Below are 72089 nucleotides of genomic sequence, written 5' to 3'. Positions count from 1 at the left end.
CCATTGGCTCCAATTTCCCATTATAATGGTTATGAGGATAAATAATTTCTTTCTCCTCTGCCTATTGTTTATTCTCTTTGAGAAATTCTTATTATTCTTCCTTTGTCCACTAATTATTTATTTACTTGTAACACTGCTTGCTCGCTTCAATCCATTGAATTTTCTAGTGTTCGTGCTCTTTAATTATTGTAAGTGCTTTGTGTTTACCCTTGCTGCTGCTCTCTTTACATCTTTATTTTAACTGCATTTGTTTCTGCCACTTCTGGATATTAAGATTTAGTAAAGCACTTCTGTGAGTAAACAGAGAGTATTTGTATTTTACAGTGAAGTGCATCTTCCGGATTTTGGTGTAGGGAATAGATTAATATCGCCCTTCTGAAGATGTAACGTGATGACAGTTACTTGCTTTACATGGCAGATAAACGATGATGATACCAGTTCTCCACTTTTCTGCCTGTACTATTGATCTTGTTTATCAGCACTACCATAAAATACTTAGCTATTCAGTATGTTATCTCCCTCAATTAGGTGGATCTCATTAATCCCATCTTGTATGTTATCTGTTTCTGAACTTGTAATATTTGAATTCAGCCTAGGAAAATTGTTTACAGCGATTGAACAAGATAGTGGAATAGTAAAAAACAAGCTTGTACTGCCTGAGTCAAAATCACATGTGAAATCTTTTTTCTTCTTTTCTCCTAGAGGCAACCTCTAGCTTTGTAGCATTTCTAGAACAGTTATCATTGCCATGGTAAGGAACCAAAGAAAACTCTACCTTTATTTTTAAGATTAAGTATGACTAATTTCCCTTTCCCCCCCACTGAGCAGAACTTCTCTTTCTTTCTCCAGTTATAAATGAACATTTCAGGGAGGGACCCATATTTATATCTGGAATCTATTTCTCATGAATAGTTGAATATTCTTAAGAATGTGGTTTCTGAAATAATTAGAAATAACAAGTAATCAGTAAATCTGAGGAAGAGCAACAAGGTTCCTTCCCATTTTTTACAATGTTTTACAGGGCTAAACACTTTTCGGCTGTGTCTCAAATCCCAGAAATGGTGCCTTTCCTGTATCATTCCTAATTTTTTTTAAGTAAAAAAAAGTGATCTACAATCAGTTTGAGACTTTTAATTGTTTGAAAAGAAACTAATTTCTTCTAGTTTCGTTTGCAACACATCACTCCTGCTCCCCCTCTCTCCCACGTATAGAAACCAGCATTCATCAGTTCTGGATGATTTGTATGTGATGTGGACCGGGTGTGTGATTTAAAGCTAAAACCCTTTCTGGGCCTCAATTTATTCTGCACAAAAAGAGGATTAATGGAGCATAATGAGGAGACTGTACACTGCAATGGGTGCCTGTAACAGATGTTATGGAAATGCACGATCTTCGTGATTACTAAAGAGGAATAAGGACTTGACTCTCCTGTTGTCAACGTGTTACTAAAAGTTTTGCTTATCTAATTCAACAATGCCTTGAGGGCACACACCAGCAAAATGGTGTGTGAAGGCCCTTTTCCCAAAACAGCCTCCTCAGGAGGCATACTAAACAGACAAAATGTCCTGTCTCAATCTCGTTTCCCTAGTGCTAAAGGAAATTACTTGCTTTACCCTGTAAGAAGGCCACACTCTTTTGTGATCCCAGCAGAGGATTCCTCGCAAGCCCAGGGAGAGCTCAGCCAGTCTGTCTGCTCACGCATCAGATCAAGCTAAGCTTCCTACTTATGAAACATGTTGGCTTTCCAAGAAAGATATAACACATATTAAAATAATATCCTTTTCCTTCCCTTGATTAGTAATGCAAAAAGTTTAAGAGGGAAATAGTCACGTAACAATTAATTTTGCACATGGATTTTTTTACATTGGATAGAGAGGAAGCTTAGCAATTTTAATTAGTTAGTTTCATTAATGATTTCACTGAATTTAGCACAAATTCTATTTCAAATTAAGTTGGAATAAACTGCACAGTGAAAGGTTTTGAATGACGTGGCACTATACTTCTGTATTTTTTTCCAAAACATTCAATTGTGCAGTAAAAATGCATTACATGTGACAGACACAAAACAAACTCTGGAGGATGAACATACTGATTTGTTTTGTGTCTCCTAAATGTGTGCAAAACATGACTCCAAAACATTTGTTTCATGTTGGTAAGAAAGGGGGAAAAATACTTTAGTTTCACAGCTCCCTCTGAAGAATAGTTTCATAATGATTTTGGAGGGCGAGAGGAGGTGTTTTGAGGCTGCCTCCTCCTGCTGCGGAGATCCTCGTTAGCTGAATGTTTTAATCACCCCCTGGCACTTGGAATTCTAGTCTAGGAGTGTAAGGCTATGTCTGTGCTGTGAGCTAAAACAGGGCAAGGGAACATCCTTCTGTGCTGTACTTGACCAGCACTGCCTGCTTGGTGCCCAGTCTGCACTTGGCCACAGGCCTCCCCTAGGCCCCACGTGAGGTGCATCTGAACCCAGCTCTCGAATACTTAGTTTCAGTATATTTTTCAGTTCAAATAATACAGGAGGCTACAGTAGTGTAAAGGCTGTGTTTTGACTCATTTGAACAATATTTGAATTTCATGAAATCAAGAACATGCAGAATATCCTCATCTATGATGGGAAGCTACCAAGGGAGCTTTGAGGATGTGCCATCATCTGAAATACCTTGGAAAAGCTATCAAAGGAGGGAATTCATTTTGATCCAGTACTTTGCTGACATAAAGAGTGTCCCTGACATGCTGCTCCTCACAAGTATTGCTTGGAAAAGAGCTTCTTCTTACTTGAGGGGATTGTGGCACAAAATATTCATCTCAGGGCTTCTGCATATTTTCACCTTAGGAGAAAGTATATATTTGCAAACTCAAGCAACACAGCCCGTTTTGTCACTTTCATTTATGTCCATGGGAAAGGATGAAGCACAGAGCAAGCCTAAGATTTTTTTTTCTTTCAGTATGAGAATCTGTGAAAGATTTGAAAAATTTTCTGACTTCAGAGGAAGATGCCTCAGACAATTGCATGTTCTTATTCAGATGCTGGGAGTTAGTTCAGGCCCTAACTTGTTTTAAAATATATGTTTAATGAAAATATGCTCTTAAAAAGTAAGACAACGCTTTTTTTTTTTTTTTTTGACAACAAAAATCTGATAATGTTTGAAAGAATTCAGAGCTCTAAACAAGAATTTATCCCATCAAAACCAGTCACCCCAGATATAAAATGGCAATTTTTTTTTTATTGCTCTTCATGAAAAGAACCTTTTTTCTGAGACTAGTGGGTGCTTCGTGAGACAGCCAGAGCTTCAAGGGAGAATGACAGGTACTTTGAATCAAACAAGAAAAATGAAAGATCTTAATGACTCTAGACGCTGTAGAGTTCTTACCTCATAAATATGTCTGATTCATTTTTATTGCTCTCAGCAGAGCTGAGTTATTTCAATCAAAATGATAGCAGACAAAAAAAAATTCTGCTTAGTCTCTTGACTGTTGAGTGGCATCAGTCATTCTTGAAACAACTTTTGTGTGAGTATAAAAATTTTCTAAGAGACCTGTGGAGTTCTGGGCATGGTTCTCCAAGTCCCTCACTGATGGCATCAGGGCTCTGCACATGGACTGTATTGCAGAATTGAGATCCAATGAGATTTTTAAGTCCTTAATTTTCACTAATGACATCAAAAGCATATATGTTCCTGGGGAAAGATTTTCCAAGTCCCATATAAACCCTGTCTCCCAGACTTTGTTCTGAGACTTTCAGAAGAGTTTTTGCTCTGTACATCTGCCCCAGGACCATAGAATTATCCAGAATATCTATTTTTGAGGTTATTCCAGTGGTCATTCTTTGGATGTACCATGGATGCTGCTTTTTTCCCCCCCTTTTTCCTTTTATCTTGAATCAGAAAATTATGGAATTACTGTTTTACAAAAATATCCAGAATTCAGGGACACTGAGTTGTTTTTTAATCATGGTGTTTAATTGTTTTGTGTGAGATCCTTAGTAAGTTCTGGTCTCATCATCTGGATATTAAAATATTCCAAAGACCCCCTAGGACTGACGAGCCTCCCTTCAACAACAATTTCTAAACATGGCAAGTTAATAGTACTAAAATATAATCATTTACCAAGTTATCTTTTTTGTCAGATCTGTGACATACACTTTTTTCTTCCTTTGTGTTGGGAGCATTTTAGAGAGAAACATATTGCTTGAGCAGAAGTAAATATTTAATACATATTATTGCACCTTAAGGTTGTTTTTCTTAAACATTGCTGATCCTTCAGAATCAGGAGAATTTATTACAGTTTAAGGCAATAATTCACATATCTACACTTAAAGCCCTGGTCCTGTATAAAACTCAAGTGGCCTAACTGGACTACATTTTGTTGTTAATTATACCCATGTTAAATTAGAGCACATCTGTTTATGCCGTATGAGAACAGATTCTGGATTTCTGTCATCTAGATTCAGGAAGTTTCCTTGTTAGCTTTTGTCCTTTTCCTTAACGTCAGCGTTCCCTTCCCCCAATACCTTTAAGAAATTATCACTTCTCTGTTTTCTCAGGATTGTTTGCTGGAACAATGTTTGTCAAAGTGTCGCTTTGCAGCTTGTGCTGCTATTCATCTATTGCCAATTCTGCTTTTTTTTTGTTATTGTTGGGTGTACCGTTTCCTAATAAAGAAGGAGAATGTTGCTGCCAGACAGAAATATAGGAACCTTCTTTGACCATAACAGATCTTTTTCCATTCCATTCAGAAAAGTGATGCAAAGATCATTTTTCTAGGTCACTAGTAAGGTCACCCCTTCATTTTCCTGCCTTCATGGCTTCCTGGTTTGTCCTGCAGCAAAAAATTGAATAATTTGTCTCTGCTTTAAAGAGCACACGTGACCTAGCTCCACCTATATTGCTGCTTCTGTCTCCTTCACTACTGAAAGGTCATCTACCCCTGCTAATCTGTCAAATTTGCTGAAATTCATAGTTTCATTGACCTCTATTTCTAAAACACAATTTAAAAAATCCAATGTGTAGACTGCTATGCTGTTAGAAGGGTGATTGGTAAAACTGCCCCAAATTTGTCTCCCTGATTCCCTAACTCCCTTTGTATGGTGTTGTTTTGTCTCATCAATGTTTGGATCATAAGCTGTTTGAAGCAGGGATGTTGCTGAAGCACAGACTCTGGTCCCTGGCTAGATAAATCAGTAAGTAATAACTCCAGCAGAAGCAAGAAGTTGAATAATAAAGTATATACAAAACATAATAAAATAAAAACTGCTCATTTCATTTAAAAATAGGTGCTTTTTGTTTCTCTATTAGCAATTTTGGGGGAAATAACAAGTGTCTGTTTTCGTAAGCAATTTCCTCCTCCCAGGTGATTACCGCTGTGTCTCCTGCTGACCATTTATATAATGTATCCTCAAGAACAGTTGCTCACATGACTGGATCATTTGTAATAGCTTAGCCTTCCATGTAGCTCTAGCAAAGCTTCCAAGAGGCTACAGAGAAGTAATGCCAAGGAATTCCAGAAGAGCCAGGCTGAAATACATCAGGATCCGATCTGGCTAATCTGAGCATCAAACTGAACAGACAAATCATTTAACGAGGGGTGAACATCTGGCTCGAGATGGCACCACTCCAGTAAGACATGAAGTCCAGCAGATCCACACAAAAGATGAAAGACTTCCTCAAGGCAAAAAAGTTCAAATGGATCAAGCCAAAACTAATATGCAGATCTTCAAATGAGACATGGTACGGCTCCCTCACAAAGTCTGACAAGAAGGAAACTGTGATTCTTTTGAAGTGAGAAGTGCCCCTGACAAGTAGAGCAGAAGGGAAGAGTCAGCAGAAGTCCTGTGTTCATAATGAACTGTGTGGCAGGCAGCTGTACTTGAAACTGTGTGGGGACTCATCAACAATGATATTGGGATGAGAAATGTTAATTACAACCAAACAGCCTCCTGTTTTGGCAGAAATCCCAGGACAAAGTGCTGGCACTTGGGCTGCAGATGCAATATTTTATAACATCCCTGATGCTAAGAAATGGTACAGTCTCCTCTTTCTCATTTGTTGGTTACAGGTAAAACAAAAACAGATTTTTTTTTTCTTTTAGATAGAATCTCAAGGTTTGATAGGGACTACAGTAACAGGCTGATGGTCAGAAGTGTTTTCTTTTCTCCTGAGCTTAGAAAATTAGTTTAGTTGTTGTTTAAACACCAAGTCTAATACCAAGGTGAAAGTCAATTCAGTGATTATCATACTGGGACTGTGGTAGATACAAATGACTTCACTAATTTATCCAGGAAAATTCATTACTGCACCTAACTTGTAGGTAGCTTGTAAAGGCAATTATGCACTAAGCAAACAAGTTATACCCCTGTAGTCCTGACACAGAGGGCTCAGCCTATGCCTGAGGAACACACCCAGAGTTCCCACAGATGCTTGGGGATTTGCAAGGGGAACAGACTACCACCATGGTTTCAGTGGCAACTGCTCCCTCACGTAAATAACATTTTGTACAGGACACACTTTCCTTGTTAAATTTGAACATATTTGGCATACTATCTGTAGAAACATCAGCTGGGTTGGAAGTACCTATTCTCTATGAAACTCCCCAAGGTTTAAAACAGTTTCATGTTCCTCATTAGCATATAACCAGACTTTGAGAACTAGGGAGATTTGGGTTGTTTTATAGAACTGTCAGAGTCCTTTGGAACTGCATTTACATGGTGGTGACTTTGGCGACTTTAAACCACAGAAGTTTTCTTGATTGTTTGTTCTATGGGGTTTTAAAAACCATTTTTATTTAGACCTGTGTTACCTCTCTTACCAGGGGGGGCATAACCTGCCTCATTCTAAACCTCGACCTCATTTTCTCATTGTGTTCTCTTTGTTAAGGTAAGAATTCCTTGAAGAGGTTGGTGATGAAATCAAGGACCTGCTGGAGCATGTTATATCAACCTGTGCAGTTAAAAATTAATGTTAGTAGTTTGGGTCAGGCATAACTTTCTTCTTCCTCCTCATCCTTTATAAAGGCTTTCCTTCAATATCACATTAACCTACCTACTTTATCATTAAACACTAATTGGACTTAAAAGCTTGATTTCAAGTTTCTCCTGAATAATCATCAAGGAATGCAACACTGTTAGAGCTATTCCAGACTATATAGATTAAAATTAAACATTTATTAAAGTGGAAGAGAGACTGATGACCTTAACTTAATGTCTTGGCAACAACCTTGCTGGAAGAGACCAGGTTCAAATGACTTCATAATTTATTAATATAGGCATCACTCACTGTATTGGAACAATATGAATTGAAGCAGTGAGGTAACTGAAATGCTAAAAACTTAATTTTTATGTTACTAGAATTTTATGCCAAGAGATCCGAGGAGAGGCAAATACTTCCAGGATTGGCAAAGAACACCCGAATTAAACAAGATTTCCTTGTAACTTCTTATTTTCCTAAATATGTACTAGAATAAATGTAGCAGAATAGTAAGAAAACAGAGGTCTTAAGCAAGAGTGGGAGATAACTAAAGAAAAGAATATATACATAGTAAAACTTGAAATATGCAATAGTACTAAGACTTGACTTATTATTTGCCCATGCATTTAATTTAAATTGAATAATGCCATCAGTATTACATAAACTATGAAAATGAGTGTAATGTTAACTTCCCACATTTATTTTCAATTTTGTATTTTCCAGAATTCTCCACTGACTTTTAGGAAATACTTTCCTACTCTCCAAGTGCAGTTGCCTAAGTGTGTTAGTACATTTGCTAATATTTCTCTTTGCTGTCCTCCATATTAACATTTTTATGCCAATAACCATGATCAGAAAACAATGTCATAGCAAAGGAAAAACATCTCTTTAAGGCAAATGCTGCAGTCCCTTTTTGGTCTGTAAAATGGCATTGTAGCCAGTTCTTAGATAATTTCCAGCTCACCAGCTGGCTGACTGGCACAGATCAACTGGGATGGGCTCAGCTGTTGCAGACCTTGCCAGTAAATTTGTTGCTGTATTAGTGGAGTTGTTGGCTAGAGTTTAAAAGGTGGAGGAGGACAATAAAAGGGCAAGAATGAGGTGGAGAAGAATGAATATCAGCCAGATGGTTGTAGTGGTGCTAGCCAGGAATAACAGTTCATGAAAACTGGTTGATAATATTATTATTATATTGCTGTCACTCCTATAAATGACTTTACAGTGGATACCTCTGTTGATTTACAGCATAAGTGCCAAGTATTGCAAAGTATGAATCACTGTCCTTGACAATAAGAACCTAAGCAGAAAACTTTGTCATAGAAGGAACCATGGATAAAAGATTATTGTGAGGATTTGTATATACATAACTTTTGTCCTATGTAAACTTTATACAGTTTCTGTGATATTTTTCCTACTGAAACATTATGGAATTACAAAAGTCAGCTTATAAAAGCCAAGAAAGTTTTACATAAGTATATATGGACTATATGTGAATTATGTGATCTGAATCATCACGCTGATGCCATTTGCAGCTGGACTAATTAAGGAACATTTTTTGAGGGCTTGAGAGGGAGTGTGGTGGAAGATATTAAAACATTTTTGGTGTTGCAGTTATCTGAGCACAAATTTCACACGTTGTCTTTGCTAAAGAAATAATACCTCTCAGTGCAAATTAGCTGACTCCCGTCAAGACAACCCTTAAACACAATGATCTGGAAAGTTTGCTTCTTGACCCATTCCAGGACATGGGGAGGGCATACATAGGATAAAATCTAAATTACCTGATTTCACATTATGCCTAGTTTTAGGCATTAGATTAAGCATCTTCAAAAGCAGCAGTTTATTTTCACTGTTTCTACACAGGGGCTGCAGGCACTCAATTAAAGACATCTTGCTCACTGAGTCACTGTAAAGATGGATGAAATGTAGCTATCAAAGTTAGATACAGTATCACCCATGCCTCTCCATACCAGATTGCATATCACATATGCAATTTACTACAGATATTTTTTTCAATTTTATAAAAGCAGAGTAAAGTTGGCATTTAAAACCTGAATATTATAGTCTGATTGTTGCCTCTGGTTAAAATGTCAAGCAGACTGGAACTACTCAATTATTAAAAAGATTGAAATGATGAAATAAGTGTAATAGAAGTTAGAAGACAATGTGTTCATGCTGGGACAAGCCTATCACTCACAGTAGGTTTAAGACAAGGCATAAAAGATGTATGTCCTTTTAGCTGAAACAACAGAATCCTCCACCCAAAACATAGATCAAGTGGAAGACTAAAGGGGAAATGGGTAGTAGAAATTTACTGGGTATCACTTGATGGAAGTGTGTTTCAGAAACATTCAAAAAACTTTCAAAAACAGAGAAAAAAAAAAACGGCCAAAAGACAACAAGCAGGAATAAGGATCACACATTAAAAATGGTAGAATTCTATGTAAAATGAAACTTGAAACGTTGTGCAAAAAAATAGCCTCTTATTGTTTAACTGTAATGGTGTTTAAGAAAATGTCTGCATTTGTCTGCATTCTTTGCAAGTAAACATGTCTGTATCCAAGAAATATCTGACTACATCACCAAATTACTCCTTGGTGTTGAAAAGTTTTGAAAGACCCATGTACTAGCTAACTGCAGATATCAAAATAAGCTAAAATATCTTCAGTGTTTCATCCCAGTTCTTAAATATCTCATTTAAAACCAAAGCCAAACAAAAATAGCAAAAAGGATACAACAAAAGATATAACATTAGGATACCTTGAATAGGCTTTATATTTCCTTCAGAGCTTGAATTCAGTTTCTCTGACTGCTTAGTATTCCCATGGAAATACCTAGAGTTTGTTTATATTTGACATGCAATTAAAATTCAATTGAAAAAATATATATCTCTTTAACCCTGGCTTTCAAGTAAGCCACAATTGTGCTTTAAATCTCACTTTGGGAAGAGGATATGCCTTGTGACAAGACTTGCTAAAACACAAAATATGCATCTGGAATAGTCATGGTACCTTAGAAATAGAGGAACCATAAATGCTACTGAGACCCTTCTGAAAATTTCACCAATCACTTCAAAGGAAAGATGGATAAATTTAAACATTTTATTCTAGATTTTGAACGAGGTGATTTTATGAGTGGCTATGAGTGGCTACATGGCTGTCTATATGGAGGAACACAAAGAATGACTTTGTAATTAAAAACAAAGCAGTTAGAACAGTCTCTGGGGATGCTCTGGAGCTGTGATTCATACGAGTGACAAACCCACACAAATGATAGACAATTTCTTCTGACACCTCTATCAGCACCAGAGCAGCCACTGAATAAAGAAACGAAGCTGTCAGAGATGGACAGATTGCAGGAACATGTGGTGTTCCAATTTCAGCCACCAAATCACATATGTAATGTTTCAGCGAAAAAAGAGAAGCCACATACATATATTACACAAAGAGTACTGTTAAATCTTCTTTTAGTCAAAAAAGAGGACTAGTGACACCCAGCCTAAAAGTCAGGGAAAAAAGACCTTACAAAAAGGGTCTTAGCAAAGTTTTGTATTGCTGGAATAGAAAGCTCTGCTACAAACATGACCATCTTCCAAAGATCTCTGTTGCTCTATGGAAAAGGGAGCGAAGTCATAAAGGTACCAGGTTGCTAAAATGTTGAATATGTATAGTTTAATCATCTAATTGAGGCTGAATGCCAGAATAAAGGAGATAAGTGTACACATCTGAAATGTGAGACAGTATCTCAGGAAGCCTGAAGGAAAAAAATAGATTGAGGAGGGAAATCACAATAGTAATAATTTTCTCTCCTTGTAGAATACAAGGGAGTAGAGTGAATACTTTCATAAATCAGTGAGAACTGGCATAAAGTCTCCATAACTAAAACAGAGGAAAAATGAAAAGGATATTTGGTTTATTCTAGAAAATAATAAAAAGTCACAGTGTAGAAGTGTTTGTGAATACTGTAAAAAGACTGTCTTGCAAAATACAGAAAATCACTCTGGAAGTGAGTATCACAAAAGCTACATTCAGACTATTCTTAGGTGAAAATTGCTTTACCCAGTTTTCAGAATCAGAATACAGGCAGGCTTGCCTATAATTATGCTATAGTCATGCTTTTACTTGCTTTAAAAATCACTTTAACATAGAGCTATACGATTTCCATCAAGTTCTAGGATCTGTTGAATGGTACTTCAAATCAAGCCATCTTTCTTTCCTAAGATACAAATATTTTCTTTGCAGAAACAGGATAGCACAAGACTTCTATATTTCCTTGGACTCAGGGCCGTAGGAAACATGCACTTCATAACAGTGTCTGAACAGCATAGGCACCAGACACTGTCAGCAGCTCACCAAGGGCGCAGAGATGGTTGGAAGGGAAGTAACACAACAGGTTATTTTTCAAAACCTGTGTTAGTAATCCTGCTCAGATCATTGCAAGGATTTTCAATTATTAATGGTCAGAATGCCTGGAAGAAATTTCCACATATTTCCTTTCTCCCCTGTGCTATGGTTGTTTCTTCGTCTTTTCAGGAACTAACAATAGAATCTCTCCACTTCAACCAACATGGAAGAAAGGGGAGTTTATTACAAAATCGCTGTACATGAAAAAAATCTGTATTAATTGCATAAATCTATAGGCTGAGACAAGATACTATTTGCATAAAATAATTATGCAAGATACTATTGCATAAAAAGATATTCTGGAACTTTCCCAGTCTAACATAATTTTAATCTTTCTTGGGGAAAATATTTTTCTTAGATACACAATTTCTTAATCTGAAAGGCCCAGTAGTTTTCTGCTGAAGCAATATGTCTAAAAGAGGACTTCCACAGGGAAAGGTCTGTTTGCAATTCAGAGCCAGTGCAGCACAATCTTTGTGAAAACTTGTATTGTATTCCCAGGGCTGGTGTCTCATCACTTGATTGATATTTGAATGCAAATTTTTCCAAAGAAAATTATGGCTATGCAGTAGTGACATAATAATATGTATGCACTCAGTTTTACTATAAATGTTTATGTTTTGAATCACGTTTATTCAAGCTGTATGATTTCAAATACCACAGGTCTTCATTATGTAGTTAAGCAACATTTGAGATTAAACCATAGGATTTTTGCAATGTTTAGAACTTTTTCTTATGAGGGACTACAATACCCTCATCTGTTAAATGGCAAAGATGCTGGTACATAAATTTGAAGAGTGCTCCAAGCTCTATGTGGAGATCACAGTAAATCCAGCTCTGATAAGCATAGCATTAGGAAAATTTCACCCTTTATTCACTCTGACTTTATGTTAATTATAGATGCATGTACTAAGCATACTAGATAGATAGTTTTTATTTCTTGTCCTCTATATAAAAACAGAAAGTCATAGAATACTGTGCTATTGTTGCATCTATTGGTAACTAAATATTTAGTGTACCACAAGGAATAAAGGAGAAATGCACTGACTCACACTGGCTTAAAATTAATCTTTACAATTTACTATATTAGTGTAAAGTCTTTGAAATATACAGCCTAATATTTTATGCTTTGTTAGTGTTTAGCACTATTTACAAATTACAGCCTCTCTCTATCCTTTTAAATAAAATATAGTTGCTAAGGCTGGAATGTTTCCTAAGTTACTTAATTTTAGTTACTTTCTGCATGACACTAGGATATAAAATCCTATAAAATTGTATTAATAATGAGTAGGTATTTTAATAATTTGCTTAACCACCAAACCCTGAATTGAGAAACAGAACCATTTAAAAAACTCATCTTTGCTTCGCTCCAGTGCCAAGTCTCTCCATTTACAGTTTCTATTCTACTGTGGTGTGGTAACAATGATGTCTGAACCTGATCACTGTGTTCCCTTCATAAGTAAAATGAAACTATCTCAGCTGCTCTCTAGAGACCAGAATTCCTCTCCTGGGACACGAGGTGATGAGATGCCTGACAAAAGTACAATTTAGAGGGTTACTTTTACTTTGAGACCTGAGCTGATTCAGAGGTCTATTGCTCTCACCACTTGAGCATTGCATAACTAGGCACAGGGGAGACTACTGTAAATTTGGCACAGCAAATGGAAAAATGGCAGTATTTCAATGCTGAAAATAAGCTAGAAATAAGCTAGAAGATCCAACTTTTCTGAAAAGTACCCTTTAGAAATGCTTCTTAAAGTGTGATCCAGTTTGATCCCCCTCACAAAAACAATTTCTCTGAAAAGTGACTCATTAAGGTTGGAAAATACCTCTCAGATTATCAAGTCCAACTATTAACCTAACTCTCTGGGTCCACCATTAAACCATGATCCTATGTATCACTTTTGCACATTTTTGAACACATCCAGGGATGAGGATTCTCCTTTTATATGAAGGAAAATACAAAAGTGGCAGATCCTTGTCCACAGCCAATGCATTTTCAATCACATGGACTTCAGGCCCCTTTAAATTACTCAGAGTGTGTTTATATGGAGTGAATAATGTTTTGAGAACCTGGTAGGTGACTGCATTTGATGAATGCTGTCATTCAGGAAATTTTTTTAGATACTGGTAAAAAAGGCAACTATTTTGTTTTATCAGGTTGCATGTCTATAAATAACCACACTGCAGATGCACAAAGGCACATAAATCCCAACACAAAACCTCAGACCCAAACAGTTTAACAGTCATGGAGTCCTGGGTGTTTCCTTGCCTGGCCCAAAGGCTGCTCATGGAATGATATCTTTCCTGTTCCTTAATCTGGGTGGCTGTACGGTGGAGTGGAAGTTTCCTGCAACCCCAGGGACAGCTGGAAGGGAAGACAGAGGTGATATAACTTGGTTGTGCATACTCTCACTGGAGCTGACTGTGATAAAACATTACACCAGAGTATGTATCTGATGTTTGTCAAATTTTTTTTGAGACTGGATAGTTGTTTTAAAATTAGTGGAGTCTACTGACAAACATAAAGACCACACATCCCTTGTTTCTCAGAAAGCAAGCTAAATCAAACAACATAATTGTGAATGTAATAAATTTTGATAATTTTTTTTAACCTAGCTTTGCAGATTCAATTACTCATTGACATTTGATGCTATATAAGAAGAAAGACTGAGAAACAAAATCTGATCTGTACCAGAGTGCCAAATTTGAATAGTTTACCATATAATACTCTGTACTTTATTTGCAATCCTTTAATCCACACTCTGTCTGCTACTAGATTCTTTTCTTAAAAGATGTATTTTTATGTTGACTGCTCAATTCTTGTCTACCAAAGTGATGCAAAATTTCTTCTTTTGGTAATATTAATGGATTTTATTTTTATAGGTGTCCAGTTGTTTATTTCTTGTCTTGATTTCTTATTCCAGGAGATAGCTCAAATTGCTTGTGTATGTTCCTGCTCATACTAAAGTAGATTTTTATTCAAAAACTAAGGTCTACTTGTATCTCCAGTATATGACTGAAATAGATATTTAGACATTGAAAACTCATGAAAAAAATATAGGCACATTATTATTATTATTGGTTTGTTGTTTTTTTAAAGTTTGTTTGCCAAATCTGTGACAGGCAAAGGTTTCTGTTTACTTTGCAGTTAAGGAAAGAGTCAACAGATTACAGAAAGCTGGTGGGTTTTTAAAAGGAAGTTTACTATCCGTGGAGATAGATATGGCTGGAAGTCCTGGGACTAGATGGGAACCCTCTTCACTATGAGGTTGATTGGACAATGAAACAGTTTGCCCACAGAAGTTGTGGACACCCATCCCTGAAAAAAAGCAAAACCACAAGACGTGCATGCAAGTTGCTAAACTGAATCACAACTCTGACAATAATTATTAAGCAATTATTAGAATGCTTGAAGAACAAAACCCCATTGTACCATAGACTTTTCTTCACCCACTCCAATGACTTCAGATGTAAAGCAGAGCAAAATCTGACTCAGTGTTGTCCAGTAGCATTTTCATCCTTGTTAAAGAACGTATTATTCTCACAGAATATACTAAAATAGCTCATCTCAGCACACTCACAAAGAACACAGATTTCACCTAGTGCATGTTACATGCTTTTGAATTTAAAGCACATAAATAGGATTCTTCAGACCTCAGAACTGACTTTCCTCATTTGCTTTCATGCCATTTGGAGGAAAGAACACTGAGTCTGCTGGGACTAATCAAGTTGTGTCAGCAGGAGCCCCCTCAAACCCACAGCTGACAGGAGCATAAAAATAATACCTTAAAGGGGCTGCATTCATCCTGGGTAGTCTGCAGCATCTACTTGTCCATTTTCAATGTTCTTCACTGACACAAAATTTACTGTATTTTGTAGCAAAGTAAGACCAATAACCTCGTGCTTATCTTGAGTTTTAAAGTGGACCTTTATTCTTACTATCACAATCAACACTGTTATGACTTGATCCAGCCCTTTTTACTGCTCCCTGACACAAAACTCATGTCTGTGCAGCTTTTTAACATACTACACAGAGATGTAAAATATGTCTCCACGAGTCCATGGTGGTATCATAAATACTTTATTATGGGATATTAATGAAAGGGACTGCCAAGGTACCCATCACACTAGCAGAGCAGAGGGCCCATAAAAAGCTAATAAATCAAATAATCTTAACAGCCCATCTACAATAAGCAAGATATAAAAATGAGGCCTTTGTCAGATATATGGGTCTGAGTTCTAGTCCTGGAGACTGCTGACACATAGAACAAAACCAGCCAGTATAATGACCTTATCAAGTGGTACCAATCTCTGTTTATATACCACAAGTCCCTGCATGCACGGGACAAATTGCAAGCATCATAAAGGCACATCTGTTAGCTGAGTAATGCCACCTACCACATGCTCCATGAAAAGACATATAGAGGGAAAGTCAGCAGTGGGGGCTGCTAAAGCAGCAAGGAGACACTCCAAGTCCCTGGAAACCTGAAGAAACATGCTGCAGAAATACCAAAATCCAGCAGCTCACAGACTGCTTACATATATTTCTAGACATGAGCCATGGTTTCTAAATATAGTAGTGTCTTTGAATGTCTTTTATGAAAAAGAGACTTTTCTGGGGCCACTATTATTATTGTACATGTAGGTCTGGACAATGGATGATTACCATACGCATATTAAGTAGAAGAAATCTGTCCCCCATACTGTAAAAATTCTTATTCTATAAGATTTGTCGAAACCACAAAAAAACCCTTTGAGAGTATGTAACTTCAAAAAGATTGAATATGGCACAATTTTACAGTGCAGCTGTGACAACTGGATGAAAGGTAAAGCATAACTGCATTGCATAAAACTGGAACTCCATTGATAACATAATGCAATCTTTTAGGGAACAGGAGGGATGTCCATGACTCATTTAATTTCAAAATCTAGAATACTTTATTTAAAGTAGAAATACCTATCCAGCCAGAATCTATTTATGTAAAATTTTATACTAATTGTATACAGAAATTCCTTAGCTGTACTATATTCCTTCTGTCTTAGATGGACTAAGGTGTTCTGCTATGTAAGAACAAGAACTATTTTTTTTCTTAATCCTGAGATAAGCACTCTATACTTTAAAACAGAAGAATGTATTTTGACTTTCATCACAATTGTTCACTGAACTAAAAAAAAAAAAAAAAGAGTAACAATACTGACCGATACATTAGAATTTGAACAGTGTACATTTTCTAATTCATCAAAATGCAAACTAGAATAAGCACACATTTAGGAGGTGGGGTGAAAAAAGACAGTCTTTGGAAAATAAGCCTTGTACTTTATAGAAAGAACAGAGGCTAAAATATAACTTTTATGTTTCTTTATATTCAGTCAAAAAAGAAAAAAAAAATAAAACCCCAAACAATTTTAGAAGTGCAGTGCGTTACTCAAACTTTTAAGCTGGTTTTAGTATCATTAAAAATGACTCAACTTTCCTAAAATAAAAGTCATGCTGCTTCTAAAGTTTAAAAAAAGATCCTGTGGAACATTCATATTTATTCCGGTTGCCCTGCTTTTAAGATTTCAGATTTTTAATTTCTTCTTCACAATTTTTCTTGAATTTAAAATGTTTCTAATTTAAAAGATTGGAAACACATATAAACTTAAATATTTTTCTGTGCTTTCTGCAATCTTTAGTCAAAATGAGGAAAAAACATTGATCCTTTTAAGTTGTAATGATTCCTATGTCTAGTTTATTAAGACACCAAATCTATCAGTTAATTAATGAGGAAGCTGAGGATATAGACTAACTGAATTTCACTTTCATAATAGTTATTTAGTTTATTATACATGTTGATAATAATTATGGGGGTTGGGACAGATCATGCCCATATATGTGAGATGTGTCATGGAGTTCCAACTTGTGGCAGATTGGGGTCTAGCATGCAAGAGAATGAAACTTGATTTAAACAGATATAATTATATTTATATTAGGTTTTATTATATTATGTTTACATTAAACAGATATTATTAATACAGAGCAAAGAGTGGTGTTCACATGGTGTTTATTGTGTGCTCATTTCTCATACCCATAACCGTAAGAAGAAAGTAAAATAATGAATGAACAATCCACTTACTCAACCCCCATATAGACAAATCTTCAGGCCAAGTTACCATCCAGGTTTGAGAATTAGGGATAATTAATTTCTTCTTATATTTACTGTACCTATCTCTACTCTAGGCACTAAGATTCTGCTTTTCTCTCATTTACATGTTGGGCTGATTATAACTATGTTAGTATCTGAAGCTGATCAAGACAATATAGGTAATACCAAATTTAGGGTTTCAAGATCAGTTATACTCTTATTTCAATGTGTGATGTCAAAACCAATTCTTACCAGCAAGAGCACACACATTAAATTCATGTGAACATCTCAAGATTTTCACAGATAACTAAAAATCATGTTAAAAACAGCCTTGTTTTGTTTGCGCTGAAGTTGCTACCTATCCTCAGTAAGTACTCCTAAATTAACTCCAGAACTTTGTAAAATATAGTTAGGCTTATTAACATCTAAAACTGGTTGCTGTAAAACTGTCCTTAATTCCTTGGACTGCAATCATTTAAGCAGAACATATAAATTCACTAGAAGGCTAATTGCTCTTATTATCTCTTATGAAACCATGTAACCTTTTCATATCAAGATAGGCCATTTTATTTTTATGTTACTTTTATGTCCAACATTCAAACAAAATTATGTCCACTAAAGGCACAAGCAAACATCTAACTAACAAACAAAGCCTTAATTGGGTTTTATTTCCATATACATGGCTGCAAATGCAGCACATTTCTCTGCACAGTCAACATTTCTTTTTATTCCAATAGGCTACTGGTAATCCAGTGTGTTCTGTATTATTTCCTGATGGCAATCTTGGGTACACAGAGATATCACCTGGCATACACCAGGTGTATTCATCTGGCAAGAGGTGATTTTTTGCAGATGGGTATAGACATCCCTGTGTAAGAAGATGGTCACTCCCTCCTCTTCCTCCACATCTCACGAAATATAGTAAAGTCACTTAACCGATATGACAAACAGAGTGAACCCAAAAAATCAAGGACATTTCTAGACTTCAAAATTTGTGGGCAATTTAATAAAAGGCTGGTAATTTCAAAGGGGCCTGACGGAAGAAAGTTTTATGGTCTTGTTCTGACAACTTTACATTAAGCTGATACACTGATATACTTCTATACACTTGAGCCGGGCCTGTGTCTGACCTGGGTAATGCTGGTTCAGGAGTTTCTGCGATGCACAGGGTCATGCTGTGTAGATATACTAACTGTACATGGTTACTAGCAGTGGTACTTCTTCTGCTAAGATGGGGAAGCAGAGGGGAGGACATCAAAAGCCCATAAAAACTAAGTTGTGTCTGGGTATGGTGGCCCCTCTCTATCTTTTTATTCAGTCTCCTCTAACTAGAAAATATAGTAATAACTATAACTGCAATCAGGATAGTAAGACTTATGCTCACCTAACAAATTTGAGTTTATGTGGACAAAATACACCCAGTTTTTAAAAATCTTCTCCCTTTTGAAATTATACTAGAAGTCCTGACATGGATAACATTTTATTCCCCACAAGCATTTTCATCCTTTAAATCTCTTCTAATTAACACCAGACATTGTGAAGCAGATGAAGAACTAGAACGTAACATTCATTCTACTTCTAATGATTCTGTGTCAGCTACACTCTAATTAAAAGTGAATTGCACCATGTTAAAAGGATAGAAAATAAGGCTGTGTAAGAAAGAATAGTACAGTGAGAGTTAAATCACTGAAGACTGTGGGAATTTCACTATAGTCGGCTTTCCTGCCTTTTTTGTGTCCATTATTTGGGAAATTTCACCTCAGCTCTAACTGCAAGTACATTTCATCTAATGCCTGGCAGTGGTACCAGTCCTTCAGATAAGAGACACCCATCTGTGGGCACATGTGGGATAATCCTTTTCTCCAGTAGTTAGGGATGGGTGCTGGTTCTGCAGAAACAGCAATATCTTTTCCACTATTTTTGTCATCATTAAATAAGTTTGCTCTGAGTATCACTGATACCAAAGAAATGACAAACCCTATTTTGAATCCTTTTCATTTCAGAAGCTTAGGGTGGCCACAGTTTCTCCATTTGAAATCCAGATTTGGTAGGAAAAGAAAAAAAGATTTGTCAATTTTGTCTGTCCTTAATTTTGTTGAAAGGTCATATCTTTTGGTTTTTGATACCACCTGCACCTTTCACCTTGTTTCTGGTGTTTCTCCCTTGCTGTGTTTGTGACAGGAGGACAAGGAAGGGGCAAGCTCTACCTACAGTACTTTGTGCAGTTTGGCTTTTGTTCAGCTCAACACTCCTACCAAAAAAGAAATGGTGGCCTATAACCATGTTCTCAGTGAAAACTCAACAGACTTTTAAGAATCAAATACAAAGATTCTTTGTCTCCATTGATTGCAAATGCTTGACATGCCATTTTAGGTTGAAAAAAAGTCTGTATGATGGGGGACATAGGACGATGGCAAACAGAAATGCATTACATAGGAGGAGCTGTTCAGCAGGATCTCTGGGGATTAGACCTACCTACTAACTTCTTCATTAGTAGTGCAAAAGAGAGAACAATGAAAATTTAATGGCGTTTGCATGTGGTATTTCAAATATATAGATTAAGATATTTCAAATGTCTAGTGAAAAGAAAGATTAATGAAAGATCTAGAGAGGTGATAGGAAGAATCCATTATCAGGATCAAGAAAAATAGTGAAATTCTTTCACATATTACCTGAGAAATTAGTCAGCAAAAGAGAAACTGTAATTTCTTTGTAACCAAAACTCAGCTTCCAATGGAAGGTTTAGAGCTCAAATAAAATAATCTGCAAAGGCAATTTGTCTTTGTAGGGATTATTAGGTAGCAAAGATAAGAATAGAGGAAATATCACACTAATTTCACATCTGTTCTGAATAACTTTTTTCATTCTCTAAAGAAATTGGTTTGTTCAGAGCTTAAGACATTTATAAACATTGACTGTTAGGTATTCAGACATTTGACCTGATAAGATGCATTTTTTTATTGTGAAAATCAGTTTGATATTCTATATAGTAATGTTGTTAAACTTCCCAAAAGAAACTAGGAATATTGTTATGACAACATGATTGGAAGACAACCAAGGTGAGTGTTTAAAGGCACTCATTATGATACAAACCTTGAACACACCGCTGCCACTGCTATCACTACATGCAACAGCAAAATTTCTGAGCTCAGTAAAAACTCATTATCATGGTGTCCTTAGATAAGCCACCTGAACTTTCCTTTACTGAGCCAACCAAGTTGCAGTGCAGGCACAAGAAGTTTAGTGCAAAAATGCAGCCTGCATAGATCAGCGGGTACACAAAGCCCAGGCAAATAGACTCTCGTTATTGCTGTTTACACTAATGTAGCGCATCCCTGAAAATAAACCATCACAGTCATTCTTGATGAGGATGTCATGCATGAAATGCAAATTATGAATTAGTTCCAAACATCAAAAATGTAAACCCATGCGTTGGAACACAAGGAAACAATATTGATGAAATTGCTCTTATTGAGTTTATTCTAACATTTTCCATCTAATGGTTCAAATTAGTCAAGGAAATTATGTTTAATTTAATTTTATGGTTGTTTTCTTTCTGAAATCAGTACTGAATAAGATAACTCTTGACTAAGTTCCTTATTCATAGATGAGAAGCTGAATGCTCCCATTCAGCAAACAGCTTATGAATAATGTGAAAGAAAATATTTGTGTACTGTATGTCAATATTTTAGGAGCAGCAGATTTTTTTGTGAGTGGTGGTGGTGAATGATACATAAAATACTCTGGAAGTCTGTTCAGTCCAGTAAAAGTCTGCAGGGTTTTTGTGTCTTCTTTAATAACATTTAAATGGTATGATTAAAACAACTTTTGTTGACTTTTCATTGTTTACACCATCTTAAAGCTATGACATAAAATTCTCCACAATGATGTAAGCAGTATCACTTAATTGTGCGTTATGCTAAATCAGCAATATGTGCTAGAAAGAAAGGTGAAAACCAAGGAGACAACTGCAGCAGTTATTTGGGAGTCCAGAGAGATGTAATTGACAGAGTAAAATAAGTAGGCTCAGTATTGTCTTACCTTAGTTGAAAATGAGTAGATTTAATCTGAAATGTTATAATTTTCCTTCCATTTACAAGTAGTAATTCCCTCATAAAGATTCAAAAGGAAGAGCTAATAAGTTCCCAGAAGGAGAGGCTGGAATTCCTGAATATGGCTGGCAGGTGAGCACAGCAAAAGGGGCTGGGAATCCCAGGCTTGTGCTCCTCTATGAATCATTCTCACACAAACTCTCCTTTCCTCACTCCAGTATTTGCTGTAAGGTAAACAAAGACAGGATACTGTGAAGAAATATTAAATCATTTTGTGTTGAAAGTGGTAATGTGCCACAGGGCTGGTGTATTTCTACTGACAGTCTCAGGTTTGCTTTGTGTGCTCATTTTTCACTTTATTTATTGATCTCATGGCTGGACTGGGACAAATCAAGACACTTAAACATGCCTATTATGTCAATTCCACATTGCCATGACCTCTGCTCTTGATTAATGTGGCAGTGGAGGGGCTTCCCTTTCCTGTATTTTCTGAGGAGAGGAGGAGATGCAGAAATATTCATGACCATCTGTACCAGAAAGCTTATTCTGTATTTTTTTTTTTTTATTTCTCCTCCTGTTTTTTAGCAGCTCCTTTGTGAATACTATAAAGATATACTGAACTACTTCAAACCCTTTCCCTACAAGGTACAGCAAGACAAGTAGTCAGGAGTCAGTAATTTCGCCAAGCCATGTTAGCCCCAGACACCAGGACAAAATTACAACTTAATTTTGCCGGACCTTTGGGATCAGAGGAGCTGTTACTCACTGCACAACAGGCCTGAAGTCACTGAAAGTAAGCAATATAATGAAATGTTTAATGTAGAAGAGTCTGCATACACAGCAGCAAGATTTGGGGAACTTCTTGAACTTTATATTTGAAGCAGTCTCAGTAGTTAACTACCCTTTCCTGTCACTGGATCTCCTTAGAGAGCAGCAGCAGAATGCAAAATAGCTCTCCCCATCATATGCATCTCCAAGGTTCAAGGGAGCACTTAAACCAGCAGGATGTTTTCTGTGCACTCAAGTGCAGAGTAGACAAAGCAGGGGCTGTTATTAATGGGCTGCCACTCCCAGAGAAGAGAGACTGGTTCCTTCCCATCATCTTTTGCTTGTGCTTGGTAGCCCCAATCACACTGCAGGATTTAGAGGGGTCACTTGGTCTCACTGGTTCTGACATTTCTCCTTACTGATGGCTGGAGAAGCTGGCTAGAGACAGGGTCAGAAGGAGGGATGCAAAACAGCAAAGCAAACCTTTGTGAGGAAGTGACCTCTCCATGTTTTACCTGGGCAAAAAAAATCCCCTTTCCTCACACCAGTTTCCTAACTGAGCGTTAGGAGCTCACTGCATTTGCAGAGGGCAACAACTAACATCCTAAGTAGTGCCTTGAAAGCACTGACCATCATGGTCTGCTTCTGGGACATGTGGTTCTTCCCAGCCTGGCATGTCAATGTTAGAATAGGGAAGTTCTACACTCCTTTGGTTGGTTTAGTCACGAAAGACAGGAAGATCCTGCCTGCTGGTGTCAGTGTCTCTCCTCCAGAAAGTTTTCTTTATTAAAAAAAAAAACTGCTAGGATGTTGTACTAAAATATGGTATTTTACAAAAGCAAAACTGAGAACTGGTATTCATCCAATGATATTATCTGCAGCAAAATACCTAGCATCTTACTTGCTCTTACACTTAATTGCTACTTGAATAGTAATAATTAATTGGCTCTTCTAATTGTCAGTGAAAATAATGTATCATTTTTTTGTCAAGTATGGAAGAGGAGAGGGGATGGGGGAATAATCCACTCCAAAATTTTGAAAAAAAACTTCTTATGTTGGGTTAACAAAAAATTCCAGCTGTGAGAGGCTGACACGATATCGCCCAAAGCCAGTGCCTGTCGCTGTATGATATGTGAGCACAACAAAGGCTCCAGCTGGCTGATACCAGGGCTAATAGAGGCATTTTGGCTCATCTACCTAGTGGATCATTTGTCAGAATGTCACTTGTCTGTCCTTACCTTGAAGCCTATTTGGTCCTTTTATATTTTAACATCTTCATTTTATTATACTCAATTAGACCAAATGTCTATCCAAATCAAATGCCCTAAAATCAACAGATGCTTGTTAAGATCTCTGAAGAATTAGATTGGGGGTGGTGGGAGGAGCAGAATTTTGCTCCCTTCCTACATGATTTCTCCCAATACCTGGGGCTATTAAGATTCAGAAGTACAAGACATGGTAAGATTTTTATAAGCTGGTAGCAGTGAGATGGAGACTTGAAGTTAGTGGGTGTACAGCATGTCTCTACTGATTCACTAATGTTCTGAACTATTATGTCAGCTTTCAGATTTAGTTTGTGAACATTTATCCTAAGAAGACCACTCCATCTTAAAATTAGTTTAAAAATATATTTTAAGTCATATGCATAGTTACAAAAGTCATTGTTGTATGATCTTGTCAGGAAAATAAATATTTGCGTTTTTTTCCCTGAGACATACAAATGTAGACTGAGACTACAAATGCAGTCAGATTTACAGCAATACCACCAACAAATTACCACTGGTAATCAGGATCTTTGTAATAGCTTGAAGATCATTGAAAAGTTCTTATTCTTCTGCTCTGTGTTGATGTGTGATTGAGCTGTACCAATTCAAAACCAATGATATTAATATGGCCTGTGCTGAAGGACTGAGATGCTGCCACCTTGATTTTGCTGATGAGATGGCCTCACAAGTGACTGAGAGCATGCCAAGAGTTGTTCTAATTACAGATGATTAAATCATTGCACACATGATTATACCATCTTACCCTACTCTACCTACCTGGTGAACACCAGAAGATGATCAGTTTGAAATTCTGCTGCTAATAGGTCTTGCACTACAGCTGCTTACATATGACCTAAAATAAACTTGCAAAGAAAACTGGGTGATCCTACTCCAAATATGGTGAGGGAAAACCAAAATAAAATATAAAGGGAATCTGATATGAATAGATGAATGAAATGAGTAAGAGTGACAGGTAAGAATATAACAGGGTTACACAGGAGCTGTCTTAATGAGAACAGCTCCCATTCAGCCTGTTCTTCTCTCAACTTCCTCAACTACTTTCGAAATGACTGTCTTTTTGCAAATGGATAATTTAATGGAGCAATATTGCATGTTTATATTGTTCCTTTTCTTAAAGAACTTCAGTTGTTTACGTGACACTGGCCTGAAGAGCTTTCTTTGAAGTCAGCAGTAAGTATAGAATGACTGAATGAATCAGTCTTCTTTTTTGGTAGGGTATAGAAGCTGAATTATTCCTCATAGACTGTGAAATGCTTGGAAATTCTGCAATAAAACTCAGCTAATTATCTGTCATTGAGGAAATCCAATGAAGCAAGAAAGTGAGGTTTTGAAGGTACCAAAGAGAGATCAGGTTTACCTTGAGCATAGTTATCAAAATAGCCTGACAGTTCAGTGTGGAAGTCATACATTTTTAATTATTACCTAATTAAAACCTATATTGTCATGGGCAGAGAGGGTTTGTATGTTTACCACCTCAGTGGTAAACCTCTGTATTTATCACTGCATTAGGCATTGCAACCTCAGCACATTGCCCCATCAGGAATCTTCCTTTTAGGCATCTACAGCGTAAAATTTTCACCTGACTAGTTATGTAAACTTCTTTGAGAGTCAACAGAGACAAGCAAGTGCTTCCACAGAGCAATCTTCCTCCTCTGTGTCAGAGCTTCACATTAGGATAAAATGGACTGTGCTGAGCCTCCACTGAATATAGTCACCACTGCCTAAAGGAAACCAAAAGAATGATCTCAGATACAGACCCCATCGGTTGTAGTCCTCCAAAGTCAGATGAGATGGAAAAGACAAAAAGTGAGATAAGGGAAAAGAGCAATGAGGGAAGGATGATTCCCAGTATTAAGACACCTGTTTATTTTCACCTTTCAGTTCCAGGAAAATCAAAGAGTAGCTCAACAGCTGTTTTGATCAAAAGGTATGCTTTAAAATGGAAGGAGGGTAAGAAAAGGCAAAGGAGTTGTGGTAGGAGGAGGAAATAATTTATCTATTTCTTGAATGAAAAGATAGTGTGATCTATAACAAAGCTGTAAAAACTGAACAGCTGAAATAGTCCTTAGAAGAATTGTGTTAGAGAACTTTAGTATCATCTGTGTTTATAGACCTTCCTTGATAAATTCGGTAAAAATTAAATGATTTTGCCTTAGATCATATCTGAACAATGAACAAGTAGTTGCTACTCTGAATCCCTCCAAATTTAATTAAATGTTGTTTGTATAAATCTTCACATGCTTTTACTAGACAATTTTAAGGATATGGAGCACCTTAATTTAGACATAATGATAGAGATAAGATTACTTAAGAGAAAGATATCATTATACGAAAGCCAAGGATGTGTCCCCGTGATGCATGAAAACTGATAGCAGGCTAATTACACCAGGAGAGGATTTTTGTCACGCTTCACTGGAGGGGCAGATACATTGTGGTTGTCTTTTGCAGACAACAAAAGAAGTGTTTGAAATTATTTGTCCTTTTAGGTCAAATTACAAGCAGAAACAAAGCAAACAGTCTAATCTTCAGCTTTTGTCTCCAAAGACCCTCAACAGAGCAAGGGAAAGATAGGAAATAATTTTAACAGCTCTTCTCCTGTTTTGAAAGGCTTGACATTTAGGGCCCAGCTTTCTGAACACTTGATGTGACTTTCAGGATTGTGAATGTCTTCTTGGGCGCTGTTATGATATCCACATGACCTCTTTGTAAGCTTAATTCCTGTCCTCCACTGTAACACTTCGATAACAGAAATTTATTAAGTCACAATCCACATATTTCTGATGAAAATCAGACTTGAAGGACTGTTGTGGTATAAGTCCAGCTGGCAAATAAGCACCAAGCAGATACTTGCTCAACACTATTCCAGACAAAACTAGGAAAGGGATGCACGGAGACATTAAGTCCAGCATCAGGGTGTTCTTATGCATACTACCCCCTGAGAGTGTGAGGTTTAGATTTGTGTTAGTATTCAGCTGTAATGTTACCATTCTGTTGAATAGTACAACAAAAGCTGTGTATAGAGAACAGGTGAGATGTGAGGGACTGAATAATGTAATACTGTGAATTGAGTCAAACTTTAGGGATGAGCACACTATTTTTGACTAAATTCTCTAATTGCATGAGAATTAGTAAAAGCAGAGGGAGATTTCACATTGCCATTTGTTTATTTCTAGACCCATGAAACATAACAATGAGTTCTCTTGTTGGTTTAGGGATGGTTTCCTGGCCACATGACTGTCTCTGACCTGGGGAATGCTTTTCTCTCACTCCCCATACCAAACACCCTCATACACCTCCTTGGTTTTGTACTTAAATCCTAAATCTCTTCATTCATCACACTCAGAACCATGACAATTCTGTGGAATACTGCAAGGCTCATAAGTAACATGTAACTATTTTTAACAGCAAAGAAATTTGAAGTGTTCTACCTGGAGACTGCATGGACAGCTTTTTGAGAGTTGGCTCAGGCTTTCTTTTCCATTGTACTCTGCACAAGAGTCAGCTGTGATCTGATTTCTATTGATGTGCTAGGACTATAAATTAATCCTGCAAGAAAACTTCAATCAAATTAATATAAAAAAATTTCTTGAATTATGGGCCAGTTAACAGTAAAGTAATTTGTAATAAAGGAAGAAGAAAAGGGTATGTACTTTGGGCGGTTTTTAAAGGACTTATTAAGAATTGTGTCTAAGATTCTGTGCCACCCCCTCAACTGAAAAAAACTGATTTGTGAAACACTGAGAGGTGAAAAAATAAGTGATTGTCTGCTGTGTAGACTTGAGAGGTGATGCCATGAAAACCCCATGAAGCTTAACAAGGCCAAGTGCAAGGTTATGCCTGAGTCAGGGCAATCCCAACCACAAATAGAGGCTGAGTGGATTGAGAGTAGCTTTGAAAGAAGGACTTGGAGGTGTTGGTTGACAAGAAATTCAACATAAGCTTGCAGCCCAGAATGCCAGCTGTATCCTGCAACCTTCCACTACCTAAAGCAGCCTAGAAGAGGGCTGGAGGGTGACTTTTTACAGGGGCATGTAGCATTAAGACAACAAGTAATGGCTACAAACTGAAAGACTGTCGGTTAAGAGTAGATATCAGGAAGGAATTCTTCACTGTGAGAGTGACAAGACTCTGGCACAGGTTGCCCAAGAAGCTGTGGATGCTCCATCCCTGAAGTATTCAAAGACAGGTTGGATGGGGATTTGAGCATCTAGTGAAAGGTGTCCCTGCTCATGGCAGGTGGGTTGGAATTAGATGGTCTTTAAGGTTGTTCTAGCCCAAAATATTCTATGATTCTATGATTTGGTGAGTTCAATAAATAAAAAACTGTGTACTGCCTGCATATAAAATGTAACTGGTGTGCACATGGTTCTACTATAAATTGAGAGAGTTCTTTTCACAGCCTGCCAGTTTGGCAAGCACTGAACCTAGAGGGTAGGTTTTTTTGACTCACTTTGGCCAGTGTTAGCTATATTTGTTGGAGGGCAGATTTTTCAGAAGGAAACGACCAAGGTCTGAAATAGTTATGAGCTTGGCAAACACTATGGAACAAGCAGCAGCAGAAACTTAAGCTGCTGGTTGCTGGTGGTGGTGTTTCAAATATATCAGTTACAGAGATACACATCTGCTATGGAGCTCCATCTGTTTGCACATTTTTCCCCCTTATTTAAAATTATTAAAATAATACTATGTTTGCCATTTCAGATAGTGTTATCTATAAAAAAGATATCTTAGCAGACCAGACACCCCTAATGCACGCTGGAACATCCTGTTTCTCTCTGTTTTAACAGTGGAAATCCCGTCTTGGCATAGCAACTACATGTTACCACTGCACCTCTTAAATCACACAAAGACCTCCAAGGCAGAAAGAACTTAATCATCACTATGGGAAGAGGACTCTGCAGCTGTGTGGCTGCACCTGCTTTTTGTGATGTGACCTGCAGAAGATGCACTAAATTTGCTAGTGCTAAGAATCACTCCTCCAGGTTCCTTCCATGCTGGTGTGCCTCTGTTCTGTAGCCCTTACATCTGGCTAATTCATGCCAGGCAAAATAAAACATAAACCCACTAAAATGCATGTAAGCCTGTGTGCTTTGATTATGTCTTCAAATATAATCTGTGTTAGAGAGTCATCACAACTCAAATAGCTCTTTATTAAGAGCAGTGTAAAATTTATCAGTGGTATTTACAAAGTTTTCTATTGCCAACCACATTAATGTCTAGAGACAGAGCATTAGTTTCCCAGCTGCTGCAAATGGGAGTAATTTCTCAGTGGTTTAGTAGAGATGTATTGATTTACACTGATTGTGGATCTGGCTCAACATATCTACCTGTTACTGTGCTAACAATATTTCATGAATAAAAATGTTGGCTGGCAGCAGATGATGAAATCCACAGGATTTATATTGGACTCTTCTCCTTTGAAATGGATTGCAGAACCTAAATATCTTGTGATTCGCATCCTAATCCTCAGCATTCTCTACATCATTACAAGGCTCCAAATGTATAACATTTTGTGAGGCAAATGCTTTACATAGGAAGAGTGTACCTTTTCTTTTTAATTTTCTCTTAAAATATTAAACTTTTCCATCTCTGCAGCATAAAAACAAAACATCAAGGATGTTAGACAGCCTTTGTTGCCCCAGTGTTTAAGTTCTGTCCAAGTTTGCCTGGATTTGAAATGATGTCTGGGCACAAAACCCTTCATGCTGGCTTTAGTAACATTCTTGTACAAGCAGTGTGCTTTGGACACATGTCAGAAAGAGAAACTCTATAGCAGCAACTTTAACACTGAATGTGGCTGCTCTTTTAGGAGCTGTTGGGAAGAATTATGGACTCTGGGGGTTTAATCCTGCAATGTTCTGAGTATCTCTTCATGTGGCTGAGTGCCATCCCTTCACACAGCATCCAGTGAGAACAGAGGGTGCTGGTACTTCCAAGAGATGTAAATACCTTGGAGGATTTGACTCTAATCCTCAGCGAAGACAAATCACCAATGGAATTTAATGTGAGTTTGGCCTAAGCAAAGTCATAGGGTGGGGTAGACATGTATTAATCTAGCTGTGACTTAATAAATAGAGGGCATCAAGCCAGACATTTTCCTCGTTTGTTCTTCTTTGTGCTTCTCAGGCACAGAAGAGTAGATTTTGAAATCAAGGAAAAAATTACAGCTCTCCTAAGTTTCCCACTGCACAGTATTGTGCAAAGAGTTGTATCTAAAAAACTCAAGAGTCTCTGCCACCTTGCTGAGGGCACCGGACAATGCATACTGGGGTTGTCAGTGAGAACATTTTGGTGCAGAATGATGTCTGAGTGACAAGAGTATATCACAAATATTTTGTGAGAATGAAAGAAGGAGATGGGAACATTGTTGAAAATTTGGAACTGGATTAAAATGTTCATCCACCAGACTTGAAGAAAAGACTTGGATATGGTCAAGTCACAGGCAGCACACTCTGGTAGTTACACTGCATTTCAAGGTTGAAGAGTAAATTACATGACTTTACTTACTTTGAAATGCATGTAGAATAAAAGCTGAAAATGTTATTTTCTGCTTTTTTCACTCTGTTTTGTGGGCTGGCACTGCATTGCAGACTGAAACATCTGGTGTTTGCTTTGTGGCATGTATGGGAGAAAAAGAGAAAGCAGGGACAGAGTGTTAGTATTATCCAGAGGTGTCATTCAGAGTGTTGGAAGATGTTTCCCAGCCCTTTCTTTCCAGTAACTGCAGAATTATCTACTATCAGCAGCCTGGGATAGATCCTAACAGCCATCAGCAGCAATATCCAGCTCCAAAGAAGCCCTTCTTGGAGGTGTGTGAATCACAAACTGCAGCTCCACATAATTCTCCATTGTAGAAGAGATTCACCTCCTTAGCTTCCTAAATAAAGGTGATGATGCATGAAAAGGCGCTAAGTCATCACCTCAGGTTTGCTGAAGAGGTATTCAGTTGCCCAAATGTAAGCATCAGGTTTCGTTTGGGATTCCATAGGGTATCCTGCAGGTGTTCCAGGGTTTTCAAGACATCTGCATGAGGCTAGTAGGTTTGATACATTTCTAACAACAAAGACAAGTGTCTTTCTGAAGTGGCATCTGAAAACCTGGCAGGGTGCTCTGAGGTGCTTAAAGTGACTTTTGATGCTCTATTTATCCACCTGTGTCCCAGCTATCAAACCTGGCTTCCAGCAGCTGCTTCAGAAAGCCTTCAAAAAGTCTTCTCTGTCATATCTGCCAGCCTTGTGAGTATGTCTTGAACACCAATATTGCACCAGATAGCTACGTTGGACTAGCTGAGACAAACTACAGATATCTGCTTGCTCTAATGGGAACTTTAACTTGTGTAACCTCCTACACTGAGACATCTTAAGGGCATGTCTGCAAAGTGCAGCTGACTCCTGCTATGTTGGTTCAGTGAGTTGCCTATGCAAGGATGTATTCAGGAAATCTTAAACAAGTAACACTCTGCACAAAATTAGTAGGTAGGACACAGGACCCATAAAAGAGCCACCTCCTTTTGCACTGGCAATTTGGGACCAGAAGGACACTAAGGTGTCAGCTGCTATATGTGGTTGAGTTCAACTCTGAATGCACTCTCCACAAAAGAGAACTTACTGGTATATTGAACAACTTTAACCAGTATTCTGCTCTTCATAGCTCATCTGGGAAAGGCATTGCAAATGTTAGTGTGCCTGAATCACTTCAAAAAGCTAAAAAGGCAGAATATACAGAAGCCCTGGTTTTCCCCCAAGGAGTCTGCTCAAGTGCTAGAAAAGAGAGAGTCTGCAGGCCTAGATTTGTTTATTTCTGAAGCACATCAGATGTTGTGGGTATGTCTTTCCACTATAGCTGTCCATTATGTCCCATTTAGTCATATCAAGCCTTTTCTTATATCGGGCAAAAAGTACATATTTTTATTAGGAGAGGAGTTAAAACACTGCTATGCAGCTTTTTCTCATATGTGGAGAATCAGAGTAAATAGTAAAGAGCAGGTTATTCAGAATTGCACCAGTAATTGATTGAAGCCATTTTTTCTTGGGGCGGAAACAGTGAAGGTGTCAGAGAATCAGGATAAAGGAAGGCGACCCTATGTTACGATACTCTGGTTCATGAGAGAGAGTAGTGACAAGTCTACACATTTGTATTGAGAAATATGGGGTTACTTTTTGTTTTCTGCCCTGGATTTGACATTAAAGTCCGAAAACAAAATCACCAGGTTTTGAGCAATCAACATGTTGACTTGGCAGGAATGTTCATCATACAGAAACTGGCTGTCTTAAAGAAGCTGCAGGCATAGTGCTGATTGGGAGGCATGATAGTCCTGGACAGATAAATCTCACCTACACGGTTCTGTGCATGTTTATTGAGTCTTGCTTTGTATGTGGGGCACTAAATCAGCCTATGTAGGCACAGCAGCCTGGGCATTTCAGAATTAGTGGCCATGGCAGATGAATGACATTGCACATGCACCATAAACATGACATCCTGCACTGCTCCTATTGCATATCCGCAATTTATCAGCACTTGTTTAGGTGCTACTTCTTTCCTATTAATACAGGAAACCTGGGGGAGCAGTTGGCAGCTGAAAAATTATGGAAAAACAAGATTTCCACATATTTTTCTTCTCCCTTTCCATAAAGAAGTCAGTCATGATGGGAAATGAATGACTCTTAGTACATGATCTCAATAATCTTACCTACTTATGAACAGAGTATTTTACCTGTTTACTCACTACATGCATCTTAGAATAAGAGTAGCATGTAACAAAGCAAGTGAAAGATAGCTACACTCCCTGTATCATGTGATCTTCCTCAAAGTCAGGCTTGCTGGACATAGATTAATTCACAGCAAGGCATAAACACATAGAGATAACTCTCTTTAAAATATATGAAGCCTTTTGTATCCAAATAGTATCATTTTTCAATACAACAGAACAGAAAATCTACTTTGATTTACTAAAACTAATTGTCAGTTCAGCTTCCTTGTGGTAGAAGTCAACATGATCCCTAGCATAGTCCACTGTAATGTCCCTGCCATATTTTATTTAGGATTGACAAAAATTTTGGTCTTGCATTAATTTGTAATGATTTCTACTCTTCCATGTACATGTAAAACCTTGTATTTTCTTATTCTTTTTAAACCCTACTCAATAATATTTGAGCACTGTACATGTTTTTGCCTTGGTTGCTTTATCAAAATCTATCCCACTCAGCAGTGGGACATTACATCTATTACAGTTACACCTGACTGCAGGGTTCCAGATCCATCAGACTGACAGGGGCCTAAGGCACAGGCCCTGGATGCACTGAGTAGGCAGCAACAGGAAAAATGACAAACAGTATGGCTTCTCTTTCCCTATGGTTCTAGTTCTTTTTGTAACAGCTGTGTACAGCATGGTAAATTTTAATAACACATGATGTATATAGGAGAAAACAGGTCTAATAAGACTGCTGCTCTTGCTGCTTGAAATCAAATCTAAGGTTACAGCCTATGTAACTTGAGAAATAAACTTGAATCCAAACATTAGGCCTCAAGTGAAAGAGCCCTGCTAAAAGAAGGGTGGTGTTACATCTAAACATTACCTAGTGCAGGCTAACCTTCAGATCCTTCTATATTTCAAAAATGTGAAGGGATGTGATAACAAAAACCAAAAGCTATTTGACTTGAGTCTGCTGAGGGACCTCAATGTCAGAAAAAGTCAGAAGGAGGAAGTCTAGGGAAAATGTGGGGCTGCTGCTGAATGGGACCGGGAATCTGGTGTGAGAGGACATTGAAAAGGCCAAAACCCTCTTCATCTCAGTTTTTACTGTCAACACTGACATTCAGGAATCCCAAGCCCACAGGACTAGAGACAAAGTCTAGAGCAAAGAAGCCTTTCTCTCATTGATAAGACAAGGGAACACAGAAATTAATTAGGCATACACCAGTGATTTCATGGGAGGCATGCACTGACCAGTGTCCCTGTGAGGCCAGCCTCTACTATGTTGGAAAGGTCATGGTGACCATTGGCTTCTTGAGAACTGGAAGTAAGGAATCACTTCTACTTGTTGTCCTACAGGGCAAAAAGGAGAATCTGGAGAACTATAGGTTGTCCAGCCTCCCCTTGATTCCTGGGAAAGTGTTGAAACAACAATTCCAGGAAACTATTTCCAGGTACATGAAGGAACAAAAAGGGACAGGGAGTAGTCAGCATGAATATATGAAAGGGAAATCATGTTTGACCAATCCAGCTGCCTCCTACAATGAGATGACTGGCTTGGAGGACAACGGGGGAGCAGTAAATATTACTTGTCTTATACTTATGAAGGCTTTCAAGACCACCACCCCATCCTTACAGACAACACTAATGAAGCACATGCTGGGTAAGGGGATGCTGAGTGGAAACTGCAGCAGCTGCACTGCTGGGCACAAAGGGCTGTGATCAGCAGCATGAATTCCAGCTGGAACTTGGTCAATAGTAGAACACTCTCAGTCAATACAAATAAACATCTTCCTTAATGATCTAGGTGACAGGATAGAGTGGACCCTCAGGAATTAAAAGGACTACCTGATATGCCATGTGTTGTGCTGCCACTCAGAGGAGCTTTCACAGGCTGGAGAAAGGGGCTGACAGAAACTTCATGCAGTCCAAGGAAGGAAAGAGTGAAGTCCTACATCTGGGTGGGAATAACCCCATGAACTTGCATGGGCTGGGGGATTAACCATCTGGGAAGCAGCTTTCAGTGAGAGCTCCAGGATTCTGGTGCTAGGTTGGACACAAACCAGAAATGGGCCCTTCCTGGCAGAGACAAAACAGTAACTGGTCTATTTGCCTGGATCAAGCTTTAGATCTCCACTGGTTACTGTAGAGCTTAGACACCTACATCACCTGGAGGGAGGGGTACAGTCCCCTAAACCCTGATGCCTGGAATGGCTACCTAGAACAGAGGCTAGACAGAGCTAAAAGATAAAGCGTAGGTATTTATTGAAAGGTCTTCACAGGGTACACCTTGGGCAGTGCAGGAGTCTCTCAGAGACTACACCCAAGATGGACCATCACGTTTTCCAGACAGATATAAGCTTGGTCTGTTTGCATATCAGAGATTAGTTGTCCAATTACAGCTTCAATAGTGGACTCCCATTGCCCAGTTTGCCCCCCTACTTCACTGTAGTTTACATTTTTCTGGGCCTGTGAAACTAAGGTGACCTTGGGTTTCAGGCCTAGAGAGAAGTTGTTTTGTCTGAATAAAATGGCAGAACAGTAGCTGACAGGCTATGGAGTTCTAGAATTACACACTGATCTAGAAAATATAAAAGCTAAAACTTAAGGCATCAACACAATGATCTAGCACAGTTTGAAACAGCACAGGATCTGTCAGTGGCCTGGTCAGCTGCTGTTCCAAGAGGGTGCAAGCTTCCCACAGGTCCTGTGTCTCATCTGCCATGCCCATGCAACTGTACTGATTATTCTAAGTGATCTCAAATAGCAGTAGCTATTTGAGTTGAATCCAACTATTAAAGTCCCATAAATGGTTACAGTCTTTAGATAGTTAAATCTATGACAGATAAATCCAGATCTAAATGTGTATATTCCCCGCTTATTTCATAGAAACAGAAAAATAACTAGAGGCTTCTATGGACTAAGTATTTTCTGCCAAAAAGCCAGTTTCTCACAACTTCCTTGTGAGATGAAGTGGAGGGGCAGGCACTGAACTCTTCTCTCTGGTGCCCTCTGGCAAAAGAATGGCCTGAAGTTATGTCAGGGAAGGTTCAGGTTGGCTATTAGTAAAAGGCTGTTGGGCACTGGAAGAGGCTCCCCAGGGAAGTGGTCACAGCACCAAGCCTGGCAAAGTTCAAGAAGCGTTTGGACAACACTCTCAGGCACATGGTGCGACTCTTGGGGATGTCCTGTGCAGGGATAAGAACTGGGCTTGTTGATGCTTGTGAATCCTTTCCAGCTTAGAATATTCTGTGATCCCAATTCTCTTCAGTGAATGCATACTGTGAATGTAGGCATCACTTTTAGGCAGAGTAGCCTAAATTAAACGACTGCCTGAAAGTTCACTGCATTCTCCTTTCAGTTATGCACATATAGGCATGTAGAAGCAATTGAGATGCTCTAGGGTATGCCATCTGGCATCCAGGTCTCATTCCAGAACAGCACTTCTGCATTTCTCCATCTGATGTTGTAGCTGCCAGCCCCATCTGAATGCCCCAGGTATCCTTGAGCATTTCAAATGGCACTAAATAGCATTTAGGCAACAGAAATTAGTCCCTACTGTTCTTTTGGTGCTTAATCACAGAGAGATTTAAAAACTACCGGTTTGATCAGAGTCCCACAAATAAAATAAAAGGCAGTTTAATGCATATAAGTGAATGCAACAAAATATTACCTTGTAGGCATACAGCAATTGAAGTCATAACGTGGTTGTTGAAACTGTCTAATGTGATATTGATGTCCCCTTGTCACTACATATTTGGCATGCACATATGAGAATGCCATAGATGCATACAATTCTCTGAGTATAGATAATGTTGGCATAAACCTCTCCCTTTTTTATCATTCAAAAGACAACAGTGAAGTCTCATTTCAACATGAAGGCTGAGAAAGCAGGCAGGCAAATGACTCCCACTGTTGTAATGAGCTACAATTGTGTGCACACTTACAAGTATTTGCCAGTATGGCATACTGAAAACATTCCTCCAGGGGGTATATCTCTGAACAGAAATATGCCAAGAAATTAAAAGCCAAAGGTAAAACAGGTAAAAAAGGCTCTTAGTCCTGCCTGGCTATTACAAGAACCTCTAAGTATTACAATTTATGTAACTTGCTGCAAATGAGGCAATATCTTAATGTAGCAAAGGTAGAAAGGTGGAAAAAGGATATAATTGTAGCTCTGAAGAAATTTTTTGGCTTTTGTTAAACCTTCTAGAATACTGTTGTTGAAACAGGGGAATAAAGAGTAGTACATTAAAATGTTAGATGCCATAAAGCAGTGCCATTTTGAAATGGACTTGTAGAACACCTAGATATTTCAAAATCTGCACCTTTTAATGAGGCTATCAATGAGTGTTTGTGACTTATGAATGAAAGGCATTCTAATTTTACAAATTTCAAAAGCCCTCTGACAGTTACATACTTCACACAAATGTGGGAACGGTAATTTACAGTAGTCGGACTGGTTGCAAAGGCATCTGAAATGTAACAAAAATCTAAAAAAAGCATAACCAAACAAATGAGCGACTATATAAAGAAGCAGCCCTGTCCCTCCAGTAGGTAGCTGAAGAGAAGTTCTAAACAAAGTCACACAAACTAATCTATCTGTTGCATCCAAATATCCTTGGTTGAGCCTAGGTCCCTTAGGGCAACACAGCCTGTGTAAAGGCTGAGCAACTAGAATAATCCTATATAATTCAACATGGAAGAGAAAAATAATACATATAACCCTCAGAGAAAGCTGTTCTTTAGTTTCTGGATTAGGGGCAAAAGGCTTTTGCAATCCTTAGCGACCAGAAAAGTTTGAAATACCAATTTCCCTTTGCTCACTGTCTCTCACAGTCACATTTTTGTGCTCTCTTTGGATGATCCCTATTCCAGTACATCACAGCAGTTTCCAGCTGCTGGCTCTTGCCCAGCTGACTAGCACTCAGGAAACAACCTGCTCACTTTCTTACAGTTTTGGGACATGTCTGAGGAGCAAGACACAGACATTTTTCCTGCTAGTTTGATTACCCATCTCGAGGGAAGAAAGTCAGCCTCATTATCAAAGGTAATTCCACAAAGAAAACCTACATCTTTCCAGTGTTTAAGTGGCTCCCAGAATCCTTGTGGAACCTCTGCAGGCTAGAAATTAAGCACCTGGCTCCACTGAATACATCTGAAACTGTTTAATGGAGATTTAAAGCAGGATGGTTTAGAGCCCCCTCCATCAGTTTGAAGAGAAACCAATCCAATTAATTCTCAGCTGTTCTTCTACTAGCGAAAATACAGGGAATAATCTTAGTTCCACTTAATTTATAATTTAAATTATTATTTGACTGTTTAAATAAAGCTTTATTTTATTTTTGATAGGGCTTTATTGTCAAGTTAATTGACATTTCAGTATCTGCAGCAAATCCTGGGGAAAATGCTATAAAATAAATGGTTTACTAAAATTTAAATAAATCTTTTTTCATAGGAAATTCAACCAGACCATGTATGTCAGGGGAAAAATTCAAACCTGAGTAGTTTCAGACATGAAATAGGGATGGATGGAGATCTTTAGCCAAGTCCCAAGGTCTGACAGGTCTAGAAAGATCATTTACAAAATCCAGGAACCTGCAGAACCCTGTTGCTGAAATACACCTATCTGCAGATGTTCAGGCACCTGTACAGCCTGTGAGGTTTATGGTCAGACTGCAGCCTCAGACACAGGCAGAGTCAGTGTAGGTCACAGCTTAGGTCAACAGGCAGCAAGAGACAGCAGACTTTGTATTTCTCCTGTCTTTTGGTCTGAGGAGCTCATCCCAAACTCCTGGCTGCCCAGCCCTTGCCTCTTGTTATTGCTTTTGCAGACACATAATAGCACATAAAGACCTAGGGATGTAGGAGGGGATATTCTTTTTGAAGTATTAGCAATGAGCTTTGCTGACTGCATTTTTTTTTCTGCCTTTTCTTACCTGTTAGGCTCGAGCAAGTTTAGAAATGCACAGACTAGGAAGAGGGGGATAAAAGGGAGGTTGGAGAATTTGTAGAACCTAGGGTAATAATTTCAGGGAGGTTTCAGGGAGAGGCAGAGAAATGACCCCAGGAAAGGGGAGAAAAGGAAAGCAGACTAAGAGAAAAGAAAGTGAAAAGGGTGCTGCTACAGCAAATGCAAGTCAGAAATTATGAGATGTCTATGACTTTACTGTTAGCCTGGTTCCCTACTCAAAATCCACTAGATGCTCTCACAAAAACTACTACATGTCACAGACACATTTTATGAAAAATCCTTTCTTTAAGATTTTTTTTCTCCTGAGAAGCCTCAAGAATAAAATGTAAACAATTATTACCTGCTGCTGTGGAATGCAACAGGTGGATCTGTGATTGGCCTCATGTGGTTGTTTATAATCAATGGCCAATCACAGTCCAGCTGTCCGGACTGCCTCCGTCAGTTGCAAGCCTTTGTTATCATTCTTCTTCTATTCTTAGCTAGCTTTCTGATGAAATATTTTCTTCTATTCTTTTAGTATTGTTTTAATACAATATATATTATAAAATAATAAATCGAGCCTTCTGAAACATGGAGACAACATTCTTGTCTCTCCTCTCATCCTAAGACCCCTGTGAACACCATCACATACTATACACTCGTATAATCTAAGAAAAAGCTGTGCTCCCCATTTTGTTCACACAGGAGGTGAAACACACCAAGATGTTCACACTGATGCTGCTGATCATGCTCACAATATTGCCATGTCTCACACAGTCTTGTAGAGAAAGCTGCAAAATAACAACAGTCTTACACCTCTAAGGGACATGGATTTCCTCCTTACGTGTCATAAAAGGGAAAAGGAAAATTCTTACCAACTCAAGGAAGCTGTACATCACCAAATCTTGTGAGATCTTATTTCTAGGGAGCTGCCACTGTGGGAGGATGGGTAGTAAGAGAATAGAGCTAGTGCTGAAGGTAAACTCGCCCCTGATAAATTGCAGCTGTGCTAATTACCAACGAGTGGGAACAGCCTTGCCTTCAATAGGCCACAGCTGTAGCCCATACGGATGGGTGTTATAAAAGAGCGAGTGGCTGGTTGAGGCTTGTTTGGAGTCTGCTGGCTGCACTGAGGATGGGTGTGGTGGTGTGCTAAAGGAAGATGGCAGTGCTGTGTGGTGCTGCCTATAGGAAACTCAGAGTGAAGGTATGGAATATTTTAAGATAGTAAGGGATTCTTGCGTCAGTCATGAGTCCACTGTCCATTGGTGCTCTGTGCGAGGAACAGGTAGCAATACCCCATCTCTTATGAATTTAAATCTCATGTCCTAGCCTATTCTGTTCCCCTGTTGGAAAATATCATTGCTTCATTTCTTGCCTCTTTTCTGCCCTTCTTGTTTATTCTGTTAGCCAGTCACCAAGGCTGTCCTTCTTTAAACCCTTTCAGCACCTAAATGTAATGTGAAGTGAAGGGCAAAGGAACTGCTAGTGCTGATTAAGTGACTGATGTGTCTGAGGAGCAGGAAACTCACAGAGGAAACTTGACAGCCTTTATTACCCCATGATTCTTGACGAAGGCAATGGTCAGAAGTGTGTGCTTTCCTAGGTGCTGAGAACTACAGTCTGAGTTTCTCTAGATTAAAGCATGGCTCTGCTGTCTCATGGATGAAGTTAAGACTTTCTGTGACAGTTGAAAGAAGTCCATTTGATATTTTCTTTAAAAACTCAAGACACAGAAATGTTAGGATCATGTGGCTAAATTGTTTCTGGGTAGCATCATATAGCAATAACTAAATTTTTTTTCATATATGTAGGCACGATCTGAGAATAAAAACATCTGTTTTCAGAAATGGAGATTGTTTTATTTTATTAAGCTGCAGTAATTACCTGGTATAAGTCCACTGGTTCAAAGCTCATGATGTAACCTCTGAGAGATAATAAAGGTAAGGTGTTGTTAATTTTCTTGTAATGAACTGCATCATCTTATGTCTAAAAACCTTGACAAAACCTTATGCTTAGCACATGAAAAATAAAAAGTAGACTTCAGGAACAACCTTGTAACACATACTTTTGAAGAGGTACAGAACTCGTTTCGTAAAGCCTGGGAAGAGGAGTACTCAGCCTGTCCTTAAGAATACATGACTTCATCCAGGATTTTGTAAAGTGCCTGCCAGTTTGGAAAAAGATCAATTATCAAGCAGCAGACCAGACATAATTTTAGAAGATAATTTTCAATACAACATTGAGCATCCCTCTTACTTATAGAAGGTCTTTTTAGGGAATTTAAAGTGAGATGTACAAGAACTATTTTTTTTATTGCTTGTAGACAGTAACTAGAGCTTTTCAAAGCAGCAAATTATGACCTGAATGAGACCTGTATGTGGCCCACTAAAATAGTTTGGCTACTGAATGCAGACTGTGTTCTCAGATGCTTCATGGGACTAAAACTTGCTTTTATTTTTTTAACTTCGCAATTACTTCTATTCCATACAAATACCATGACAAAAGGTAAACGTTGGGTTACCAGGCATGCCCTGCCAGGGTTGTTGTGTATGTGCCTCTGCACAGCCACTCACCTCCATGTGCACATTTGCTGCAGACCTGCAGCTGATGAGGGGCCACAGGGCAGCCTCTGGCAGCACTGGGACAATGCAGTTTCTACCTCATTCAGCAGGCCAGGATGTGCATTTGTCCTTAGCTCCTTATCTTTAAGGGCTGAAGTGAGATTGCAGCACCTTGTGTGTTGACTGCTTAAGACAGCTTTGAGCTCTGGGCCAGTGTGGGGAATATGCACTTAGATTAGTCAGAAAAGTTGATAATGAAGGCATGGGTTTATCAATAGAGAATAGGTGGCTTTCTTGCTTTCCTTTACAGTAAGATGAAAGACCCCTTCCCCTAATTCAGTCCAGCCAAGACTCTGTTCCTCTTACTTCCCAGTCCTTCACGTCCATTGTTTAAGAAACCAAGCCACTTCTTGGCATCCATCTGTTTAACACATCTGTCTCACTTTGTCTGGCTAAATTCCTTGAGGCACTCTTGTGGTGCTCTGCAGAGAAAATATCTTTTTCTGTTAGACAATACTCTACAAAAAAGTCAAATGAAGGGGAGAAAAGGTAAAAAAATATCCTTATGAGACATGAAATCATTGGAGTCTTAATCTTCACCTAAAAACTTTTTTTTATGTTTTATTTTATACTCAGTGCTTGCACTAGTAATGAGAAGTTTTGTAACACCTTCCATCTCTTTAAATCAAATGGTTATTTTAAGGGCTATGAAATTGAGGTAACCATTTTTGCGGCCAATAGAGTTATACTGTGCTCTGTATTTTTTTTTAAGTCACACAGATAATTGCATTCCTACTACTTCCAAAAGGTTGGACAGTTTCAGATCTGCATGTTATATCACTTTTCTTTGTTTTTCAATATTTATCTGATTGTGCCAACTTCTATTATTTTTCTGAATTATTTCTTTCACTTTACTTTTTTTCATTTATAGCAATAATCTATCTGATGTATATGAAAAAAGCTATGCCCACGTCTGAGGTGGGACCACAGCTGTCTGTGTATTTAAAGTATATGTGATTGCAGTTGGATCCATTCTGCCATGAACAAGCATGATGGGGTTATCAGAGAGCAAGAAGTTGCCCAGCTGTGGCTCAGTGACTCTCAAGAGCTGGGATAAAAAGTTCCAGACCAGGTAAGGTGGAGGGACTGCCAGAGAGGTTAGGACTTAACCTCAAGGAGACTCTTTAGCTACAATTCAGTAAAGTGCTTTGGGGATTTTCTGAGAAAAGCCTTAGGTGTGCTGGCTGGGAAAAAGCTGAAGAATATAATTTTTTTTAAGGCTGCTAGTGTCTGTCACTGAAGGATATTTGATGTGGGCAGCAGGCCAGGTAGCTGGTGTCTTTGAAGGCTGAATATCCTTCCTTATTTCTGGAGAAGGTTCAGGGTTTCAAACCATTTGGGTACTGCCTAGATTATTTTGTGGCTTAAAAAGGAAAGTACCAGACAGAGTAAAAATTTTAAGTAACTAGCAAACTACATAGGCTACATATCATTAGCAAGTAAGGGGGCTGTAATCAAGGAATGTGAACTGATCTGAACTAAATAGGAAGGAATAAGCAGCATCTAAGCAAACAGAATGATGCTAACTATATCAAATGTGGTTCACAGAAGATGGATGTGGCAAATTGAGCTGACTTGGAAAACCAGAAGATATTTTTATGGGTGGAATGAAGAGCTTCTGCATAACTTCAGCAAAGCAGGTGATGCAGAGGTTGATGAAGCAACTGAAAGATGGATAAAGTGTGATCCAAGGAGAAACCTGTACTGATAGGAAATTATTGGTGTTCTGCAGTGTTCATCTTATTTACTTTTGTCATTCAACAGTCTTGGCACACTGAAGTATGCTATGTTACACGGTTGGGAGGCAATGCTAACATGACAGAGGTGCAGGTTGTTGTACAACAGTTAGACTGGAGCATCTGAAACAGGATCACTTTTTATACACTCCCAGTGCAAGGCTATAGTTAAGGGAATCTGTTCTGCTGAGGGCACTGGAAGAGAAATCAGGGGGAGCTGATCACCAGAAAATGAGCATGAAGATAATTGATTATATAATATCTCAGTGTTGTCATGGGGCACCTGCCATCCACTTGTGGAATATGTGTATGCTTCTGGTGAAATCTTCCCAGCAAAAGGTGTGGAAATATTTCTGCTGTTTAAAGGATGTGAATTACACCTTGTCTTGAATACCATCTATAGTTCTGATTGTCCAGCTTCAAAATAAATTAAACCAATAAAAGGATTGCAGTACACTGCCAGTACCTAAATCGGCCTGCAAGAGAGCTGGAGGACTTTGTAGAAGGACCTGTAATGACAGGACAAAAAGTAATAGTTTTGAAGTGAAAGAGGGTAGATGTAGATTAGATATAAGGAAGGAATTCTTCACTGTGAGGGTGGTGAGACACTGGCACAGGAAGTTGTGGATGCCCCATCACTGGAAGTGTTCAAGGCCGGGTTGGATGGGGTTTTGATCAACCTGGTGGAAAGAAAGGTGTCCCTGCCTGTGTCAGAGGGGCTGAAACTAGATGATCTTTCAGGTCTCTTCCAACCCAAACCACTCTGTTTTATTATTATTGGGATGATTGTGGAAATTGAAAGCATTCTTATCAGAAAATATTTAGGAAAACTGTGTTCGTTCTAGCAAAGTAAGTCTGATTTGAGAAGGGATGTAATTGCTGTTATGAATCACGGAGGTTCAAGAACTCTTTCAGGTGAAGTACAGTGCTGGTGCAAGAGGAAATGGATATAAAGTAGCCTTGAATAAATTTATATGGGAATTAATCAGATGCTTAAAATGTCAGAGAAAAAAGCTTCAGTAACTGAATTTCTGAAGGAGTATTGGGAGTTAAATTTAGTTGATTTACATAAGAAAGGAGTTCATTCAAAGAAGAGATTATACTATGTAACACTTATGGTTGCTCAGGATTGGGTTACCTTTGATAGCCAAGAAGATGCCTTGCAGTGTCATATGCTCCCTCCTGGTGTATGACTACATTCCCATATTGTGATTCTGACATATCTAACATATTCTGACATATCAATAATTCTGATGGGGAGGAAGGAAGGAGAAGAGTGATCACTAGCACAAGTTTCTATTAGTACCAGCCTCCAAACCTGAGTGTCAATAAGTAATAACAGATTCTGGTTTTGGGGGAAATCTTGAACTATGCCTTTGCCGGCATGTCCCAGAACTCTGATTTTAATGGTTGACATACCTTATATAGCATTAGCATTTGCTAACATTGTACAGTTATCTGGAATCACACTCAATTCCAGGTTAAACACTAATAAAAATAATATAAAAACCTTGTAAAATCTCAGATAGCTGAGAAGGTCACAAAAGTTTCTGCGCATCTGCTTTACAGTAGAAGTATCAAATACCTGGCTACCAAATTTTTCCTTCCTTCTACACTGACAACTACCCAGCTGACACAACTTTAGAAGTTCTGTTTTGAAGTTCCAGCACACCCATAGGTGATGAGTGTGAATTCCACATTTTCTCTCTATTGCGCTCTTATCTTTCCAGCCACATTTCTTAGGGTCTTCAGCCAAAGCAGACTTTTCCTTTGGCATTACTGAAAATGTCATGTTTGTGGTCTTTACCCCTTTGGTTGTGAAAAAACCAAATGTCCTTTAGAACAGCTAAGCACAGTTTTCTACCTGCTTGGGAAACTCCAGGTTTCCCAATCTCCTCCTATGCTGGAGATTGCAAAGCTGGGAGTGACTTGTTAGCATATAATAGGAAATTAAGCTATTTGATACCACAGGAGATTACATTAATGCTTTGGCCCCAAAATACACAGAAAACTATTTTTTTTTGCATAAATATCTTCACTGCCAACAATTTCTTGAACATGCAACTGGATGGGATTTGAACACTGCTATTTTGATCAAGATAACACCTTTGAGCTAATGATGAATTTGCTCAAAGGGGGAACTCTCAGACCCTGAGATTTTTAATGAGAAATAGTTAAAATATTATAACCTTCTTTCACATTTAAGTGATTAATATATGTTAAGGATGTATTTGATTATTACAGGCTCTGTCAGATAGAAATGGATATTTGTTATTTGTTAAAGGAAAACTTTGTAATAACTCTCAAGCTCTGTAGACACAGAGAAAACAAAGTTCACTGTAAAAAATGTAAACCTCCTTTGGATTAAGTACTGGTTTAATGCTACTTTTTCTACCTAAAATGTAACTTATCTATTCAAAACTGGGAAGAACTGGATCTACTTACAAGTTACTGCATATAGAAACTTTAAGAAATGAATATTTTCAGGATACAGGAAACTAGAACCTTAAGGAGGGAGTTTGATTTTGTGCTATTTGCTTTCTACCTTATGCTCTGAAGAGTCCAACTGGAGTTATCCTGTGTATCTATCCATCCATCTGTCCATCAGGTACTTTCAAACTGCTTTGCTCCAGAGAAGCCTGGTTTCATTTGGCATTTGTTTTACTTTCAAATTTGACTTGTTTGATGGTTGATAAAGCGCCAGAAATGCACTGATTTACTGTTTTTATAAGCCTTTTAGATCAAATAAAGCTACAGACTTTGTAAACCATGAAAATGTTTGGTCATCCTCCCCATGGGGGTATGTATGAATTTCTCATATACTGCTTGACAAACACCTGAATTCATTATACACCTTACTGCTGAGAGAAGAGTGTGGTTTGTCCTGCTTCCTCAGCCCTCTGCCAAACTTACCAATGGCCAGGACTGTACAGAATATTCTGCCACTAGCACCTGATCCCACATATTTTGTGGAAAATAAGGATTCGAATTGCACTACAGCACAGCCCTATCCTACCAGCAAAAGATGCTTCTGTTATTGAAAGTAGGGCAGGTGAGGCAGACTCTTCCTCAGGGGCTGTCCTCCTCCTCCAGTTTTCTCTTTAAAATCCCTCTGTTTACATCCCTGCTGGAAGCCTTAAGCATGGTATATACAAAGATAAGTGACATTAAATTACTGGGCCAGAAGTGTCTCTGTGGTGTCTGGGGTTAGCATGATTACTTTACAACTCATATTCCCCTTTGTGGTTTGTGTTTCTGTGTTGTTTATTCCCTTAGCTATTTCTTGCTCCTCATAAAACATGTTCTTCTGATCTCTTTGGGATCATTAATAATGTAGATTGATGCAGACAGCCTATAGTGCAAATGGAAGAGGCTTGATTAAGTTATCATATGATGCTTCTGTTAAGCAAGGATTATCCTCTTGAGCTATTCTAGAGCATTTTGTAATGACATACCTTTAAATAGATACAGGACCATAAAACTCACATGAGGATCCAAAGCTGTTCTGCCTGAAGGTTGTAGCATTCAGATCCAGGTTTTCTTCAGGGTCACATTATTGTAACCAAGGTCACTCATGACACCAGGGTATGAGGGCTTGATTAGGAGTCTTTTTATACAACTGTGCCCTTGCCTGATAAGGATCCTTCTTCTGCCACTAGGGAGAAAAATGGAGCAGTATAGTGATGGAAGGAAAAAAAGAGCTCAGAAAGAAATATTATGCCCACTTCCCAGCAGCAGTGCCCATAGCAATTTCCACCACTTAATTTGGAAAGATAAATGTTATTTTTAACACATAAATGAATTTTCATTAGTACACATTATTGACTGGACATGGCTTCTTTCTGGTATGATTTAGTTGATAGGGTGGTGTTCAGTCAAAGGTTGGACTTGATCTTGGAATTATTTTTTAACTTTAATGATTCATTGTTTCTATATTCCATATTATTTTTTCTGTATGTACTGTTTTATGCGGGACATTTTTCAGGCTATTCTCGTGTATTAATTCTAACCCCTCCCAGCCTGAACTTCTCAACTCAGTCTAAAACACTGTAAAGGTACTTAAAATGTAAGCATGTTGTCATAATAATAACTCTTATTAGTACAAGAAAAATTTGTTCCTTCCATAAATAAAATGGCTGTGAAAGGAACAAATTGTAGAGTATTAACAGAATAAAGGACATGATAAACAGTATTGTTAATTAGTTTGCTTAGTCATACTTTTATATATTTGGTAAGAGTTAATCATATTACATTATTATAAAACCATAACAGTTGTAATGTCATTACAGATTTTTATTTCAGATGGGAGCTTCATGTCTTCCAACTGCCTAATGCAAAATAATTTCTAATTAATAATTCCTTTGGAGTAATTATAGCTAACAATGTGAATGTGGGGAAATTAATGAATTAGGAAGAAAGCTTACATTTTGTGTTTGGATCTGTATGCTAGAATGATTTACAGTTTTTCTGCCTCCTCTGGTAATGGCTGTAATTTAATTATGAAAACTTCAAGAAATGTCCCCTTTCCACCTCACTGATTCTACTTTTTCTGCAGCTGTCATTGCATTTACTCTCAGAGAGTGAATTAAATGGAATAACTGCAAGAGTTTATGAAAGAAAGGCAGCTTGTTGTTTCACCTTTTGCAGTGGAGCCTACACTGAAGAACTCACTTCACTGGTCTGGCCTCTGCAAGGCAAACTGTGAGCTGCCACTAATGAAAGTTGCCTCTCTGCCACTTTGTGCTGTTTTGGTCTGGTGACCTGTGCAGTGCAGAACATCATTCACTGAGCAATGGTGACCTGTGCAGTGCAGAACTTCATTCGTTGAGCAATGTTTCCCACAAGGACAGACAGAGGAGCTCAGAGGACAAGCTCTTTCCAAATCCACCATCCTGGGATACCTTTCCCTCACTCTGCCGTTATTTTCAATGTCCTCAGGTGCATCTTAGAATTCCTTCACTGGCATAGAGTAATATGAACCCAAATACTTCACATCTTTTCTTTTAGCACATGCAAAAATTTGTTTTGAATCTTACTGAAATTGCTTTTGAATGATGGTCATACATATGCAGTTACCTGGCTATAAATTGGATGTGTCTTAATTCAGGTACATTTGTATCTGAACTATAAACCTGAATTTAAACAATTTAGTCAGTTGTGGAGATCTATTTCAGGGAATATGCAGTCACTGCTCAAAACTACTACTCTCCAAATAAAACCAGAAAGAATAGTCAGGATGGGAATCCTGGGTAGATCAACTTATAAAGCTTTGTTTAAGTGAAAGGCAGACAAAGTTATAGCTGCTACCATGCTGCTTTCAGAGACAGCTCTTAAACACAGTAAAATGTCATATTACCTCAATGCCTGTTCTGCTAAATACTGATGTGGTTTCGTTTCTTTTTGGGTTTTTTTTTTTTTTTGGTTTTTTTTTTTGGTTTTTTTTTTTTTTTAATGCTCTCTGGCTTTTTAATAATGTGTGTGTAGGTAATATCTTCTACTTTGCAAAGTCTCTGGTTTATAGTGAGGATGGAAAAACTAATGAAAATGGATGTTGGCACTGTAATGTCTCCTGTCATCTGGAAAGACAAAATACTGAGTGAGATGCAAGGTTGGATGCCAGTTTTGCTGTGCTAGGTCCTAGAGTTAGTATGCAATTGCTGAAAGGCAGAAATAGTTAATGATGTCAGCCAGGTGCTGTGACCTGAATGAGGCATACAAAAAAGCATCTGAACACATTATGGTCTTTAATGCCAACAATGAAATACACCACACTACAAAGGCCTAGCAGGCAAGTAGCTCCATCATATTAAAGAGCTCCTGTGTCACAATGACCACTCTCAGCTACCACATCAGCTGGTCTTTACTGGCATTTTTAATCTCAGGCAGGATGCTGTCTGAGTGGTGCTTGGTGCAGCATGGCAGGAGATGTAGGGCAGGGCAAGGTGAAGGCAAGAGCACTCAGTGTGATTGTGTTTGTCATCTTGTTCCTGGGGCTGCAAACTGATTTGGCCCCTCAGGCTGCCTCAGAGTTGCTCTGTGTGGCACCTAGATGCCCATGTCTGCAAGGAATCTTTCAACATGCTGCTAGTTGTCAGGATCCCTGAATGTAAAGTGAGTTTGAAAATCATTAGTATTTTTTGTGTAAGCTATATGCTGTGTATTTGAGAATCCTAATAATGCATTTTATTTTCTGACTGCTGAAATATTCCATGTTGGCATCAATGGATTTCAAAAAAATTTTCTTGTGTTCATTTCACTGTTTTTATATCTGCATTTCCTTTCAGCATGGCTGTTCTCATATGTAAATATATTATTTCTGCTGAGACATCAGTTTTGATTAGAGTTTGCTTTCTAGCTGAAGGCTCTTGAAAAAGCTGTCCGGACTTCTGTTGAGGCTGTGATCAGATGTTGTTCTGTCCTACTAGCTACCTTACAGTGTGTCTTTTTGCATCCATCAGAAGCTTCTAAATCCCAAAGAACGCATTTTTCCACATATATATCTCTTTTATAAATGCAGAAATGGCATAAGCCTAAAGTGCATTCACTTTGGTCATCCTATCATGTTTCCAAACTAGAATTAGAACAGAACACAGTAGTAATATTGGCAGAGTGTTATTCAGTTGTCTTTTTCCCCTACGGACCCTTACTTATCTACCCTGACTCTGAGACAAGATGGACAATTAAAGCTTTTTTAATCCCTGGGGACTTTACATTCCCCCTCCCTTTTAAAATCAGAATAATGCTACTTTCTTGTAGGTGTGGGAGGTTTCTTCTCCAGTCCTTACTGTGGGACTGGAGATCTTCACCTGAGAACAGCAGGGAGGCAGCCCTGGGCATAACTGGTAGCTCTGGGGAGGCAGAACCTGCAGAGTCCTGTTTGGCAGAGGGTATGAGATAGGCTGTGGTGGTTACAGCCAGGTCCTGGCAGCTTCCACACCAAGGGTGAGCCCCTCCTCATCACAGCAGGTAGAAAATGTCCCACAACCCCAGCTTGCAGCACCTCCCATCACCTCACTAAAGGATTTGGGAAGGGTGAGTGTATTAGCAAAGGCAAGGAAAATTGAGACTGGAAAGTGGGAAGAAGTATTTGATGGAAATAGAGAGTGGTTTGATTTTGACAGAAATGAGACTTTTCACCAGTCTTAGTGGGAATGGAAAGATACAATCATCTCTCCTTAGCACTATTCTTGTTTTCATTTATTCCCCAATAAGAATCCTTCAAGAGCAAAAAACTAAAAAAATCCCAAGGAATCCCTCAGAAATATTAGCAAAGGTGACATATTTTGGTCAAGGAATCAAGCTCATGGAACAGAATGGGGGCACAAGGCACAAAAATCCTGTATATTTTGGGAAAAGTATTATTTCATTAGCAAAAACTTGTGTGGATTTTCTTCTATTCTGTGAAAACCAGATAAGTAATTTCACTGAAAAATTAAGTTTTCACAATGTATTCACTTCCAAGTGGGAAATGGTGGATCAGTCTTGGAATTTTACTCCAGTTCTTTTTATGTAGGATATTAATTAAGAGACTTTTGCCCAAGATAGCTCTATGGGAAACCCAGCAGAATCCTGTAAGAAATGAAGACATGCTGCTAAGAAAGATGTCTAAGATAGATACCCCCTCTCTTCTCCAGATGGAAGGCATAGAGGGAAGAGGAAACCACTTTCATAGATGGTCTGATTTTGTGTTTACACTTGGAGCAAGATGAGAGATTGGATAAAAGGCTAAGATAATGTATCTCAATGGATACAGAATTTGATACCAGTTTTGAATGAATAAAATTGATCCTTTTTAAGCAAGTGAAATCACTCCAGACACTTTTTGGGCTTTTTACTATTCTGTATAGTTTTGGTGGGATACCCTGAAAAATATTGTTTTGAAAAAAAGAAAAATTAATATACGACATATTACACATGCAAGAGAAGTTTCTCACTACAGTGGTTTAATTTCTGTCATTTCTCTCAGAACCCTGAGTTAGGGTTCTGAGGCATAGAAGTAACAAAACACATTTAAATTGAAGTCCAGATTCTTATAAAGAGTTGCAGAAAGTCACTTTCTGTTTCAGGAAGGTCTCCAGATCTTGAAAACTACTTGAGATCCAGTAGTATGTGTCAAGATGCACTGGAACATCTCAAAGCTGAGTGTTTTCCACTTCGAAATTTACCTGTCTAGGAGCTTTAGAAAATGTAGTTGCTGTTTAAGGGAACAAACAGGGAAATGTTGTTGTTACAGTTCTGAGAACTTGGTTTATATGCTGTAACTTGCCCATCTCTCAAACTCCCAAGTGTTTTGGTAGTGGTGTAGTCTGAAAACTAAATGGAATGTCTAAGTAGACATTTCTTCAGACTCGTACCAATATATTATATCTCAAACACATCATAATGCAGTGTGCCATGTCCCATAATGTTTCACAGTAATTCAGTAACTGCAAAATTAACTTCATGACTAAAGTACTGAATGCCCCTCTGGTCTCATTCTAATGTACACAATTTTCACAAGCTAAAATACTGTCACAAGTGAAGCTTACATTGTAGTTTGAGGTCTTCATACTGAAATCTGGCTGTTATAAATAAATACCTAATTGGAATTGTTTTTTCTTCCCCAGAAGATTTGGTAATAGATCCAGGTATTTTTAGAAGCAAAGCATACTCAAATATATTTTAGTCTCCCGTTCCAAAGCACGAGTACTCCTCACATGATTATGCACCTTCTGCAATGTCAACTTTCCTTTACTTGGCAGCTTCAGCATATTGCCATGAAGTAGAACTTTATAAATAGCTGTTTAAAAAAGACTCTCCACCCCCTCTGATTTCTAGGGTTTTCTCTCTCATTTCTTTTTGAAAAGACTGGTTTAAAGTCAGATTTAAAGAGACTGCTGGGATCAGCAAATTTGTGCTGCCCAGACAGAATTTTAGGTATTTTGATAAGAAAGGGAACTTTATGAAGTCATATAAATTACAATTTAAAAGTAGCTGGTATCCAGTGCTGTGCTTTCCTAATGTCCTCAAGAGACGACATATAAATTTTAGTGAAGTAAAATGTGTTTTAAAATGATGCTTAACTAAGCACAGAAGCTTACTGCAGTTGTATGCTATTAAAGTTAAAAAAAAAAAAAAAGCCATTCCCCAGTTCAGGCTGACAAGATGTCAGTATTTTGTTCTGCCTGAACTTCTTAGGAAGAAAGGCTCAGTACTTTTCTGAGAAAGGATCCACAGTAGCTCAGGTTGGCTTTCCCATGGCTGTAGAAGCTTAGTGGTTTAGAATATGAGTCCAAGTTCAGCAAGAGTAGGGAGATGATGATGCCAACTTGGCCTATTAAAATTCTCTTTCAAAGGTTTTGGCATAAATTTAAAATGGTAATAAGCCCAATGAACTTGTACAACAGCCTCTGATAAAAGTGCTGGAAGACTGTCTTAGGGATACAAGAAAATTTTACTTTAACATTGCAATATTTAGTGTTCTTCTGTAACATGTATTTCCAATGAAGTGGTGAGTAATATCACTTAATCTAAGTCAATTAGCCAAATGGTTTGTATTCCATATTTCTAAAATTTATTTCCCATTAGGGATACAATTTGCTTATCATCATTATTTTTCATCCTGTACTTTTGATTTCTACAGAATTTTAATTTTCTATTACCTTAGGGAGTGAGCTGAAGTCTGCATTGGGGGAAACTTACACAGAAGCAATTTTGCTTTCAGCAAGACCTGAAAAATTAACCTTCCGCTCAAAAAACACGGGGAAAATATGAGTTCTGCATTTGCAGTCTTTATGAAAGAAAATTACTGATCTATTCCCCCAGACAGAGCCTATAAATGGAGCTAAAGAGAGGAAAAGAACACGCTAAAGAACATAATGAGATCCCAAATTTTAATCTAGTTCAGGGACTGTAGCTAAATCTCTCATGCATCTGACTTCAGTGGGATTCAGGCTTAAATTAAGAATATTCTTAATTGCTTATGTTAACATTCTCTTTAATCAAAGCCTAAGGAACAGCGGGGAAAAGTAAGTGTCAGGGTGAGCTGGCATGTGTGTTTGCCATACAAAGGGTGGATTATCAATCCAAAAGCTGTTTTGGAGAGTGAAGGGCAAAATTAATGACAGAAGAGGGGTGGGCAAAGCTCTGAGAAGAAACTCATTATAGAAAAGCAAGATAGGTGACAACAAAGACTGATGGTGGCAAGAGGACATGGTTTCTGTCTGCACACCAGCTAGTCCAGGTGTTTAAAAAAAGACTGATTGTGGCACTTAGTGCCATGTTGTAGTTGAAAAGGTGGTCTTAGGTTGGACTTTTGATGATCTCAAAGGTCTTTTCCAACCCAGTTGATTCTGTGATTCTGTCCTGCTGGAAGACCTCTTGAAAACTCACAGAGACCTGTCATTTGCTGTGTGCTTTTCCAATTAATCCAGTGCTGACCTCATACTGCACAGGGAACTGGCCCAGGCAGGCATTTTGTATTGGCACAGCCTGTTGCTTCAGCATGCTAATTTGCCAGTCACTGTCTGGGAAACTGACTCTGGCAGGAATGACAGGTGGAGCTGGGCCTTTACTCTTTGATACCTAATTTTGAAGAGTCTCCTCTCTTCAGCAAGTGTCTTAGAGTATTTAGAAAAGTCACATATTAATATAAACACTAAATAACTCGTGTTTATTAGCAATTTACAGGCATAACACATGTCCTTTTCTTAAATGTAAAAATAATTTGTTTAAATAAGCACTTGGCACTGTGTTTCCTGAAACTTGCAAAATGGACATGGTTTGAGCAAGAAATAGAAGAAAGGGGGAAAAAATATCTCTTTTTTTCTCCAATATCTGCTCTTAATAGCATGTTTTTTACAGAAAATGAATGTGGAGTGCTCTCACCAGGTCTCAGCTATGGTGGTACAGGATACAAACCTCCTTGGCAGAAGAGGGAACTCCAACTGGAGTGGGATTTGGCTTAGTCTAGCTTCTGTGTGTCTGTTTGCAGGCAGTGTCCATACAGCCTTTATAGTGAGTGGATATCAAGAGCTTGATGCAGCAGCTTACTCCTTGGCATCATCTGGTATGAACTGAGTTTCTATAGGTGTTTTCTATGGTTTACAGATGTCCCCTCCTAAGAACAAGACTGTCCATAGGTCCTGTGTCATGTCTGTAGGCTTTTGGTGCCAGCCACATTATGGCATTTAAAATGGCATTAAGGTGCCTGTGTGTAGAGAACAAAACTGGGGCCCTGCTCCATAGGGTCTAAATGTGTCCTAAAGATGCCCACTTCAAGATAGCAGAGAGAACTTCTCACTACACTAACCATAATGGAATCTTAAGTGTTATTTAACATGAATGTCTGCAATATAACTGGCTAAAGTCAGAGGAGCTCAATCCCAGCCTGGGCATCCAGTGTGTTATTGGGGGATCTCATCATCTCTGGCCACCACTTGAAAATAAGCCTTTAGTACTCTTATCACATGTTGAGGCTGACTGATAGCGTTCCCTGACTACACTCACAGGACCCAGTTGTCCCGTGCAAAGGGAAAGAACAATGCTTTACCTGCAGAGCTTTATGAGTGGTCTGTGGCTGTCTCTGCTCAGCTGTGACTGCAGTCCTTTGGCATTCCAGGGAAAAATTAAAATTCTTGAAGAGATTGTTATCAAAAACTTGAGTATTTGTATTTTGTGTATCACCAGACTTAGAACATACTTTTTTGATCAACTCTTTGCACTCACTTGCCAAAATTACATTTACATTATACTTCAGGCGAACATTGAACATTATCGCTTGTGAATCTGTAAGTTATTTAGAGAAGATTTAGTGTCACTGGTGCAGAGTGGTAAAAGCACCTCACTGCTTGGGAGGGCAGAAGAGGCTGTTCAGGAGGGATGGGCAGAGCAGGAAAGGTAGAAAAGTTGCACCGTATATGTGGGGAAAGTTCAGCTTTACAGCCCTTTCAGGCATTGTTAATGTGGTTGAGAGCCTGTGGGTAAGGGTTGGGGGATGTAAAACAAAGAAGATGTCATTGTGGGTGTCTATTCTTAATTACCCAGCCAGGATGATTGCACTGATGAGTTATTCTACAGGCAATTAAGAGAAGTCTCTGGATTGATAGCCTTTGCCCTTATGGGAGACTTTAATTTCCCACACACATCAGCTGGCAATACCATACTGACACTGTTGGGATGAGTAAGGCTGGGAAATGCCTTACATTTCTTGAAGAAAATTTCATTGCACAAAGATGCAGTGAGCCAGGAAAGGTGCCCTCCTAGACTTGCTGTTTGTGAATAAAGAAGGATTCGTGGGAGACGTGATTGTAGAAGGCTCTCTTGGTCACCATGATAACAAAGGCTGAGTTTCAAATGTTTGGTGTAATAGGAAAAAAGGCCCATCTCTGCCTGCTGGGCAGCAGTGGGCACTCGGGCTGTTCTTCCTCTCTTTCTGCAGCTTCCAGGAGGAAAGGGAGCTCTGGATCAGCACAATTCTGCTCAGGCCCTTGGTGTCCTTGCTGCTAAACTTCAGCAGGAACATGTCCCCAGCAGGATGACCTCCACCAACTTGGCTATTTCCATGGGGCCAAATATTTGAGCCCACCTGAGGACAGGATTCCCGTGGCGCAGGTGATGGGGAAGATGGTATTTACCAGCTGACTACAGCCTGCCAAGCGCAGCTGAGCTGTGTCGTTCTGAGGTGTCTGGCTCATTCTCAGCCTCTTTATTCTATAGTGTATAGGACTGCTGTGGGGTCTTCAGAAGATTTTTTGAGAATTTGGATCACTGGGGTGATTTTGATTGTAGTAGACAGACATTGTGCTGTCAGTTGGAGAGTGAATAGAAGCTGCATTTCTCCAAGAGGTTTTACTTTTCCTTTCAAACAACATGTAAATACACAGTCTGTAGGAAGCTTAGATACTTTTCCCCAAAAGCTTAGCTTCAATTTAATGTTAACAAGTTACTGTACTGACAAGTGCTGGTTGAGATGACCTAAGATGCATTGTATAAATCTTTTCAAACACAGTTGTTGTATATTCTGGGTATCTTTCGATACTCCTGCCTCATTTGACATGAAAAATACTTTAGAGAGCATATCAGTTTTGAGCTGCAGATCAGGGACTTGTGTTCCACCTGGAAGAAGTGGTGCTGCTGTACTTACATTCACTACCATTGGCAAGAATTATACCAACTGCATTATGTGACACTCTGCAGAAACACCTTTTCCCAAGCTGTCATCGAGTTGCAGTTGCTTTATTGCAAACCCCGTTGTGTTGTCACTACCAAGAGCATAGCATTCATTAAAAAGGCTCCTGTCACTGCTTTTTAGTATTGCCCAGTAACACAGTATTTATTTGCAAGAATTTTCTGTAAGAGTATAGGTAGTAAAATGGACTGCATTGACTTGAAGTAATTTTTTCCAGGTCAGAGAAAACTGGTAGCAAACACTAAAATTATTTCCATACTGCATTAAACATAAAAACATATGAATGGGGGCATATACCCCTGTTGAAATGCTGGTCCTTTGTGTCTCTCCCATGGTATTAGAAAGAATGTGTCTGTGTAGCTACATCATGCAGGCAAGCTGTGTGTTTTTCCCTGTTTGCCTGGACAGATATTCTGGAATGATGATAAGCCTATTAGGTGTATTAACTATATTGTGATATCACTCTGTATCCTGACAGTGTTGAAAAGCAGTTTGCTTTGAGCCCTATAAAAACCAAAACAAATAACACAATAAAAATCATAAAAGCTGAAGTCCTGAAGAGCCTCCAAGGTAAACTTACACAGGTTTTAGTGGAAGATAAGAATAAGTGAAATGAAGGCAGTGAACGCTCTGTAATACAGTTTACATAAATGTGACAGTTACACAGAAAAACCTCGTATTACATTGGCAGGTTTTCTGTAAAAATATGCATGTAAAACAGAGATAGATGCTTTAATATAGAATGAATATATGTAATATAAAAGATTGTTTATGTGCAAGAGTGAGATTCTTCGTATTAAACTGTTGGTTTCTATTTTCAATGTGTCAGAATAACTGGAAGAAATTTGTGGTTTGCCTTTTAATAACCGAGAGCACAGCAATGCAGCCTTCTATGGGGAAAGTTATGGAATACATGGTCGGGCCATCTGATACAAAATAAGGCAGCAGAGAACTACAAAGAGTTGTTTTCCTATTAGAGGTGCTGTCAGGAGTTTGTTATGGACAACACTAAAATTCTGAATGGAGACTTGGGCATCAGTGATACTCCATTGCTGTCTGAGTTCACTTGATCAAGGGAAAGTAGGTCTTCCTTGTCTGTCTGTCTGTCTCTCTTTTAAAATAATTATATATGTACCATCAAATGTAATATTCTATATGGAAGGCTAAGCATATAGCTGATAAGTAATGCAACTAATTGTTCACATGATTCCCAACATAAGACAATCCAGTCCAGTTTCCTCCTGCATCACAGAATGGGGATCACCTGGCTTACCCTACCAAAATATGAATTGTTCCCTTCTCAGTCTGTCATCCAGACTCTTTATGACCAGTGGGAAGAGACAGTCATACCAAAGGCAGTCCAGCTGTCCTACACTGCTAGTCTAGGATGAGATAAAACATCATTTGAAGGCACTAATCTGTCTTTAGAGTCTGAACAGAGAGGATATTTATGTCTCTGATTTACAAGATTTATTTACAATGATTTATTAAGATTTACAGTAATTAAAGTTAATTAATACAAAATTATACTCTTAGTCATTTTATTACAGATCACACAAGTGAATAACACCTTACAAGTGTTTATGTGAGCTGTTTTTGTTACAGCATTTTAAGCAAAGCCATCTGATATAAATTAAACAATCCCACCATTAGAACAATGCAAATGCCTTTTATTTAGTGTGCAACTTCTTCCTATTTCTCCTAGGATTCAATCTGCTAAAAGTGAAGCTTTTAGTTGTATTTTCAACTGGAACAGAGAAGAGCATAACCTAAAATGTTGGAAGAGTAGAAGTTAATATTTGGAGGGAGATATACTCTGTATTACATTATTGGTGTGTATTCCTCAAGACATCCAGCTGCAAGGTGAATGAAAAGCAATGGTGCATGCTGTTGGAGATTTTGAATACATTTATTCTTTTATGCCTTTATGATATATAACAATTACATCATTTATACATTTTGAGGGTGCATTTTCAGCTCTTAATGTCTCAGAAAGGCCAATATTGGTATAAAAACAATAAATGGACAGACTAACAACTGGGCCTCCCAGATGAGCTGGGCTCTCGGCCTGCTTTATCCCTCTAACCTGCTGCTCTAAGGGGGTCTGGAGGACACAACTCTTACACGTGGAAGCTGCAGAGATTCCATGTGAGTACTTTAAAAAACTATCTGCTTCTTCAGACAGTTGGTTCCTGCTTTGACTTACCCTCTGGAGGAACAAAAGGCTTTAATTGACTGCAGAGACAACCCAGTGCCCCTAAACTGAACTTTATCTCCTATTGATGCCTTTTGGTCTTAAAAATCTGAGAGCCAGACACAATTAAAGGGTAAGGTGTTTTTACCTTGGTATTTTAAAAAGGATCTCTTAACCATGTCTAGCTCTCAATTTTCTAAGACCAAGAAAAGGCATCACTATGAGACAACTTTATATATGCTTGTGTCATGCTTAACATGGAACAATGCTTAACCAGAGGAAGCTGTGTTAGAGCAGATTTGTGCCGCCAGAAGAGACATACTGATGTAATTAAAGTTTAAATTCATCATCTTATGGTCAGTGCTGTGGAGTAATTCCATTTCTTGCAGTTAAATCCTTTAACCTGTGTGTTTGTCTTCAGAATAATGTATACAGTATGGACTGGGAAGCATACTTGTCAAAACTATGACTGACATAGACCAATTTTAAATTACTAAGGTTCTATTTTGATATTGAAGTGTCATGCACAAGCAATCAGAGCGAAACCCAAAGGAATGCAGGGAAAAGGTAAGCATTTTTGTCTCAAACTGGGAATGCATTTGTTGATATAAGCAACATTTTATTTTAAGCATTTCCTTCTGCTGGTCAATGATGCAACCTGTTTAGAGGTAGTCAGTGAAAAGCAGAAGTATTTAAAGGATAGAATGGCCTTTGCACTATTTGCACATCCCAAGCTATTAGCACATCTGCAGAGTAACTCAACTCAACTCTGGCCATTCACAGAGACTGTCATTTCAACCTTTAGTATCCCAAGTACATTATCCCATGAGTCCTTCAATCCGTGAAAGAAAAGTGGAGAAGAACAAAAAGGATCAGAGAAAGGGCTCACTGAGGTCTTGCTGGAGATCAGGATCAATAAATCTTTAGTACAAGCCTCATGAACCTTGTTGAAACTTCAAAGTGCAGAGGAGCATTGTTTTATTTATGTTCACAAACAGCCTTTTGCCAGTGTGAGTCAGTCAATACACCAATTACTAAGATAAACCTGGGTGGCCTTCACCTAGCACCAGCTGTTCTTGTGTTGCATTGGTACCTCAAGCCCTTACAAGATAGCAGGTCTTCCTCCATTCTTCCTGGAGTGGATCTGCCATTGGTTTATCCAAGGGGCTGCCCATGTGCTTCTGATAAAGTGGACATGTTATGGGCAGTGTTATGAAACAAAGCTGGTCCTTAACTGGCATTCTTAGACATTGTTTCACCAAAAGCAGCTGGTAGATATTAGTTTGGCTCTCTACCTAGCATTGTAGTAAGGTGGGAATCTTATTTCCTTGATTTTTGAAAATTTCAGTGTGTCAGTGGAGGGTTTGAATTTCCTTACAAACACTTGTGTTCTAATTAGCAAGTTGCAACTGATCACATTTAGGATTCCCATTTCCCTTTTGTTTCTCATTTTTTTATTTGTCAGAAAACCAATAAAGTGGGAAGCAAGTTCAGAGGAAGAGGATACAGAGCAGAAATCATACCATACCATTCTCCTTCAGTCTCAGCTAGGCAGAGAGTTAAATCAAGCTACTTGAAGAGTCCAAGTCCTTTATTACTCAAGTACAATTAAAAACCAAAAAAAAAAAAACCCAAAAACCCCTTTTTGTTCTTGCTTAACATTGCCAGCGTTCATATTCTGCTTCCCTCACAAGCTTGTGTGGTGGAAGCACATGATGGCAAGGGTGCCATTCATTGCAGTAGCCTTCTGACAGCAGACACAGGATACTCACGGCCTTCAGCCTCTGAGCTTCTCAGAGGCCAGCGGCTGCAGGGAGGACTGGGGTGTGGGGGGATCAGTGCCATGGCTGCAAAGGTCAGTAGGGCACAGCAACAGAGCTGGTGAGGACAGTGGAAAGATGAGTACCAATGACTGCAGGAGGAGAATGCAGGGCACACATGCTGCTTCCTCAGGCTGACTGGAGCACAGGGTAAATTCTTGGCTCTAGAAGATGCAGGAGTACATCCGAATCTCACTCTGGTTCTTCAAAAGACCCCCATGTGGCCGCTGGGGAATGCTTTGACAATGGGATTCAGGTTTGTTCAGTGTTAATCATAGTCCGCAAAAATCATAGTTATGACAGCTAAAATTACCTCTATTCATTTTAATTCTGCTAAATGTTCAGCTAGGGAAGCTCAGGATTGCCACCTCAGACTGCAGTATTGTCTGTAACTCCCATGTCATTAAAGGTTCACTGAAGCTGTAGTGTTTAACAGATGATGCTCCTTTAATTTCTGGCCAGGTTTCTGAAGAGATTTTGCTTTCCTTACAAACTCCCACACAAGGAACAAGGCAAGTATATTGAGAGGTAGGACCATTCCTTTCAAAAAGAAAAAAAAAAAGATCTTACCATCAGTGTAGCAGAAAGCTGGTACATACACTGCATGCTCATTTTCCTGTCACCTCAAGGATGGAGAGACCCACAGTATGCTGAGTGCCACAGATATAATAATCCAAATATGATGCTTCTTTTTTGCCAATTATTGAGATGTTTTGCTGTGGTAAGGTTGGTGAAGTTTTGAATTGTACCCCCAGCCATAAACACTGCACTTAGACCTGTCACAAATGCAGTGGCAATATCTATGAGTATTTTTTAATCCATTTAACAAGTACCAAAAGCCTCACTTGTTGTTCATGGGGCTTTATGAGTAGCACATTGACCTGAGTCTTTCTTGGTGGACCATTCAGCTTAATAGCACTTCTCAAGCTGACCTACTTTGAAGATGAGCCCCCAGGGGTAAGACCCATTGGACTTAATTGTAGAAGTCTGCTAACTCAGTGTCAAAGTCCAAACCAGCCACCCTAAGCTTCCTAGCAGAGAAATGGGTAATTCCAGAGGATGATTTATCTGGCCTATTTCAGGATTAAGTGAATCACTACTGAGAGTTGCCTGTTTTTCTATTTTTTAGTGTAAAGGGAGCCTGCAATGACAGGTTTTAGACAAAAAGGTTAGACTTCTAAATACCTGAAATAGGAACTTAAACTCTGTCTTGGATACCGGCATGATCACTGAAATATAGAAGCTTAGAGAATGTGGAAGTAATAAAGTAGGATTTGCAGGATAAATTTTATTTTTTAAATTAACAAATAGTGGAAACTCTTTGTGTTTAAAAACCCTTTAATGTAAACTTGATCCCTTTTTTAAAAAAGGCAGATTTTCAGTGGCTTTTCCTTGTTAATGAATTACTAATCTCTGCTCCAACAGAGCCATTAACAAATCACTTTTTACTAATTTTATTTTTTGGTGATTAGGTTTCTTAAAAACTTCTAAAAATTTCTAGTGCTTATCTAAATTGTCCAACCATAAATTTCTGTGCAGGATATATAAGTAGGGATTTGACATTCTGTAAAATGTAAAGTGGCAGAAACCTCCAGATATGATTAATCAAAACATTTTGGGGGAGAAGATGTTAGAGGGGATAGATCTGTCACTGATACATGAAAAGGTTTTAATAATCAAAGGTGGTTTTAGATCCTTTGCTTTCTGCTGGATGTTTCCACACCCTCACCTTCTCTAAATGCTAGTAAGCTGTTCATGTCACTGAGCTACACAGGGTGAAATTTTCATGTGGGTAGAGGGAGAGAAGGATGATCAATTCTTTCCAGCTTTCTTTTTCAGACTGATTTTTTGGCTGTACTAACCTGGCAAAGTCAACAACACAAGGCTTTGAATATCCAGCTGCACCCTATAAAGGTTAGGATATATCCTTGCTTCCTGGGTTTAACAAATAGTTGCCAGGGACCAGACACCAAAAAGTAAGATGGTGTATTGGTTCAGCTTTTAGTAATACTTAGGTTCTAAATTAAAATTCACTGGAATCAAAGAAAGAACTAGTGTTTCATAAATACTACCAGAATTTTCTTATATTTATTTGGATCATTTGCTATATTGCTTTCAAATAAAATTTTACATAAAAGTAAAATAGCTGAGCATTTTTAAATCTCCCTATTTTTCCACTTAAAATAATTTGAGGTATCTCAATTTCCTTTCCAGTTTCCTTTTAATACCCTGTTTATAACTGGTGAGAAAGAGGCACAGTTAGCAACATTCTGCACATAAGCAGAAAATCTAATGATTCACACACAGTGGTTTGGGAAATTCTCCTCTATAACAATGTTACTAAAGTTTTAGTTCAGATAGTAAGGATCTGTATTTTGCTGGAGAATGCCAGGGGATTTTTTTGTGATATTTCCTCTTACCCCTCTTACCTCTTACTCTAAATAAGACATTAAGAAACACAGAAAAGCAGTAGCAAGAATTTTGTTAAGGTGTTATAGGCAGCCGTATTATTCTTTTAGTGCCTTACAGTACATTATCAAAACATCTTTGGTGCTTTACAATACAAGGGTAAAAAGAAGGAATAAAGGAGTAAAATATTTTTAATGACTTCTTCTGTATGCATAGTCATCTTCTAGCCCTTTTGGACAGAACTAACTTAGAGAAAAGCAGATTAATTAATGCTTGTGCACCATTTTGAAGAGTCAAAATACCTTACAACATACAAGTTCTGTTAACAAGAGATTTCAACACTTGCAATAATATGGGGATCCTCTGAGTTGAAAACAGCACTGAAAATTATATGACCGGAGAGAAAGAAATCAAAACCTGAACATGAAAACATGGGAGGTCCCCAGGTGGTGCAGGTATTTTGCTGTTCTCAGTGTTGCAGGCTGAGCACACATTCCTGCCTAAATTTTTCACAAGACGTAGTTACAAACAGTTAAGCTTTTCCTCCAGACCTAGGGTGATATTTGAGTATCCATGATGGACAAACACAAATAATTTAATATTTTTTCTCTCCCCTCACGTCCCTAGAGAAATGTTGTCATTGAGCTGCTTGATTACTGCTTGTGTTCTTTTGCACTTACATGGCTCTCTGTCTCGGTACCGCCTGCACTGCTGAACCTCAGCTTATAAGGAGTTACAAACACACCAGCTTGACACAACCATTAAGTAACCACACTTTCATGCTCTCAGAAAAGCAGAAATAGAGCTTAGTCATAGAATAAGCCCTGCCAGAGGATTACATTTCTACAAGACATCCAAGCCTTAAGAATGGGCTTGTTGCTCTTTCTCAGCACTGGGGACATCTCTTTATGAATTTCCAGAACTCATCCTGGCCATCATGAAACAATTGATTATCTTTGTCCAAAGGTGGTTAGAATTCCTTTTTGTAATAAAACAAATAGGATTTTAACAAAATGTTTTCAATTAAATTTTGGGTGAAAATTATTTTTTAAATTTTGTTTGTTTGTTTTTGAGATTCCTTCAGTAGAAATCCAGGCATAACTGCATTCCTAGAATAGTTGTTTATTGTGTGATGCAATCTGGGAAAAATAATTCAGTGGAAATTAAAGTATGCAGTATTCATCCACTACTCCCTTCCTTGATCAAGGTTTTCCATAGAGTATAACAGATTATATCTTCCTAGTGATTGTATTTTTATTTGACAGTTTTTACTATCAAACTTTGAGACTTCAAGAGAATAAATGGGAATAAACCACCTCATTGCACTTGCAGAAAGTGAATGGTCATTCCTGCACACCTTTACTGGGCATTTCTAGCTCCCCACAGTATGAGCTGCCCAATGCACTGAACTGTTCCATAGGGGCTGCCTCGTCAGTCCCAAAGAGGACACAAAAAGGAAGAAGCAGTTTTCCAAGACAAGCCACAGAGATGACAAACTTACTGCAGAGAGTTCCCAAGGGAACTCTCCAACATATCTTATGGCTTTTTTTAAGCTCTTTCCTAGCTTACTGTTATGCTGACAGTATCTGAAATGCACTTGCACCTCTCTCCCACACAAAGTGCCTTCAGTGCCTACCAGCAGTCAAATGGCTACCAATATATATTGCTCTGTGCTAGGTGTGCTGCAAGTGAATCCATAAAAAGGCTTCCTAAAGTAGCTGTGCTTCCTTTTGTCTAGGTCTGGTGTGCTGTAAGTGAATCCATAAAAAGGCTTCCTAAAGCAGCTGTGCTTCCCTTTGTCTAGGTCTGGCTACCCAGAGAGTATATGTGCTTTTTCTCCCCTCCTGAGAGAGCAGTGGTGGTGGTGGGGTGACCAGGGGGATGCAGAACAGGATGGTGGTTTCCTTGAGCAGCTTTGTAACTCTGGTGACTGTGGGGTGCTCCTTCAGCTAAGTAGGGGAGGCAAAGGCCTGGTTGCACTGTCAGGCTGTCAGAGATTTCCAAGCAATGGTAGTGGTGACAGAGGGTATAAGTAGCTATTTTTGTCTTAGGACTGATTCAGCTGCGGTAGCTGCACTGTGACACACTGACTCTACATCCAGCCATCTTCTCCTCTGGGCACTGAAGGGTTGGTTACAGTTGTCAGCCCTATCTTCCTCTTTTCCCCTCTTCCTTGCCTCCTCCCTTTGACTCTGTAGGCAGCTCAGCCTCCGTAGTGTCACCTGCCGCACGCCGATAGTGACAGGAGCAGATAGCACTGCAGGCAGTGACATCCCTCTGTGCCAGGCACAATCTCCTAATCAGAGCACACAGCCCTGTGCAGTGCAGCCATCTAATTGTTTACCTTCCAATTTTTTTCTGCCCTAGGGAGACAGTGTTCCAAAGAACAGACCATCAGTTGAAGCCCTCAAGACCTGGAATCCTGCCATTTATATCCAACCTGACTGCTGGTCCAGGGGCTGAGGCACAGCTGCTGAGAGAAGCAGGTTCTACATGTCTGAGCTCTTAATCTCCCTTCCCTTTGTTCTCTAGTTTGTGGTTACTCTCTGACATAGCCCTAAAGTGCAGCACTTAGTCTGAAAGGCTGACATTAGGAACAGCAACAACAATGCTTAGCAATAATCCATTGCATTTCTAGAGTGTTTTCTGCCTACAGACTTAAAATGCCTTGAGAAAAACTTGTATTGTCAGTATCCTTGTTGTAGAGGTCAGATCCCTGCAAAAGAGATTAGATAATAGTTTCTCATCTCCTTTCTGTTCCTTTAAAATATTCTAAAAGCAAGAAAAGAGTGTGTGTGAGAGAGGGAAGGAAGGAGGGAAGGAGGGAGGGAAGGAGGGAAGGCGGGAAGGAAGGCAGGAAGGAGGGAGGGAAGGAAGGCGGGAAGGAAGGCGGGAAGGAGGGAGGGAGGGAGGGAGGGAGGGAGGGAGGGAGGGAGGGAGGGAGGGAGGGAGGGAGGAAGGAAGGAAGGAAGGAAGGAAGGAAGGAAGGAAGGAAGGAAGGAAGGAAGGAAGGAAGGAAGGAAGGAAGGAAGGAAGGAAGGAAGGAAGGAAGGAAGGAAGGAAGGAAGGAAGGAAGGAAGGAAGGAAGGAAGGAAGGAAGGAAGGAAGGAAGGAAGGAAGGAAGGAAGGAAGGAAGGAAGGAAGGAAGGAAGGAAGGAAGGAAGTGTCGGAAGGAAGTGTCGGAAGGAAGTGTCGGAAGGAAGTGTCGGAAGGAAGTGTCGGAAGGAAGTGTCGGAAGGAAGTGTCGGAAGGAAGGAAGGAAGGAAGGAAGGAAGGAAGGAAGGAAGGAAGGAAGGAAGGAAGGAAGGAAGGAAGGAAGGAAGGAAGGAAGGAAGGAAGGAAGGAAGGAAGGAAGGAAGGAAGGAAGGAAGGAAGGAAGGAAGGAAGGACTCAGCCTTGTCCTTAGGACTTCAATCACAGGCAAAAGAAATGGAATTACATTGAGCCAATTAAATCAAGATTTAAGTAATGCAATTAATGTTGGATTACATAGATTGATGGTAAGGAATTCTTGTCGAATGAACAGAATACATACTTTTTTTTGTGATGCTAGAACTTTGTCTGCTGGAGGTAATTATATTTGCATTGGCTCCTCTGAGGCATTTGATTTGATGGTATACAACCTTATAATTAAAAATTAAAACAAGAGAAAATCAGCACAATGGATGTTAAATGGAGTAAATGCTGGGTAATTATCATTTAAATATGTGAGTGAGAAGTTGTCACTGAGCAAGTGGCATGCACAGGATTCTGAGTGGATCTGTTCCCAGGCTTTAAAGTGCTTTTTATCAGTGCAACATTTTAACTCTTGTGAGATGAGCATTACCTCCTGCTAATTACTCTGGTAGATGATCTGAAGATCGCGGAGCAGCATGAAAGAGATGGATAGGTGAGATGGGGCTGTCTTAACTTACTGGCAAATTAGCTGGAAGAAAAACATTCTGTTTTTAATAGATATGATTGTGATAACTTATACGTAAGAAAACAGAAAGCAGACCACAATTATCATATGGTACGAGGACATTATACAGCTATCAGTTGGGAGATGGAGGTGAAGACTAACTTGAATATTTAGGGCTGGACTGCTGTGGCCCGAAAGAATAAAAGTGGGGAAAGGTACTTAAATAAGAATATAGTCCATGAGATTCCTAGAAAATCTGAAAATTATCTGCATTTATTTTACAAGTATATATAAAAGCTTATATATACACATTTCCAGACACAGGTGGATATGAGAAAATCAACAAAGTGAGGAAATGAAGGAAAAGGTCAAACACACATTTCAAAGCTTGTTTTACATTCCATTTAAATTCTTAGTTAAACTCCTGAAATCATTAAGATTTTCCCCAGCTCCCCAGATATCTTTGACAGTCACTGGTTTTGAAGATGTTGGGATGCTCTAGTTAATATCTCTTTGGCTCTTCAATCACTATTAGAATACTCAGACCAGTTCATTTGCAACCTCCTTAAAAAGTGAGAAATCAAAAACAGACACAAGAGAATAACACAAGGACTAGAAAACAGATCTTAGAGTGAAAGACTCAAGTGCCTTAGTGAATTTAAGTTATGGAAGGAAAATTAAGTTTTTATTTGATCAGCCCATGTGTTACCAATGGAAATGTTGATCAACCAGAGTTGTTAATATAACTGTCTGTAATACAGCAATGGAACATTTAGCTTTTATCAATTCAAACTAGAAAAGAGAAAAAAAAAGTTTATGGTGGAGGAGAAATGGTGGAACATATTACCAAGGGTTATGGGTGAATTTCCCAACTATGAGGATTTTTCAGTCAGTATGGGATGGCTTTCGAAACATGGTTCTCTGGTTGATCTGTAAGTCAGATCTGAAATGGCAGTTATTTTAATTGAAACTCTGTGAACTGAAGGTTTAAGGAACACCTTGTGTAATGAGATCTGAATACCACAAAAGCTGCCTAGGCCTCTCTTGAGCAAGTGGTTCTAAACCTGAGTGAACATAAGTGAAGGTCAGCGCCTTCAAGAGACACAACCAGAGCCACCACAGGACAGGCAGAGCTGGAGCCTTGGCATCCAGAACTGCAGTGTCCTTTCTTTGGTCCATTATATCTCAGCTATACTTTTACTGTCAGTGTTTCCTAACCTAGGACCTAAGGCAGCCTTATTTCAAATATCACTGCCAACTACTGCAGTGGGAACTGAGCTGGATATTGAAGCAACAAAAGGCAACTCCCATATATGCCACATTTCTTCTTTTCTAATAAATGTTATGTCTCTTTATTGCACCTAGAGTTTCAAACACCTGTCTCTCTCAGCTTTCCTAAGACTATACCAAACTATGTATAAAAATAATAACCTCATAAAACAAACACAAGATGAAGAAGTAGTAAAGAATTACAAAAATGAATGTCATAAAAAGTTAAACTAATCCCTTGAGCAGAAGAGGACTTCATTTTTCAAAAGTATGTCTGACTACACTAAGGAATTTGCAGTTTTAAATCCCTTCATGGCAGTCACTTTGCCAACAGACAATAAAGCTGCAATTTAAAACTGCATTAATCTTCTGCAAAAGGCAGCAGAGAGCTTTCAGTGTGCTTTTAAAATCATATTTTTTCTTGTAGTACCAGCTACTCCGTGAGGGGTAGGGGGGAAAACCTGCAATTAAAACTTTCAATTATCAGGATGAGGCCAATAAACCTTTTTTTCTCCCTCCCACCCCATCACATCTTCCTTTTTACCTTGGTGTCTGAAGGCATGCCTGCATGCTTGCTCATCCTTCTCATTGCTTGAGCTATGTAATGCATCTGACTGTCTCCCAGGCCCAACATTGCTCTTCCCAGTCATGTCCCAGCTCAAGATAAGTAATGTCTGTCCATGCAGTAGATGCATCTTTGTTCAGTTTGTTTGTACCTTGTCTTCTGTGTTCCTATGTCCTGAGTAGTCTGGTCTAGTGAAAGGTGTCCCTGCCCAAGGCATGGAGGTTGGAACTGGATGATCTTTGAGGTGTCCTCCAACCTAAACCATTCTCTGATTCTCTGATTCTGTCTTTTTAGATGCTGAAGTGACTGAAAAAAGGGCTTATGTTGCTTTTGCATATGAGCAAAAAGCTCCTTGTATCTCTCCCCATATATCCTATCAGAAACTTGTAACTGTCCTGCAATTACCTGAATATAACAGTAGGGAGGTGTTCAAAAAGGGTGGGGGAAGAAAAAGAAACTAAACTAAGAAGGTGTAAATGTACCAGGAGAAATATTCAAGACAGGAAAGAACATCTCTGACTGGATGGTATTAAGATTAAGGAGCCTGTATGTTCCCCTCTGTGGTGTCCTACATGTGACTGAGGTGTGGGACTGTCACATAGTTTAAGGATTCAGAAGCCAATCAAGAGGTCTCTATCCTCTGCTTGTCCTTATCACACTGCTGAGTGCCTTACAGGCTGTAATGTACCTATCCTCACTCACAATAGCTCTGTGAGTTTGATAGGACTCCTGCCACTCATTTTTCCCCCTACAGAGCCAAAATCAGTCTTGTAGAGTTAAAAAAAGTTTGCTCATTTCACCTTTCAGTAATCACATTTTTGGTACCTTCTCCCTGTTACTTGCTCTATGCTCCATCATTTCCAACAGCCCCTTGATCTAAAACACAAGGAAGAGGCCATCTTGCCTGGGGTCAGTAAAAATCCTGCTTCACTAAGCTGAATATTTGGATTACATTAAAAAACCTCAAGGTGATTAATCAAGATGTCTGATTCTCTTAAGCCTCCTGGAGGTGGTGTACTGGCAAGGCAGCATTAATACATCCTTGACAAGCCCCTCTCAAGTATGATTTTTAATTTTTCTGGGGAAAAAGCAAGAGCAACAAACCCAGTGTTTTTCTAATGTAATTATCTGACAATACCTAACCCTGTTTTGTCCTATGCATTACTGGTTTCCCCTTATGTATGCACTGAGGACATGTAAAGTAACAGTTAGATGGAAAATTCAGAACAACAAAAAAAAAAGAGTATCCAAAATTTATCCCTGACATTCTGAGAATTGTTGCGTTGTGATGTGTCATAGTAGGTGTGACCAAAATTCATGACCACCTGTTAAAATTCAGTATCATGATAAAGTTCTTGGAAAATCACCAGCTCAGATTTCTAGCTTTCAGAGTATGAGTGCCTAGCCACCTCAGTGTAGCAGTGTCTTTGCAAAAGTCTCACTCTGCTGCCACTAAAATATGCTAAGTCATTAGTTTGTTGTGAAAATTCAAGCAATGATGGTGACTGTTTCCTTTGGGTGCTTATAGTAAATTAGACAAGTGATGGCAGCATATGGAGCCTTAGAGATGGCAAAGAAAAGAGGCCAAGACAATTCCTATTATTTGTTTTATCAGGCCATGAAGGAGATATGTCTTTGCCTGTTGCTTGGCAGGAAGGGAGGAAGACATGCTGATTCTTTAGTAAAAATAGACTTTTGAATTTTTGTATGTTAGGGCATTTGCTCCTTTAAAGGTAATTCACCAAAATAATTTTAATATTTTTTTCATGCATAAGGGAAAAAACTCAGGGTCTACAGATTTTCTTCTTTAGCATGATCTTTTACCACAACGCTCTTACTGTTATGCTTTATTAGTAGATTAGTGGCCAGGGGAGCTCATTTATACAGCTTATACAGGCAGATCTGCACTTCCATCTGTGCTGATTGAAAAAGCAGAAATGTGGTACAGTTATGTGCTTTGGTATGAATTCCCTTGACTGTATTCATGGATCAATGAGCCCTGCAGAGACACAGAGCTCAGCACTGAGATGATCTGGGCCAGGCTATCAAACTAAATTTCATCCAGAGGTGAGCTGAAAGGTGATGCTGTGTGGATGTGTCACTATCTAGGCAAGCTTCTTCACTATGTACATGGTTTTCCATTAGAAACATCTATTTCCAGTGTAATCCCAAAAGCCTAGAAATCTGAAAAATGAAATTGGGCTTAAGAAAATGCCTGGCCTTTTTTCAGTGAGATTGTTTAAACCCCTGGTATGTATATTCCATTTAATAAAAATTTATTTGGAATATAAAACAGGCATCCAGAAAGAAATAAATAATTTACACATTGCCATTCTGAGGGAGGGAGGGGGAGACTGCTGTACTTTTGGAAGAGAAGATAACATATTAGTATCTCAATAGGTGTCTAAAGTCCAAAGGAGGTAGGAAAAAAGGAGGGCAGTAGTATAACTTATTTTTTCATGTCTAATAAATTACTTCTGTGCTAAATGCACTTGTTAGACAGAGTCAGATAAAGTATGTTTTGCAATTACATTTGGGAAATCAAAATAAGCTGTGAAGTTTTGCCTGGTTTGCAAAGAAAACAGTAAATCCCTGAATATTCCTTCACCCCTTAGGTTAGCTTAACAGAGAAGGCTTAGGAACTAGAGCTGTATCTCAAGCTTGCAAAGTAGCCAGAGAGGAGAAACAAGTAGTGTCTGATAAGGCTTTTCATCAAAGCTGTTTAACATGCTTGTAGTTATGTTGTTCTAAAACACTGGTGAGAGAGGCTGAATGCTCAGCAGTCGTGGATGAGCATCCCAACTTCTACATATGCAACACTTGCCAAGAAAATCAGGAGTCTGATAAATAAAGTGCATGTTTTAGTGCAATCCTATAAAGCAGCTGTATGTTATTTTTAATGGGTAGAAACATTCTGGAGAATAATCAAGATGCTTGCTTAATGGTCAATAATTTAGTATTGGAAGATTGTGATTTCTGAGGCTGAAAAAGCATTTTGGTATAAACAGGCAAATTGGCCACTTCAGGGAAGTTCTGCCCTTTCCCAAGAACAGCTTCTGGGCAAGGCTCTAAAGGACCCAATAACAAGTTTTATCTTTGCTTTAGTATTTGCATAGCTTCAGTGTAGTCTTACCTGAGCAGCTGATTTGTCTTTACAACTCTCTCTGAGATGGTGAAATAATATTAGTTCAGATATACACGTGAAGATGAGATGCAAATGCACCAGAGATCCCAAAAAAAAGAACTTCATTGTTACAGTCCCACAGAGCACACTGCCTACAATATTGGTACCTGGAAGGGTCAAATATGTAACTTTACACTGGGAACCTGGGGAGAACTGCAGACATCAGATGGGGTAACTAAAATATTCAGAATGCAACCATCAGATGAGAGGACATGAGACACTAAAGCTGGCCCCTGGAAAAATGCTGAGCAGGAAGGAGTACTATAAATCATATAACTACACGGGATTTAAAAACCTATTTAATTTGTGGCTATCAATTGTATTTTCTTAAAATGGTGTAGTCCTGCTCTAATTCAAAATATCCAGATGTTGGGTCTGAGTTTGTTTCATCTCACGGTGTAAATGTCCTGCTTGCCATCCTTCAGACTGTGCCAAGAAGAACATAAAATATAGTAGGATAGTGACAGTAAAGACAGTAAAGAGAGTAATACATAACTAAGACTTTGGAGAAATCAGTTTGCCAGGGTGAAATTCCAAGTCTTCAAGGAGTACTTATTCTATCAAAAGATTACTCAATTAGGTGTGGGAAGCAAAATCTGATTTTGTGCAGATTTGTCTGAAAACTTAGGCTGAAAGAGAAATACATGCACTGGTTTTGTAGAAGTTCACAGAAATGCAGTGCTGAATAAACACAAGGAAATCTTCATTGTAATGATGACTTTATGGTCCTGGAAATCCAGGTTAAGATAGGAACATAAAACATGCCAGTGAATATTGGGGCTAGCACTACAGTGATGACTAAATATTACAGTTTTTCAGCTTAATCTTGCATATGCCTAGGCACATTTTTGGCCCTATACAGCATCTCAGCTACACATCACCTTACTTACACATCATTCCACTCTGCTGAGCTGATGATTTTGGAATAAGTTTAGGAACAAGGCTATTAATATATGTAAGTATTAACAGGATTGG

This window comes from Melospiza melodia, chromosome 2, assembly GCF_035770615.1.
Source record: "Melospiza melodia melodia isolate bMelMel2 chromosome 2, bMelMel2.pri, whole genome shotgun sequence".
NCBI classification, from domain to species: Eukaryota; Metazoa; Chordata; class Aves; order Passeriformes; family Passerellidae; genus Melospiza; species Melospiza melodia.
This window is presented reverse-complemented; position numbering follows the sequence as displayed.